The sequence below is a fragment of the Perca flavescens genome, chromosome 15 (genome assembly GCF_004354835.1).
Source record: "Perca flavescens isolate YP-PL-M2 chromosome 15, PFLA_1.0, whole genome shotgun sequence".
Taxonomy (NCBI): domain Eukaryota; kingdom Metazoa; phylum Chordata; class Actinopteri; order Perciformes; family Percidae; genus Perca; species Perca flavescens.
This window is the reverse complement of record NC_041345.1, coordinates 33,783,065-33,851,391: the sequence shown is the minus strand read 5'-3', so window position 1 is coordinate 33,851,391 and position 68,327 is coordinate 33,783,065. Positions and strand designations below refer to the sequence as shown.

General features: G+C 42.7%; 1 protein-coding gene and 1 long non-coding RNA gene across 2 annotated transcripts; one reads left to right on the top strand and one right to left on the bottom strand.

The window, feature by feature from the left end:
* The first annotated feature begins 12,581 nt into the window (after positions 1–12,581).
* Positions 12,582–42,541, top strand: LOC114570422 (properdin). The gene is made up of 11 exons (XM_028600751.1): positions 12,582–12,689; positions 14,334–14,472; positions 14,679–14,836; positions 15,096–15,263; positions 15,404–15,613; positions 27,578–27,745; positions 27,939–28,130; positions 28,588–28,761; positions 41,211–41,408; positions 41,702–41,813; positions 42,043–42,541. The coding sequence occupies exons 1-11, from the start codon at positions 12,635–12,637 to the stop codon at positions 42,170–42,172; spliced, it is 1,704 nt and encodes a 567-aa protein (XP_028456552.1). The 5' UTR covers positions 12,582–12,634; the 3' UTR covers positions 42,173–42,541.
* On the bottom strand, positions 33,690–34,299 carry LOC114570432 (uncharacterized). The gene is made up of 3 exons (XR_003694508.1): positions 34,267–34,299; positions 34,052–34,170; positions 33,690–33,935 (listed from the first exon to the last, which is right to left on the bottom strand). It is a non-coding gene; the product is annotated as an uncharacterized LOC114570432 (long non-coding RNA).
* Positions 42,542–68,327: the final 25,786 nt, after the last annotated feature.

Sequence of the window (68,327 nt, the reverse complement as noted above, 5' to 3'; positions counted from 1 at the left end):
GCTCTATGTATTTGAACATCTTTTTTAATGTCTCAGCTCTCAAATAGGTTGTTCTCAGTGGTCCCTTATGACAGGAAGAAAATAGATCTGAGTCCATATCTTTTAAAAGTGAATGCAGTTTACTCAAAGTGTAATCATGTCCCAACTCATGCACATTTTGCATCTCTTCAACAATTGTCTGTATAGTTGAAGCTGGGAGAAGGAGCTGCCCTTGCAATTTCAGGTAGAATAAACATACATTCCTAAGAAAGTTATCACTAAAATTCTGTGGTAATTCAGTGCTTTCATTTGTTGTTGTATCAGTTGAGCACTGGCCAGCATCTTCATATGCAGCAACAGCAGCATCAGACTGAGAAGTAGTTTCCCTGTACATGTCTACTGAACATGCCCTATGTTTTCTGGACATATGAGCAGTAAACAATGACTTCACAGTGAAAGTATGTTTACAGCCAGTGACTGGACATGCAACAGGTCGCCCCTCCACTATATGCTCCTTTAAGTGGGAGAGAAGTTCCTTCACCGTGTGAAATTGGCGCTCACACAGTGCAACAGCACATTTCAAATCTGTAACAACTCGAACGTTAGCAGTAACGTTAACAGAGGGCTCAGGCACATTGTGAGCGCGATAAAAGTGAGCTTTGAACGATGCGTAGGTACAAAATGTCCGCTTGCCGTCAGTGCCAACACATTTGAAAAGACAATGTGGTTCATTCCTGTGAACTCTACAATGCAGAACATAACCCCTTAATGTATCTACTATTTTGCTGCCAAAACGGCAGGTAATAATTTTTAGAAGAAAATAATAAAACCACCTGTTTTTTAAACGTTTAACGTGGCGCTGCAAAACCACAGCATGAAAAAAACAACTAACTTTAAGGTAACTAACTCAAAAGAAATTTGCTAGTAACTTTAACATGAAACCCAGCAGATTAACCAGCAACCAGTCAGCTTTGCTGTAAAATATACGCTCGGTCAAAAACAGAAAGTATTTTTCAAAATAACAGTCATCAAGTTTAAAGAAAAGCATGTGTTTACCTGATAAAAGAGGATTTTCCACGTTGTCACTTGTTACACACAGCTCTTCCATGCTGCATTCGCTGGCAGTTTGGGCGTTGGTGCACCGCTGCGCACTAACGTGACCTTTGCCGAGCTGGCTGCTACCGCGATGATTACGTTGTCCAATGAAAGAACAGAAACAAGCTCTGCTGCTATGTGAGTGGACAACACAGAGTTTGAAAACCAACTCAGTCGTTTATTTTTGCGGGAATGTCAAATTAGATTTGAATGGTAATACATTATACTTTCATGTAAAATCAGAAGCTTTTTATTTGCATTTTTTACATTTATATTTGGTCATTTACAATTGATTAACAACTGATACAAATAAATAATTGGTCAATATTTAACTGCCCATTTGGAGAACAAATATACAATTTCTTCAAGTCACATATCCTAAAAAGATCCTAAAAAGATCTTGGTTAGCAAGGTGCATCTGTGATGCTTTTGTTTGTTAGTGATTTTGTACTCATTAATTTATGTAATTGATATTAATCTTATTCAGCACTTGGTGGCCATAGTTGTAGTTGTTTTTAAATGTGCTATATATACATTTGACATTGACATTGATGCAAATTTTGGCTAGCAAAAAACAGGCCTAAAACAAAATACAATATGAACAGCCAACTCCTAATAAGCTTCAGTGGTGCTAGTTAAATTTAGACAGAAGTGCATTGGATACCAGTCACCTCTATCATGAATTACAGGTTGAGGTCGCTATGGCAGCGAATTATCAATCACAAGGTACCCTGCTTTATGGTCCATTTTCCTCTAAATGCTCAAATCCAGGGTTCGGGTTCTGGGGGTTGCCTCGGGCCTTATTGCGTGTAGTTTGCATGCTCTCCCCTTGTCTATTATCTCTGGTTACTCTGGCTTCCTCCCACTATCCAAAGGCATGCAGATAGGATAATTGGTGTGAATGTGTGTGTGAGTGGTTGTTCATCTGTGTGCGATGGACTGGTGACCTGTTCAGGGTGTACCCTTGGTAACCTGTCCAGGGTGTACCCTAATACATCCATGTACCCCACCTTGCGCCCAATGCTAGCTGGGATTGGTTAGAAGATGGCTGGTCTGTAACTAATCAAATCAATTACTAAGCTGTTTGTCTAATTTTCAGGACAAACAGGACATGATTCATGATTCAGTACAACTGCTTGTAATTCGGGACTGTACCAACTTTTTTGGGACTTCTGGTCACCCTAATTGGCTATTATAGTTTATTCCTGAGTTCTTTTGAGAAACCTTTGAGAAATATTTCATATAGGCAATGCATCCAATTTTAACTCTTCAAATTCACATAATTTCACTGTATGTGTATATATTGTTATCTGTAAATTATAAGACATAAATTTGTCAAATGTATCACAGTGTTTTTATGTACATTCAAAAACCATTTGGTTTATAAAATAATAATGAGTATTATTTTATGTTTTAGTTCTTTTACAAATACATTATAATATAGGAAATATCCTTGTGTTCATTAATACAGTATGCATCTGTGATCCAAGAGCTGTTGTTGCCTATGATATCCAAAAACTTTATGAGAGTTGCTTCAGTCATTCACTTCGGTTAGGAAGATTTTGATTTGTTTCATTAAACACCTTCAATTTGCTGACATTTGACTAAATTCATAGATTAACATTTTGTAACATGATCTTCAACAGACTTTCAATGTTGTTTGGGTTTGTCTACGTCAATCTAAACTGGTGCACCACCTCTAATTTAGCCAGGGTGATAGATATCTGTGTGAGTAATATCAACACTGTAAGCATGAAGTGAACATTGGAGGGGACCAAATCTGCATTGTTGCCTTTCGTAGAATAGTAATGTAGAATAGTAATATATATTAGCCTATTGGGGGGACATTTTCAGCACATTGAAATATTGGCGGGGATGTGCCCTCCAATATATATTATGATTACTGCCTTGAGTAATATGGATATTCTTCTTGCCTGCATGACTTTTTGCCTTTTTTTCTGGTGCCCTTGAGGATATCATTGATTTCTATGTTGTCACTTTCAAATCCCATAGGGGAAATACAGGCCATGCATCTGTGACCTTAAGCCATGAAGTCATGCAAGTGAGATGACTATCCTTAATAATCACACAGATAGACATCATAGTGGCTACATGTGAAGTAATGCAGCAGTTTGTCTGGGTTGATGCTGGAAAACAACCATAAAAGTCTTAAAAAGCACATGCAGTAAACTTTTAATGTAAGGAACATACTAACATACTAATGCAAAACAGAATATTATATTTAATGTTCAGTCATTGTTTTAAGTAGGAAATACGTATATATATACTTTCTGAGCTCACTAGATGGCGCTCTCTGTTCAAAGAAAAATGTTAAAGGAATGGCAATTCAATGGGTTTCCAAACCCTTTGTTGAACAGACAGCACCATCTGGTGAGCTCAGAAAGTAAAGACACTGGTTCGCGAAGCTTCATTTGACCATCACTACTCTATATGCAAGAGAAACTTGCAGTGTACAGGTTTAATAAAGACAGACCACCATATTTGCAGACAAAGTCAACAAGGGTACTTCAACAATTAAACTATATTTCTAACCTTCACATTATTGCAATTACATGTGTATACTGACTTTTATTGAACTAAATTATTAATTACACTAATGTCTCTTAAAATTGTTGGCCAGTAGGAACAATATGATGTATGCCTGACTCCATGTCATGTCTAGCAGTAATACTTTAAAGTAGCTTGGTCTGTTAATCATCATGTTTCATGTCAGACACTAAAGCAAACACCTGCTTTTGATAAGTTCAATGTATGATACTCAATATCACCTTTTAAATTAAAGTATGAACCAGAATCTCGATTAATCTATCTGAAACTGTCAAAATAAGTTAATGTTTAGTATTTGGTAGCTTATCACTTACATTAATGTGCTTTGATGGATGTGACTCATCAACATCAAAATACTTTTGATATCTTATTTCCAGTTAGCATTCTAAAGATGCTATAAGCCCTCTTCATTTGACTCAAACTCTATGGGAATTGAGTTGGTGGACTACATTGTGCTACGAATGACTAGGATACAGTAGAATGGAACACATGACTGTCCAAATGGTTGTAAGCCATGAAGACTTGAATACTAACGAGAGGCACACTAATTGAATGAGATTGTTTTGTAAAAGTTATATTAATCTTCAAAATAACTTCTCAGAAAGTGCTCAAACTGGTGTCATTCATCATTAGGGTGTTAAAATTAATATTATTTCATTTAAAGATTATTTTTTGGGGGGCTTTTCCGCCTTTAATGGATAGGACAGCTAGGTGAGAAAGGGGAGAGAGAGGGGGAAGACATGCAGGAAATCATCACAGGTCAGACTCTATATCATGAACCTCTATGTTTATGTGCGCCTGCTCTACCAGCTGAGCCAACCTGGCCACAAAATTGCTATTATTTCTACATACATTTCAATTGACCAGACATTATTGTTTATCTTTGAAAAAATACGTTGTCAGTGCTTATATACTTGCTTTCTTTCTCCATTTTTGCAGAACCACAGGGTTGAATGGGTGTGGCCAGAAGTAAACAACGGGGTCACCTATCCGTTAAAGGCAGCATTGGTCAACCTACAAGACCAAGAGGCCATTAACATGGAGGACCCATCAGTTGAATACTGTGTCTCAAACCTCACCTGTCGAGTTGCCAGAATTGGACTGCAGCAATTTGTGGATGTTTGGAACTCCCATACAGTTCAAGGTATGTGATACAGTTTTTTAAACAACACTAAATTGATTTCACTCAGCCAGTTTTGGCAGTAGGAGCTGACTGCAATTAAGCTCTCTGCAAGGATTCCCTTTCCCCTTCGACTGGCACACCTCATTTAACCCTAACCATAACCTTTTAGCTCTCCCTGTCTTTGTTTGCACAGCTCCCGGTGAGCATTTTTAATGTCACATTTAAAATGGATTACATTTATATATTCTTCATCAATTTATACACAATATACCAAAGCAAAAGTTTTTATTTTTATTTTGAAAATGTAGGGAAATTGAAATATAAAATTGTCTTAATTGACATAAGTAATCATACTCTTTGTTATGACAAGCCAAAATTAGTTTATGCTTTCTATTTGGGTACATAACCGTTGCATGTCATGACTTCCTGTCTGTGAACCTTCAACATTGATTGGATGTTAAATAACACGTTCTGCCAACATTACTGTACTGTGACATAATAGTAGTCTGACGGCCAATAGTATCACAGACACATGCAGGAACGAGGAAAGAGTACTTTCTCAGGCCAAGTATATAGGCAGTACAATAGACAAATATTTACACTACAACAACAGAATTTGGTCCAAATATCAGATCATATGTGATGTTACAATAGTAGGTATAATATAGTGTTTTTAACATGTAAAAACCATGTCAATATTTGGCACCAACCCATTTCAGAATGTGGAGGAGCAGCAAAATGCTGAAATGGCCTTCAATGAGAAGCACCCTGATTTGGGACATTTGTTCAGCTGTGCTGTAAACAGAGAGCCTGGGCCTTTCAAGGAAGCTGTGATGACAAAGCATCACACACAAATAACACTTTTGTGAGCTGTAAAAGATGCTTTGAATGTGGTTTGCTTAATTTGTGACTTTGTTCAGGACGTTTTAGTTTGTTTTTAATTTCTATGAACGTAGTTTTAGCTCTGCTGTGAGATATTTATCTGGCAAAAGCAAACAGATACACACAGCATCTTGAAACTGTTATGAAGATAGATAATGACCAAAATATGTTGTTCTGATGAGTGATACTTTTCTTGAAGGACATATGATTGGCCTTGTAATTGCACCCTGCTGCAGGAGCCTGGTGGGGTGCAAGGATGTGTATGGGAGTGGGTCCTCAACTCCCCCAATTGCCTCCCCAAGTGTCGGGATGAATGTTTGGAGAAGACTATTCCCTGTTGAGCGGGATGGACGATGTCATGGCTGTCCTGAGGAATGTCGTGTCCTGATAGGTAGGCAGGTTGCTGATTTATAGTTTAGTGTAGTTTTTAGTTTGATTTGTTCCCCCATTGCTTTTTTCTACAGTTACTACAGTTAGTCCAAAGGTTCTTTTTTTTTATTGTTGGTTCTTTGAGGCACCTGTGTGTTTTGTGTGTGTTTGTGTGTGTTTGTGTGTGTGTGTGTGTGTGTGTGTGCATGCGTGCGTGTGCGTGTGTGAGTCGTTGTAAATTGTAAATAAAACAATATGTACCAGTCCTGCCTTTCCAATGTTTTATTAATCTGATAACGATTACTAAATGACATATAATGTGATTTTGTTATGTGAACGTTATGTTTTTTAATGCAGTAAAATATATGGAACAGGGGAGTTTTCACAATAACATATTAATTATTGCTACTCAACTAAATACTTTACATAACAAAAAGATAGCTAAATGGAGCCTAATCTGAAGCTACACACCACCAATTAATTGATAAAGTGCCTGGTTCGTCTGGAAGTTAAGCCTATAGTTTTCACACACTTTATTTTGACACGTTAATGTTACTGCCGGTCCAGCGCCACATTGATATGAGCCACTTCTGATCTTCAACAAGAAACCTCTGTTCCATCAGATTTTCAATGATTATGCAGATTAGAAAAATGAGTCTGTATTCTCACTGTCGGGTTAAAACGGAAACATGAATATAAAAAAAACAACAGTTGAAAAACGAGCAGTTTTGCAGTTAATTTTTAATTTGTATGGACATTGGAAAAACGGGAAAAGGGAGCTCATAGTTTAATTTTTTCGTTTTTGGTTTAAAATGAAAAACGGATAATACTTTAGGGCACAGGGTCCGTGTACGTTTTGATAGTTAGTTTTTTCGTTTGAACCACAAAACAAAATAAGGTGAAACCAGCTGTTTTTCATTTGTCGTTTCAAACCAAAAACAAAGAAACGGTAAAAAAAAGAGCCGCCGAGGTGGTGATTGCATTTAACTTTACATCTATCAAGATAACATTACGTGTATTTGTATGTGATATAGGCCTAATACTTTCCCCTTGGTAGTATAGCATATGAATTTCCATGAACACAATTCTAAAATGCATGAGACATAAAGGCTTCTGCTATCGGTTGATAACTCAAACTTGCCGAGAACCTAGACACCCGTTTGAATATAGACTTGTGCAGTAGCCTACCCTCGGTTACGGTCCTTACGGTCTCGTTCAGTAGCCTGGTGCGCGGTCTCCTCGTGACAGCCTAGCCTAGCTACCACGTAGCAACATTCACTTCTCTAACATTTAACTTAACACAACTACCAAAATAACATGACGTGTATTTGTATGTGATGTACTGTACTTCCCCATCGATAATGTGTGAATTGCTGTGAACACAATCCTCTAAGATGCACCAGAAACCAGGCTCGGTTAATAACTCAAACTTGCCGAGAACAAGACACCGCTTGATTACATTACATTAGAGTCGAGAGGGCCGGCAGGTTGCACGGTTACATTAGAGCCGAGAGGGCCGGGAGGTTGCACGGTTACATTAGAGCCGAGAGGGCCGGCAGGTTGCACGGTTACATTAGAGTCGAGCTGGCAGGTTGCACGGTTACATTAGAGTCGAGAGGGCCGGCAGGTTGCACGGTTACATTAGAGTCGAGAGGGCCGGCAGGTTGCACGGTTACATTAGAGTCGAGAGGGCCGGCAGGTTGCACGGTTACATTAGAGTCGAGCTGGCAGGTTGCACGGTTACATTAGAGTCGAGAGGGCCGGCAGGTTGCACGGTTACATTAGAGTCGAGAGGGCCGGCAGGTTGCACGGTTACATTAGAGTCGAGAGGGCCGGCAGGTTGCACGGTTACATTAGAGTCGAGAGGGCCGGCAGGTTGCACAGTTACATTAGAGCCGAGAGGGCCGGCAGGTTACACGGTTACATTAGAGCCGAGAGGGCCGGCAGGTTGCACGGTTACATTAGAGTCGAGCTGGCAGGTTGCACGGTTACATTAGAGTCGAGAGGGCCGGCAGGTTGCACGGTTACATTAGAGTCGAGAGGGCCGGCAGGTTGCACGGTTACATTAGAGTCGAGAGGGCCGGCAGGTTGCACAGTTACATTAGAGTCGAGAGGGCCGGCAGGTTGCACGGTTACATTAGAGTTGAGCTGGCAGGTTGCACGGTTACATTAGAGTAGAGAGGGCCGGCAGGTTGCACGGTTACATTAGAGTCGAGAGGGCCGGCAGGTTGCACAGTTACATTAGAGTCGAGAGGGCCGGCAGGTTGCACGGTTACATTAGAGTCGAGAGGGCCGGCAGGTTGCACAGTTACATTAGAGTCGAGAGGGCCGGCAGGTTGCACAGTTACATTAGAGTCAAGAGGGCCGGCAGGTTGCCCGGTTACATTAGAGTTGAGCTGGCAGGTTGCACGGTTACATTAGAGTAGAGAGGGCCGGCAGGTTGCACGGTTACATTAGAGTCGAGAGGGCGGCAGGTTGCACGGTTACATTAGAGTCGAGAGGGCGGCAGGTTGCACGGTTACATTAGAGTCGAGAGGGCGGCAGGTTGCACAGTTACATTAGAGTCGAGAGGGCCGGCAGGTTGCACGGTTACATTAGAGTCGAGAGGGCCGGCAGGTTGCACGGTTACATTAGAGTCGAGAGGGCCGGCAGGTTGCACGGTTACATTAGAGTCGAGAGGGCCGGCAGGTTGCACAGTTACATTAGAGTCAAGAGGGCCGGCAGGTTGCACGGTTACATTAGAGTCGAGAGGGCCGGCAGGTTGCACAGTTACATTAGAGTCAAGAGGGCCGGCAGGTTGCACGGTTACATTAGAGTCGAGAGGGCCGGCAGGTTGCACGGTTACATTAGAGTCGAGAGGGCCGGCAGGTTGCACAGTTACATTAGAGTCAAGAGGGCCGGCAGGTTGCACGGTTACATTCGGTCTCGTTCGGCATAGGGTCTAGGCATTAGTAGCTCATTTCCTGATGGATTCTACCACAACCACTCCAGTCCAGCAGAGGCGCTAATGAGCTAGATTACTACACACACAGTGGCAGAAGAATACCAGCTACACAACGGCCAACCATTGAATATTTATATAATGCCAACGGCACGAATTAAGTAAAAGAAAAAAACAGGAGTGAGTCGGTTCATTGACGTATGGCACTCGATTCTCCCGGCTCAGTGACACGAGTCGGGTTAATTAACCGGCTCTTCGGTCAGTTCGTCAACACTAGCTGACTGAGGAAACAGAATTTCGGTTCACGGCTGTAACGGTACCGCAGAGCCATAGAGATATATCACTCTGCGTTACCGTTACGCCACCGTTACCTATCAGCAGCTAGCTAGCAGCTAGCCTCCAGCCCTGTGACCTGGGTCCCCGCGGTCCGCCCCCCCCCCGGTGCTGACTGACTCTGGTCCATCTGCAGAGCTGCGTTACTCGCTCTAGCTGAGCTGGCAATCCGCCGCGCTCGTGATTTATTCATATTTTATTTTCTTTGCAGATAGTGATATGCTATGATGCACTGATAACAGGCAGGCTTGCTAGTTGCTTTTAGTCGGAGTCTGTGAGATAACAAAACTTCCTTTGAATATAATGTGCATATAAATAGACGGAATAAATAAAATTCCCCTGAAAAAAATATATATTCTAAAACGCTAACGTGAAAAAGCTTAACGTGGTTTAATGTACCTTAACAATGATCAATCAGATATCAGTCAGTTATCAGTCAGATAATGGCCATAATAATTGGACTTTGGGTTAGATTTTTTGACAGTTTTCAGTGGTTATGAGGAGCAATATGAGAGAGAAATGTGGTAATCATTGATCATTGTTAAGGTACATTAAACCACGTTAAGCTTTTTTTCACGTTAAGCATTTGAGAATGTCCCGGCTGCAGTTGAGGGAAACTGTAACCTTCCTGAGCGAATGATCATCCGTTTGCCCCCCTTTACATAAATATGGATATGAAATAGATCATAAAATACATAAATGATGCAATACATATGAACATAGGCATTAGTCATTATAGTTCAATAGCCTAAATACATATGTTTTATTTTTATTTATTTCCGGGGACTTTTATTTATTCCGTCTATTTATATGCACGTTATATTCAAAGGAAGTTTTGTTATCTCACAGACTCCGACTAAAAGCAACTAGCAAGCCTGCCTGTTATCAGTGCATCATAGCATATCACTATCTGCAAAGAAAATAAAATATGAATAAATCACGAGCGCGGCGGATTGCCAGCTCAGCTAGAGCGGGTAACGCAGCTCTGCAGACAGACCAGAGTCAGTCAGCACCGGGGGGCGGACCGCGGGGACCCAGGTCACAGGGCTGGAGGCTAGCTGCTAGCTAGCTGCAGCAGCAGCTAATATTAGAATATTAGACCCAGCACCGGAGGTCTGATCCCCATGATCTGATCCTGAACCCCCGGTGACTCTCTGCCAGATCAGCAAGTTTAACGGCAGCAACAGAAGTTTTTCTGGGATAGGTAACGGTGGCGTAACGGTACCGTTACAGCCGTGAACCGAAATTCTGTTTCCTCAGTCAGCTGGTTTGACTCTCTTGGGGCGAAGTTGTCTCCGGTAGGTAGAGACAGAGAGTCAGAGGGAGGCAGGGAGAGAGGGTAATAAATACATGTGACATTATGAAATAAAACTCCCCCAAAAAGAGGACAGGTTTCCAAAGTAATTTTAGCCTGGGCTGAAAGCAACACTGCGCTGTTGCCTTGGTAATGACAACATCCGGTCTCTGAATATAAAAAAACAAGCCTTTTTTCATTTCTATTTCTGAGTGATTTTATTTTTTTTATATGAAATAGAAAATGAAAATCAAAGCATATTTTAAATTTCTCCCATCCCCTTTTGACCATAAAAAGGAAAAAACGCCTTGTATTTCAATTTCAAATGTTGTATTTTAAAACGAAAATCAAATAACCATTTGTTTTTTGTTTTTTAATATCTGTTTATGAAATGAAAATCGAACGAAACAGTACATGAACCGGCACAAAGCCATATGTACTGTATGCAAGCAGCAGATGCACTAACTATGATATTCAATGCAGAATACATCCTTCATGCACGCTGTTTGAAGTCAGCATTGAACCAGTGACATGATAGCGATAGCTCCGAAGATAAATTACCATTGCGTGTTGTTTCCCCATCACAAAAAGGAAGATGCACCTGCCCAGGTTTTGAACAGTGTTACACCAGAGCACGTCACAGTAGTTGATGAATGCATAAGAAACCACTCCACCTAGTCAACCCATGATAAAACTTAGCATAATTGAGAGTCAGAATTTACACCAGTACTGCATATCATAATATTCGCTCATGATAGTCAAGGAGTTTCTTCTCTGTGATTCCCCTGAAATAGACAGAGTGACTGCTAGAGGCTTAATGTAACAGAAATAGTAAGAGTCATATTCCACCGCAGTGCGCACGTGATTTTAAGAATGCTGACTGAGATGTGTCTGAAAATAGAAGCAACTTGCCTAACATGTCTACTAAAGAAAATAGAATGTGCTCACTTACCTTGATGCAATTATTAGAGTAAAACAATGCCCGCCGGCTGACTCTATTTATAGCATTTACTGTAATTAAACCCCCGAGAGACAGGGAAAAACACAACTGACACCAGATGTTAGACAGCACCATGGAACATAATTCCCGCAGCCCGACAACATGAATGAACAACAACGCAGCCCCATGAGACAACTTCACTTAGTTCCACCGACGGCCTTGTGTCGGGCGGCAAAAAGCCGGAGTTGTGCAGGTCGGAGCAGGGTAGTACGGTGATTAGATGCTGATGACCGAGACACCCCCCCAAAACTGCAGGCGTGTGGGAGTACTTGCTGGGACCTATGTTGGGACTGCATAAAGTTCTGCCGAGACGCTACTGTTTGTAGGCCCGTTGACCCTCCTGAGCAGCAGAAAGAGCTGCTTGACGAGAACGGGAGTTTTTCTTCTGAGATAGCACCACGAGACAAAGTCATGAACAAACAATGAAGTGAACTTTTCCAAACGCACTCTATTCCTGAAACGACAACTGACAACCGCAGAGGAGAGAGCACATTTAAAACAGGATGTCATGCTGTGATTGGCTTGTGATAAATGGCTGAATCTGATTGGTTTAACTAACAATGAAACAGCTGAATCTGACTGACTACTGACAAGTGAATGCCATGGAACAGCTGATCATACAGGAGTGATGAAAAAAGGACATTTGAAGTCTTCCTGAAAGAACTTACGCTGAGCTCCATATCTAGAGGGAAAGCCACATGGTGGCTATGCGAATAGTGAACGAGAGCGATGCTAGCTAGAACACACACACACAGACACTCACACACACACACACACACACACACACACACACACACACACACACACACACACATACATACACACAACGCTAAACTCATAAACATCTGACACACCACAAAGTTTACCCAAGAGTGTGTGTGTGTGTGTGTGTGTGTGTGTGTAAAGGTCAGTTTGGAGTGTGATGAACTTTACTGGAATTTTCCTCACAGATGTATCCTGCCTCTACTGGTCGACCTTATATGGAGTGCCGCCTCCCCCATATGAGTAACCCACACGCTGAAGTCTTTGTTCACTCGCTGCTGCAGCTGCATGATGGAGGTTCTGGTTCTGCTGGTCCTGCTGCTGGTCTCTGTGGAGCACTCTGGTCAGTCACCCTCTCACTTCTTCTTCTGTCTGTTTGTTGCTCAATGTATTAGTACTCCGTTTGCTTTTGGAAAGATTATTGAAGTTTAAAAACATTGAAACAAATCAACAGTGGAAACAGCTTCAGCTGTCCCATTTCCCTTCACAACACCACACTAAATCAGAGTTTACTTTCAAAATCTTTGTTTGATTGTTAGGAGCCAAAAGCCAAATCCTGATCAAAATGTGATTGATTGCAGAGCCCTAACATGTGTTTATTGTGCTGTATACTTGTGTGTGTGTGTGTGTGTGTGTGTGTGTGTGTGTGTGTGTGTGTGTGTGTATGTGTGTATACTTGAGTCCCCATTAAAAAAACAGTGACTCACAATGTGATGGAAATATTGTTAGGCGCTGACCTGACATACTGTTATAATATATAACATCAGTTAATGGATTAGTCCTAAACTATTAAATTAATCTCCAACTATTCTGATAATCAGTTTGAGTCATGTTTTATGATAAAACAGGTAAACTAGTTTGATGTCAGCTTGTTAAATGTGAATATGTTCTAGTTTCTTCTCTCCTCCGGGACAGGAAACTCAATATCTTTGAGGATGATATCTTAGGCTTTTTGGAAAACACTGATCCACATTTTAGAGACCAAACAACTCATCTATTCATCCAGAACATAACCCACACATTAATCAACTATGGAAGGTTGCAGCGGGGGCGGAGCCAGAAGTTGTAAACAAACATTCAGCCCAAACCTAGAGGAGTCTGACAGCATGCTTCTGGATCAACTATTTGATAACAGAATCTGAAAATCTGAACATCATTTGGGAAAAACATGATACATGCTGTCTGTCTGTCTGTCTGTCTGTCTGTCTGTCTGTCTGTCTATCTGTCTGTCTGCCCCCTAAAGAGAGACAGAAACTGTCTGATGTAAACAGCGTTACTAATGTTGAAACGAAGGCGATGTTTCCGCGGTAACACAACTTTGACCTCTCCGGTCGGTATATTGCATGGAAGTCTTGTTGTTGTTCCTGTAAGTAAGAAGGTCCAACCTTCATTTCCCTACCTATGGTGCACTAAACGCTTCATTGTGCGTGGCTTTATCACTCTCAAAATGGCCTAATAGGAAGACAAAGTTTAAGGTTTTAGGTTTTGGCCAGACCTTCACCTTGTCTTTCAGAGCTTCTTCTGTAAAATCAGAGAGACTGAGGCAATACGACACAAAGTTGAAGGTGTTTTAATATCCTTAAAGATTCAAGGCTTTAGAGACCCAGCAAGTTAATTTATTCATTCATTGATTGACAGCAAAAACAATCGCATCTCTAGTTCATAGTTGCAGACACACATCACTGTGTGTTAAAATGGCTGTTGGTTGTGAAGAGATAGAAGAAATGGAAAGAATCTAAAATCTTGTCAGGGAGAGTCTCCTTGAAGAAGAAAACGAAAGTATTCTTGTTATTTTGGAAATATGCCTGAAAATTGTGCAACTTTTAGAAAACATTAACAAACTTTCCCCTGTGTCGAAATCCTGGAAATCCTCGGCTGACACACACACACACACACACACACACACACACACACACACACACACACACACACACACACACACACACACACACATGAAAACTTATTAGTACTTTCACTGTTTGTGCAGAATGTGTGCGGTGTTTTGCACGTTTCGACCTGAACCTGGGTCAGTGTGATGAAGAGCTCGGTGAGATGGACGACGACGACTGCTGTCAGAACCCTCAGTACGGTTACCAAGGACCAGACGGAGTGTGTCGGGGCTGTGGGTCAGTGCACAGACACACACACACACACACACACACACACACAGACACACACACACACACACACACACACACACACACACAAACAGACAGACCACATCTTCTTTGTGCGTGTGTGTGCGTGCATATGTGCATGTGTGTATGCGAGCATGTGTGTCTGTGTGTCTGTGCGTATGTGTGTGTGTGTGTGTGTGTGTGTGTGTTTTCAGTCCTCCAGCGTGGTCTCCGTGGTCGCCATGGTCACAGTGTAACGTCCTGTGTGGGGACGGAGTGACTCAGAGACGCAGGACATGTTTTGGCATCGGTGACTGTGAAAACTCAGCAGAAAAACTGGAGACCAAACCATGCAACAGCAGCTGCTGCGAAAGTACACACCCTTTAATAATACAAATAATCACTTACACAAACTCTTTCCTTTAAAACATCTGGGAGAAATATTTTACTGTATTAATAACCTCTGTTTTTATGATTCCTTTTCCTTCTCCAATTATTTTAACTCCACTTATTGGACAGACGTTTTGTCACTTCTTTGACACTTCACTGTGTCACTGTGTGTGTGTGTGTGTGTGTGTGTGTGTGTGTGTGTGTGTGTGTGTGTGTGTGTGTGTGTGTGTGTGTGTGTGTAGGTAAAGGTTGGGGCCCGTGGCTCCCCTGGGAGCCCTGCTCGGTGTCCTGTGGAGAAGGAGGAGAAAGGAAGAGAGAGAGAGTCTGCTCCAGTCCTCCTGAGTGTCTCTCGGCCTGCACCGGTCCATCAGAGGAGACGGAGAAGTGTCCGACACAGACCACCTGTCCAGGTAACGTTTACTCAGCATTCAGCACAGAAAACCTGCTCTGATTTATTGGCATTTCTTTCGGTGGCACCGGGGCAATCCCGGAAAACCCAAGTGGATCATCGTCGATAAAGACTAGTTCTAACTGTCTGTCTGTCTCTCAGTTCACGGTGGCTGGTCCGCTTGGTCCAGTTGGGCTGCATGTTCTGCTGTGTGCATCAGTACCAAGGGCGGTGATGACGTCATCCCCTTAAGATTGCGAAGTCGTCTATGCTCTAGCCCCACCCCTTCCAGTGACACGGTGCCACCTGGCAATGGTTGCCCTGGAGACGAATTCCAGACCCAGGACTGCAGCGATCTCCCCAACTGTCCAGGTGAGAGACGGAGATGATTTTTTTTCTTCATTAAACTCAACAGAACGTTTACTCAATCTACATCTCCACCGCTACGTTTTGGTTTTTAAGCGTTTGAGTTTTGAGCCCAAAGATAGGGTGACAAGACACACGTTTTGGTGACCTGTCCCTGGCTGGAGCTGTCCCCGGCTGGACTGGTCCCTGGTTTTCACTGTGACTGACAGACCCGAAATTGGAATGAAATAGTCGTGCACCCTACACGCACAGGCTGAAGACAGCCAGAGCAAGCCTCAGAGCTCAGAGAAGTGCTAGAATTTTAAATGACTGTTTATTTACGTGGAGTCTGGTGGGTTTAGCGAATGCAATTTCGCAGACTTTTTATGTTTTAAAATATCTTACTCTTTAACAGAAATATCGACCTCCTTAGAAATCCTTTCATAATGTTGTCAGACACTTAGAATATTAATCTGAGTCTGTCAGTGGCAAAACAAGAACGTAAATACAAGCTGGACAATTGACGTACTCTTAACTTACATTGTAGCTGGTTTCACCATTGCCGACTGCAGCAAAAAGCTGTGAGATAAATGTAGTGCAGTAAACATTACAACATTTCCCTCTGAGGTGGAGTACAAGTATGAAGTAGCAACATTTTCTTACAGGGGAGCATGCCCATGGATCCCCCTAGGGGGGCTTGTGCCGCAGTGCAGCTCTAGGTCTAGTGACCTCCCTGGGGCAGTGTCCCCGTTTTAAGTTTTACAAAGATAAAAACATTACCTTTTTTGGACGTATTTAGGCTTCTGAGCTGAAAATGTCCCCGGATTTTGTCTCAGAAATCTGGTCACATTAACCAAAGAGAAATGTTGGCATCAGTGTCGGTGTTGCAAAAGGTCTCCACGCAGATTCCAAACCAAAATGGGTCAGAAGTGTTTCAAAATGTCTCTGGTTTAGAGGCTCGGAAACACCAGAGCAGGGTGAATGAGAGGTGGAAACACCAGAGCAGGGTGAATGAGAGGTGGAAACACCAGAGCAGGGTGAATGAGAGGTGGAAACACCAGAGCAGGGGGAATGAGAGGGGGAAACACCAGAGCAGGGGGAATGAGAGGGGGAAACACCAGAGCAGGGGTAATAAGAGGGGGAAGCACCAGAGCAGGGGTAATAAGAGGGGGAAACACCAGAGCAGGGGGAATGAGAGGGTGAAACATAGCAGAAGATATTTAAACCAAACCTTTTTAAACCAAAACATAGCAGTGTGAATGTAGCCCAAGACGCAAAATGCAAAGACATCTTGTCCAATGACTTTGGACTCTGTAATATTGTCCTTACTGTAAGAGAATGGATGTCAGCCATGGCACACACTATACTTTCAATTGTGGTTGATGGTAACTCTATTGAGCATGTAGAGATTAACACAACGAACATGTGTATAATTGCATTTGAGTAATATGATTCAATAGCAAACAGGCGCTAAATTCTGCAGATTATTATTGAAGAGCACGGCTGAAAACTGTAAAAACATCACAGAATCCACTGCATGAAAAGTAGGATTATCGTACCCGTAAACGGCTGGAAATCTCCCTAATTTTCGGCAGTTAGCGACAATTTACAGCCTGTGAACGTCGCGTTCATCTGTGCCACATATTGATGGACACAAACCCATGACGTATGTGGAGAGCTCCCGCGGAGGTGCTAATGGTTCTAATTAGCATATGAATAGCAGCGACTCCACAACTGTGAGAGATGGAATCTAAAACAAAAATCCAGAAAATCACATTGTATGATTTTTAAATAATTAATTTGCATTTTATTGCATGACATAAGTATTTGATCACCTACCAACCAGTAAGAATCCTGGCTCTCACAGACCTGTTAGTTTTTCTTTAAGAAGCCCTCCTGTTCTCCACTCATTACCTGTATTAACTGCACCTGTTTGAACTCGTTACCTGTATAAAAGACACCTGTCCGCACACTCAATCAAACAGACTCCAACCTCTCCACAATGGCCAAGACCAGAGAGCTGTGTAAGGGACATCAGGGATAAAAAGAAGACATGCACAAGGCTGGAATGGGCTACAGGACAATAGGCAAGCAGCTTGGTGAGACGGCAACAACTGTTGGCGCAATTATTAGAAAATGGAAGAAGTTCAAGATGACGGTCAATCTCCCTTGGTCTGGGCCACCATGCAAGATCTCACCTCGTCGGGCATCAATGATCATGATGAAGGTGAGGGATCAGCCCAGAACTACACGGCAGGACCTGGTCAATGACCTGAAGAGAGCTGGGATCACAGTCTCAAAGAAAACCATTAGTAACACACTACGCCGTCATGGATTAAAATCCTACAGCGCACGCAAGGTCCCCCTGCTCAAGCCAGCGCATGTCCAGGCCCATCTGAAGTTTGCCAATGAACATCTGGATAATCCAGAGGAGGAACGGGAGAAGATCATGTGGTCTGATGAGACAAAAATAGAGTTTTTTGGTCTAAACTCCACTCGCCGTGTTTGGAGGAAGAAGAAGGATGAGTACAACCCCAAGAACACCATCCCAACCGTGAAGCATGGAGGTGGAAACATCATTCTTTGGGGATGCTTTTTTGCAAAGGGGACAGGATGACTGCACCCTATTGAGGGGAGGATAGATGGGGCCATGTATCGCGAGATCTTGGCCAAAAACCTCCTTCCCTCAGTAAGAGCATTGAAGATGGGTCGTGGCTGGGTCTTCCAGCTTGACAATGACCCGAAACACACAGCCAGGGCAACTAAGGAGTGGCTCAGTAAGAAGCATCTCAAGGTCCTGCAGTGGCCTAGCCAGTCTCCAGACCTGAACCCAATAGAAAATCTTTGGAGGGAGCTGAAAATCCGTATTGCCCAGCGACAGCCCCGAAACCTGAAGGATCTGGAGAAGTTCTGTATGGAGGAGTGGGCCAAAATCCCTGCTGCAGTGTGTGCAAACCTGGTCAAGAACTACAGGAAATGTATGGTGTCTGTTAATTGCAAACAAAGGTTTCTGTACCAAATATTAAGTTCTGCTTTTCTGATGTATCAAATACTTATGTCATGCAATAAAATGCAAATTAATTACTTAAAAATCATACAACGTGATTTTCTGGATTTTTGTTTTAGATTCCGTCACTCACAGTTGAAGAATACCTATGATAAAAATGACAGACTTCTACATGCTTTGTAAGTGGGAAAGGCTGCAAAATCGGCAGTTTATCAAATACTTGTTCTCCCCACTGTATATTCATATTATTATATTATATGTATATGATATGCTATGTTGTATATTCATGTCATTGTTATCCTAAGGAAAATTATTTGCCAGGAACGTGCTGTTTATTCAAAGAAAGAACTTTATTAGCACAAACACACAACTATATGTACAAAGTGTAGGAGATCTGCCCACACAACAAATGAGAAGCTCACGAGAAGCCCAAAATCCTGTGTCTATCTGCCGCGGCCTCCTCGGAGCTGTAGGTAACTGGCGGCATTCTGTCTGAATTCAGTCCATTTTGCAGACGTCTGTGGTGCGTTGTCCTGTACTTCGGAATCGCCTCTAATCTCGACAGAGCTCCTGGCTGCGAAAGGACGGAGGTCGCACAATCCATCCAGACACTCCCTGCCAATGACGCCGTCTTCCTCATCATCTCATCTATCGTCCTCTTCATCATCTAATCTATCATAATCTAATTAAGTCTGACCCTCTTTCTTCTCGCTCGACTCCGAGCTGAACTCTTCACAGCTTCCTCCTGCGATGTAAGATCTGTTGTTTCTACCTTAAGCTCCTGCGTGCTGTCTCGTAATATGTCTTAGAGACAGCTGGAAAACAATTAAATTAGAGTGGTATGAATAAAAAAAAACGTAAGTCACAGTCAAATTAAACAAAGGAAGTAGAAAACAGTAAACGTTACTTACACACAACGGCGTCATTGTCAGCATCATGTAAATCTGGACTTGCAGACATAGGAGGTCACGGCCTCGTTATGAGGCGAGGTTAGTCTGTGAAAACAAAATGTACGGGATCGGTCTATTAACGTATATATTTCCTTATACAGCAGATTGAAACCATATTCTTTAAATCTTACCCTTGCTCTGCGGTTCGTGTCTCTGAGGGTGTGTGTGTGTGTGTGTGTGTGTGTGTGTGTGTGTGTGTGTGTGTGTGTGAAGTTGGCGGCAGGATGCAGGTGTTGTGCGTGTTAACTCCAAAGCTGTTGCTTTCGTAACATCTAAACAACCACACCAGTTGTAATTCCCATCGCTAATGTAATAGGTGTAGATATGATATATTGGCAACTTCTGTGGACTATGTGTTTGATCGTGAAAATCAAGCGTGCACACAAACAAGCATTACTCACGGGGAGAATCTACCTGAAGCTGTTGCTACCTGACGATCGTTACCGTGAACATCTAACGGTAGAGGAACGTCTGTCCGCTGTCTGAGCAGCATTGGATGGCTTTCCTGATCCATGAGAAAAACTACTGGGATCGCTTGAACACCAGCTGGCAGAGTGAGCAGAAGTCTGTTTCCTCCAGAGATCCAGGAAAGTGGATAACACTCACGACATTGCAAGAACACACTTTTTACAGCGGAAAGCCACAGTAGTAAATATTTCGGATTACAAATCCTGAAATATGTGGCAAGAGTCCTGAAGAAGTTCCCGCTGATACGGCCTCATCCCGAAGTTTTAACACAGACTTCAACAGCTGACTGGATCCGCGAACAGCTGGGTTACCTGCGTGAAACAGTCTTGCCCTCCCTGGAGACAGAAGTGATCTATGGCTGGCGGTGCAGGAAGGTGAGCAGGAATAAAATCGCACATCTTTGGCAGCATTGAAGATCTAAAGCGATTCAAGTCATCCTCGATAAAATAGTGAGCATCCTGATCCTCCACCCTGCCCTGATGACATCAAAATCATACAGACTTACTACGATAAAAAATGCCTACATCAAAGGCATAACAAGGATCTCCCACCCCCACCCTGGTACCTGAACGTGCCGCCACCTAATCCAATGTTCTTTCCTGTAGCAACGCAACGCAATGGGATTGATGACTTTAAGCATGAGCCAATTTCACTTAGTCTTCTTAGACTTTAGGGGCTCTATTTTAACAATCTGAAACACAAGTATGAAACGCAAAACGCAAATAGCTTTGTGGGTGGTTCTCGGGCGCTGTTGCTATGATACCGGCGGGATAAATGAATCTTGCGCCCTGTCGCAAATTTATAATGGGTTGGTCTGAATTAGCTAGGTGTGGTTTGGGCGTAACGTGAAAATAACCAATCAGAGCGTCATCTCACATTCCCTTTAAGAGCAGGCGTGCTTGTTCCATGGTGATTGCTATTATAACGGTGGATTTGCCTGGCGCACGCCAGCGGGAGCTGTCCGGGATGCGGCAAAGTAATAAATGCCGTCTTGACCGGGTGGTGATGTTGCTGCAGCCTCTCGGGCTCATCTCCTCAAGTCTGGAGAGGATTGCTGCAGCCATGGAGCATGGGCCTCCAAACGCACCACCTGCTCATGTTGTGCCCCTTCCTCCTCCCCCCACTCCATCTCCATCCACCTGCTCCATCAGGAGTGCATTGAGTGTCCAATCCCGCCGTAGTTCAACATCACGTCTCCTTAAGTCCTTATTTCCTCATTTATATCAACACATCCATGATTCATGGAAATGTTGTGTAAAACACAACAGGCCACAAAGAATGCTGCGACTTTTTGAGGACTGTATACCTGAAGTGCATTTTCAGTAATATTGTTTTTTTTCACACTACATTATGGCCAAGCATGCGCCCCTAAAATAGCATCTGAATAACGCGCCACTGACTTTAGACCAGGTTTTTCCTGGTCAGTGGCGGAATTGTTTTCTGAAACTGCAAAATAGCACCAGGGAACTTTTGCGCCGGAACACGCCTCCTCTTTTTGCTGAACCGCCCCCGGGAACACAAATACATTCCCTAATTTACCGACGTGCGTCTGTGGAGGGAAAAGTCCGCTGTGCGTCGGGTGCAAAATAGGAATGATACATGCGTCGGTGTACAAAGACAATTGCGCCGAGTGCAAGATAGGGCCCTAGAGATGCATTTGGGACTATACCGCACAATGTCATGATCAGATCACTAGAAGACATACTGCTCCTTCAACTGTTGATTGACATAGTGAAAGATGTGTACAGAAACTCCTTTATCGATGTAATCTGTGGAAAACAGTTTACTCACCCAACACCACTATATAGGCATTAAGACTGGCTGTCCATGGAGCGCAGTTAATTTTATAATTGCCATTAACCAATGGTTAAAGTGGATATGTCAGTGTGCCCCCCTCCTCGTGCTATCTCCCCTAATCCAGTACAGGGCTATGCTGATGTAGTGTGGTGTAATCGGTAGCGATGCTGTAATGCTATGTGCAGAGGAATCCGCTGACACTGTTTCTTGATTATAAAGGTTTATTTACATCAAAGAAATCAGCAACATGTACAAGCCCTGCAGAGCTCGGAGAGGACCTGTTTTCCCAATTCTCCAGTGTCTCCAGGTCCTCTAAAGTTCTTTGTGTGTGGACCACATGTGTATATTCCATGAATTGGGGTGGGATCGATAACTGACCAATGGCTTCATGCCAACTGGCTCTGTCCTGGAGGGCCCCATTGATAACACTTTTCCAGATGTGTCTTCTGAAAGTAGGCTAAAGTTCATCACTTCTAGCTACATATAGATAGTTCAGATATGGCCTAAATACAAGTTATAGAATGATCAGAATAAAGTAGGATGTTAATATACCTCATTTCCCCCCTTCGAGGCTAATTAAGTCTCGAAACAAAAAAGAGTAAGATTGTTACAAAATAACACTTTCCATTACATCAGGTAGTGTATTTAAGTAAGTATTTAAGCAGCTAATCATTTCAACCAAACTTGTAGACCTATATATTTCTTGGACAGTTTAACAACAATAAAACATGATATTTCTTGTTTTATCTACATGTTTTTATCTATCTAATTACCTAATTTGTATATTTTCCTAGGTTTTGGTGCTTGTGATATAGCAGTCTTTACTATCCTCATCTAAGCGTTTACCCTCCTGTAGATTGGAGCCCAAATACTGCAGTTATCTCTGTACCAACAATATTAATACCCCATTATCCTAATTCAAAAATACATTTATCTCTTTCTTTGTCTTTCTGTCACTTTCACAACACTCTCTTTCTGTCTTTAACCAACTTAGTACATTCTTGTACCCTTAACTTTCCCTTAAAGTCATGCCTTATTTTCTTCCCATTGTCTCATAAAACTTACTTTTCCCTTTCTGTTTTCCCTTTCTGCAACATATGCTTACCATTTTCTCTCAGCTTTCCTAACTATCTTTTGTAACAAGTGTTACCCCTTTTAATATACAAAGTATATAAACCAACTCAGTCTAATGTTTCATTAGGATTGAATTAATTTCACAGAAATCAGATTCCCACCTTCACAAATGTCACTCATTTCCTTAGCACAACGACGTGGCCACATGTGACAGTGGAGAACCTTAGCAAAATCAAAAACCTTATAAAATTATCAAATTTTGAATTATTTTATTCAAAGTAAAATCATTTTAGATGTCTCGCCTCTCAAAACAAGTGGTCCAACATTTTGGAATGGCAGAGGTGACAATCCTGGAGCCCCTTTAATCAGTCCTCTCATCTCTTACTTCCAATAGAGGTATAGAGGCTGGAATTTTCTTATTCCTATGCCAGCTGTTAATCTTTTCTTTTTTTCCCTTTTTTTTCAGAATAAAGTAGGATGTTAATATACCTTAGTAGCCTTGTGAGACTGTCATGATCTCGCAAGCTCCAGTGTTCCACTCGCAGATAAGTCTGGCATCTTGAGATAGAGAAAATTTGGAGCCGTTCGCCAAACGACTGACCAATCAGCGTTGGTTTTGAGGTGGGTTTAGGTGTGACACAATGAGAAGTGACTGTTCAGTCTTAACAGGCGGAATCAGGTTAATGCTGATGATGTTCAGGTAGCCTCCAGAGTTGAGAGTATAATTACAAACATGCTCACCAGTACATATTCCTTTCTGGAATGGTCAGGTTTGGAGATTAAGGAGACAAATATGCTGTCCTGTATGAGAGGAGGAGTGGAGGGAATCGATGGTATCATTCAAAAACTGATAATGCCCTGAGTTCACAACAGCATTGAAACCCATACTTGTATATTCCCTTCATGAGACATACAGCTACCTTGGACACAAAATCAACATTGCAGGAGAATGGAAGGAGCAAGTAAACACCATCTTGTCCGAGTTTACATCTAGATTGGACCTGATTGACAGATGCCCACTGTCTGGTTGGAGGCTATCAGACAGGTAGCACTGTCAAAAGTGCAACATCTGTTCTCCAACACTCACATCCAGCAGAAAATCCTGAGTGAAATGAATAACAAAACAGTGAGCTTAGTGTGAAAATGGTTTGGACTCAACACACACAGCAACTGTGACATTATCTTTCACCCCCAGTGGGAAGGGGGGCTGGCAGTACCAAACATAGAGTGGATCTACACCAGCATGTGGATTTCCCATCTTCTGAACATGCTGAACAGTGATGACAAAGATGTTAGCGAACTGGCTCGATCCTCCGTTTTCCTGGACCTAAGAAGACGCAAGGTCCCATTCACCAGGGAGTCTGATCCCCACTTCCTAGGATTCAAAAAAACATTTGAAAACTTGATACCCACTCTGCTGGTTTTGGGGTCTGGTCGGACTGGCCAAATCTGAATGACCTCTGTATCTGAACTGGAGTGTCACTGGAGTGGGTGGGTCTGACTCTGGGACTGTGATGGTCTCAGTGGACTGACCCTCTCACTGTCGTCAAGGCAACAGCCACATATGGTGGTCACAGTCACCTGCTAACATCTGCAGGTGCCCGGCGAGCTCTTCTGGACTTACACCAACATCAACATCAACAACAACAACACTGGACCGGACTGAAACTTCAGGAGAAACTTGCATGTCTTCCTTTTGCTGATCACTCTGTGTCTCACTCATTCCTCAACAACTCTGCACTCAGTGAGGACCAGTGGCAGTTTTTGGTACGGGCGAACTGGGCAACCGCCCTGGGGAGCATTTTTTCATGTCACATGGGGGGGCGGCACGAGAACTTGAAGGAGCGGTTTTCTGTTATCGATCATTTCACTGTGTGGGGAATTGGCAGATCCGCGCCCCCAGCAGCTGCAGGTGCCCTGCTTGATGAGAGAGGTCAACACCCCCTACTTTCACAATGAAATGGACTAGTCCGTAGCAGTGCGCCGTGGCGCGAAAGATAAACACAAAGTGACAGGAGAAATGGGAAGTACACAGAGACAAGTCTAAAACTTTCTTTTATGTCAATTGTCTAAACGCCAAAATGAAACAAAGTTACCCAAGGAGCTCAAATAAAAGAAAAAAGCGAAAAGACATGTTTTCGGTAGTAGAAGGACCTTCGTGGCAGTAGCAGGACCCGTGGTGGTGTCGGCAGCAGTGGCATATGCACGGTGAGGAGGAGACTCAGGAGGAGAGGGACAGAGATGAGGGAGTGAGAGTAGAACCTGCGGTAAGCACAACTCCCCTTAAAACCCTTTGGCCCTTGATAAAACTGATTGGTGGACAAACTGTTGATGATAACACTACAACAATAAAAGAAGTAGGCATGCTTTACTGTATGATTGCATTAGTAGCATAGATAGACGTTGCACATCATGCAAACTTTCTTAACAAGAATCGTAGCTTTTCTATCTGCATTGGCAGACAAAAACTCATGATAGACCTCCTCAAATTATAGCACAGGGCCTCTTGAAATGATTATATATATATATATATATATATATATATATATATAGAGAGAGAGAGAGAGAGAGAGAGAGAGAGAGAGCTTGTTTTGTGATTCATTAGGAGGATATAGTTTTATTGTACTAATAAATGGCACTTTGTTGAAGTATTTAATGTGTCAACTCTCACTGATTCTTGCTTACTCATTACATGGCGTTAGTAGTTTTAAGGAGTAGGAGTTGGTAGCCTATACAGCAGAGAGGAGCTTTTCCAAACTAAAGTTGATCAAGTCATACCTGAGGTCACCATGTCCCAGGAACAGCTCACTCATCAATATCAATCACTCAATAGGGGAGCAGATTTCATACGATGATTGATGATTTTGCATCAAGGAAGGCCAGAAAGGTCATGTTTTAGTTTTAGTTTGTGTTTTCTGTTCTTAGTGCTATAGTGTAATAATTAGATTCTCTTTAGTGTGTCTTCACATTTGTGTGAAGAAGGATTTGTGCTATTTAGAATATTTATTCTATATTGTGTTCATTGTCTTTTGGCAATGTTGGAGGTAGAGATTGTGCACCTTAAAAAGTGTTTTCGTTATAATTGCAATAGTTAAATACCTGGATTCTCTTCAGTGTGCATAAGGGGGGGAGGAGGCGCTCGAAGGGGGTCTCGCCCAGGCATCATTCAATGTAGAACCGCCCCTGGTGAGGACATTCTCACATTTACAGTAAAAGCCAGATTACAAGTCTTCCCTATCAGACTCCACCTCTCTATCTGGTTTCCAACAATTCAGGTTCCTCATTGCTTGCATCACACCTCAGAACATATCACTGAAACACTGTCACACATCCTAAATGGCTGCCATGCCTACAAAGGAATATACATAGCACGTCATGATAGAATAGTAGACCTCATAGTGAAAGACATATTGAACCATTTCCCACCCTTAGTAAGAATGTACAAACATCCTCAGGTAAAACCAACCATGTTTAAGCACTGCAATAGTAACCCTAGTACTTTCTTACACCTGGTCAATACACCAGATGTTGTTATTATCAATGAGGAGTCCAGGGAGGTGGACATGTTGGAGGTAGGCTGCACCTTTGATTCCAGCATGGAGGAGGCTTTCTACACCAAGGTAGTTAAATACCATCCTCTCCTAAAATCCATCTCAGAGCTGGGCTATAGGTGCAGACTACTCGTTTTCATATTTGGTAGCCTAGGACACACACAGGTTGGTAGTAAGAGGGCTGCAGGCCAAAAAGAGGGCAACACAGCTTGATATTGTGAAGACCTGGTCCCTGAGTTTGTGTATGTATTGCACTGCATCTGTAATATTTGTGTCCCTGTACCATTTTGCTTCACGTGGACATAAATACATGTAAATCGTTAAAATGTGTGTCTTTGTGTGTGTGTGTGTGTGTGTCGACCCGCCCCCCGCGAAGCTCCGACATGCAGACAGCAGAGGAGCAGAAGAAAGTAGCTGCACCTTTGCCAAAATGAAGACTGAAAAACTGAACTATTTGGTACAAACATTTTCTCGCCATGTGGCACATAGCCACATGAATAGATATCATTTTTTTATATATTATTTGAATTTAATAATTAGTGTTTAATAAATAATTGTTAAATGTAGTACATAGTCTATCGCAAAAACAAGCCCCCCCTCAAACATGTTATTGCAAGCTTCATATGTTTTTTACATAACATTGGCCATTGCTAATGATATACACAGTAATTAATCTAGCATACTTTCATTAAATAAATCTATTCAAGCTAAAATGTAAGAGTGTATAATTAGGCTATACTAAGCCTGATATATTTATACCAGAGATTTTCTTAAAATTAAGTTAATACCTTTTAGAAAAATGTCACCTGGGGTAAAACTCCCCCTGCTGCTCCCCTGATTTGCATTTGTATAGCTCACAGCATTTTCATTTACATGTTAAAGCCTCCCCTAGAATTAGAGGGAGGGGGGGTCATGCGGGGACAACTGCCAAACAAGGCCCACGTCAATTTCCAACAATTAACGGCAGTTTTCGGTGTTGTGTGTACAGTTGTAAACCTGAACTTCCATGACAATCTACAGTGCCGCTTACTGACGAAAATCCCACTTTTCATGAAGTGATCTCTTTGGATTTGAAGATCAGGTAACAAAGGAAAGTGTCTGTGAGTGAAAACCTAAGCTGTGTTTTGATTGGCTGTCTCTGCAGTGGACGGGAGCTGGGGGGCGTGGTCTCAGCCCGGGCCGTGCTCTGTCTCCTGTGGGGAGGGGCTGCAGCTGGCGACCAGAATATGTGATAGCCCCGCCCCTAAATATGGAGGTCGACGCTGTGACGGACCGAGCACTCAGAGCAGCGTCTGTCAGAGTCCTTGTCCTGGTAAGATGGATAGATAAACAGACAGACAGACAGACATATAGATAGATAGGTAGGTAGGTAGGTAGGTAGGTAGATAGACAGACAGACAGACAGACAGACAGATAGATAGACAGATAGATAGATAGATAGATAGATAGATAGATAGATAGTGAATCTTTAAGATTAACTTCTGCCTCTCTGCGTCTCTTAACAGTGGACGGTTTCTGGACTGGTTGGTCCAGTTGGGGAGAGTGTTCTGCTTCCTGTATCCCAGAAGGCCGAGCTCCCGTCAGGTCTCGCCAACGCTCCTGCTCTAACCCCGCCCCTTCATCCAGCCCGCCCGGCGCCGGCTGCCAGGGTGGCGCCAGCGAGACAAACATCTGCAACCACCTGCCTCACTGCCCAGGTATCAGACCATCAAGGTTTCCACAACACATGTAACGGTATCTTACCTGATGTGATTCTTTATCAGCCGGGAAGAGAAAACATCCAAACACACACAGACAGATAGAGAGACAGACAGACAGTTAGACAGAAATACGACAGACAGACATCGTAGCTTCAAAGAGACATCTCTTAGACACTTTGGGCAGACAAATGTTTCTAATGACCCATTTTCACAGTCTGATACTTCAGCAGTTTTACCACAAACTGAGACTTTCTCCACTTGATAAATTAAATAAATTTAAACATAATAATCTGTGTAATTCATGGCTCAATTCAAACAGGATCTAAACATTATCTGTCTCTTCCCGTTCACAGCGGGACACATTTCAACTGAAATAAAGTCCCATGACGGACACAGGAAGGTGTCCTCATAGAGGTGATAACTCTCTCTGTCTCTTTGTGTGTCTCTCTTCCAGTGGACGGAGGTTGGGGGTCTTGGTCTCCGTTGTCATCCTGTCCCGTTACCTGTGGGGCGGGGCTTCAGGTGTCACTCAGGAGATGTGACAGCCCCTCCCCCAAACATGGCGGCCAGCCATGTCCTGGAGAGGGACGTCAAACCAGCATCTGTCAGACCAACCAGCACTGTCCAGGTACACACAAAATCTTATCTTTTACTGCACAGACTAAATCATTTAAAGACAGCAGAATGCTGCTCAAAAAGGCTCCTTATCCACAAACTACAGTATATGCTATTAATTATATAGGGTAACTACCATTTTTTTTTCAACCTAGATTTCCCCATGTATTTGGGTCTAATAGACTGATGTGACCAAAATTCTTTGGTTACATCAAAAATCTTTGGTCACATCATCTTAAATGGATTTTGTTTGCATGTTTACAACATTATCAAGCTCAGGACGTGACTTTTTGTCCGAAGACAGTGGTGTGGAGAGTGGAACGCAACTCGAGAAAAAGGTGTAGTTATGTTAGTTACCCTTTATCAATATATATTCTCCAAGGAAAGGATTCAGTATCTGCAAGTGCTCATTATTTCTCATACATCAGTAGAGAAAAGATTACTGACATAACTCAACATGAACAGGTGCCTAAAAGTATGTTGATGTATGTAATAAAAGATGAAAATCAAACAGTAAATACTATTTACACAAGCATCAAAGATGGAATACATCCTTATGTAGATGAAAATAAACATACTGTACTCAAACCATATAATATTAACATCAACATGTAATTATGGTGATTAACTTACGGATGAAGCCGGTGTGAGGACTTTAATGTGAAGGATTGAGAGGATTCGTACACATAGGTGCATCTCATGGCCCTTAAATTGCCTCCTTGAGTCCTCCACTGGCCTCCCTTCCACGCGTCTTAGTCCCTCCAACCGAGGAGACACAGGAGGGACGCGAGGAAATCATGGGAGGAGAGAGGAACAGAGGAATCCTCAATGATCCCTCCTCGCTCCTCGATGCTCCCTCCTCGATGCTCACTCCTCGGGGCAGAAATAAGAGCTTTGAGACTGTTGTTTTAAACTGGACCCACAATGCACACATTGAATCAGGAGAAGGTTGAAAAAACAGTTTATTGAAAACAGGAATACGGGGGGTCCAATTGAGACAGCTGGCAAGGCTGGACGTGGCTGAATAGGTTTGGAGAGAAGTAGGGCTGTCAACGAATATTCTAAATTCGAATATATATTCGAATAGTTTTTAAAAAACGAATTTCGAATGTGAAAATTAATATTCGAAGAAAAGAAAAGTGGAAAAAAACGCTCGCGGTAGCAGAGACTGTCTGGCTGTCTGCTTTGCGAGTGGGCGCGCTAGCGCGCCTGAGGGCTAGCGACAGGTCACAGGAGTCGCACTGTCTGGCACAGCGTCACTGCTTAAAGTTGACTTGTCTTGCATGGAAGATGGCAGAAAGTGCAGAGCCCAACTCGACCGCATCAGAGAAAGCGATTTTAACCCCCCAAAATCTAAAAAGCCATGTCTGGAAGTACTTTGGATTTTGGTCGGTAGGAGGTAAAATAGTTGAGCCGCGAGATAAAGTTGTATGCAAGCTATGTAAAATACAGTTAGCATACCATTCGACCACTAGCAACATGAGGTCACATCTTGAAAATGTGCACCCAAAGAGCATAGCATAATGTGTAGAACTCCAGCTAAACAGTCACGTCTTGACACGTATTTTGCACCGCCTGCCACAAGCTCTTTGTCTGCAACACGACAAAAGAGGCCATAACGGAAAAATTAATTTCGTTCATTTGTAAGGACATGATATCAGTGTCATGGATGGGGCAGGCTTCAGGGAGTTCTGTCAAGCAATGGAACTGAGGTACCATATCCCTAGCCGTGGAACAGTCACCAATAGAATCATAGAAGTGTATAACAGCACCTCAGACAGGAATCAATCAAAGACAAAGATGTGGCTCTTACCACGGACGGGTGGACATCCCTAGCGACAGCATCCTATGTTACAGCAACGGCCCATTGGATTAATGATGACTGGGAAATGCTTAACAATGTGCTAAAAACAAAAGAGCTTAAGGTAAGCCACACTGCAGAGAATGTAGGCGAATGCATTCAAGAGATCTCGAACGTTTTTGGCATAGAAAGGGGATCTGTGATTGCCATCACAACGGACAATGCCACTAATTACGTCAATGCAGTGGAGAGACATCTTCAAACGGTAAATATACCATGTGTGGCGCACACAATAAACTTGGCTGTGCGTAAAGGGCTCGGGGTCAGAGCCATTGAAATCCCTGTTAGTAGGCTGAAAGTGGCGGCCTCACATTTCAGCAAATCTTCCGCCGACTGCAGAAACAACAACTTTTGGGATTGAAAACTGAGAAGCTGATTAACGACTGTCCGGCGCGATGGAACAGCACATACGAAATGATCTGCCGTGCAGCGGAGCAGCAAGCAGCTGTGTCTGCTGTCATCTTTGAGAAAAAACTGTCAAGAATGGAGCTGACCACAAGCGAATGGTCCCTGATGGAAAAGGTGAGCATAGTGTACAAATAACTGCGATGATCGCGAGTCAGCATAGCCAACTTCATGCAGCCATTGACACAGAAAAACACTTGTTTATTAATAAACAATTAACATGTCTCTTTGCTATATTTTTCATATTCATAATCATTACTTTTTTTAGATTGTAGGTGCTTTATTGGCAGCGGCACTGAAAATTGGCATCGTTACATTCCACCACTGACCGTAATAGGCTGGACAAATGCAAAACTGTCCTAATATATTTTTTTGAATAGGTAGAATGATGACCCTAATTCACTTTGTGTGCATGTTAATAAGCTGGACAAATGCAAACCTGTCCTAATATCAACGCATTATATTTACTTATTTATTGCAGGTGCAAGAGGTCCTTACACCCTTTAAAGTGGGGAACAGAAGCACTTTCAACTGACAAATATCCAACAGCGTCGGCTGTACTGCCTTTAATACATGTTCTGCTCGCTCAACTGAACAAGCGAACGCCAGACGAACCAGAACCACCTGCGTTGTCAGAGATGAAGACAAAGATCGTCACAGATCTGGAGAAGCGTTATAGTGAGGAAAAGGGCGCATTGATGCTGCTTAACAAAGCGAGTTACCTGGATCCACGCTTTCATCGCCTCGTTCATTTGAAAGAGGAGCAGAGACGGCAGGTGCAGGTGGCTATACTGGAGGAGATGAAACAAGTGAATGTGGCAGGAGGCACAGGCAGTGAGGCCGCTGCCGGACAACCCCGTGATCATCAGCAACCCGCTGAGAAAACTCTCTTCGGAGACACGTACTGCACGGACAGCCCAGACCAGGACATCAGTCTGCTGCTTCAAAAAGAGATGTTGATGTATGAACAAGAGTCTCCAATACCTGCTCAACAAAATCCTCTCATGTGGTGGAAAACTTTGGGCTCTGGGAGATACCCTCACGTCGCCCAGATGGCAAAGAAATATCTTTCCATCCCCGGATCCTCAGTGCGCTCTGAATCTCCGCATCTTTTCCTCCGACGGGAATATAGTAAATAAAAAGAGATCAGCACTGGCCCCTTCAAATGTCGACCATCTTGTGTTTTTTGGCAAATAACCTGTAGGCCTTCAGGCCTAAGACCCAACGGTGACAGTGCACTAAAAAGACAATGGAATAAATTGCATTTTTCTTCCTTTTTTTTAATACAAGCGCCAAGAATGTAAGTAGCCTTTTTCGTTTTTAAAAGCACTTTATTTTTTATGAACCTCAGGGTAAAAGTTCTTTATTGTCACATTTCTCAGAATTGTGTGCCTCATTTTATTTAACGTTAAACAGAAACATTACTAAAGTGTATGCTACGACTGAATAGATATGCATGAATAAAAGTTAAATGCACTGCTTCCACTGGTTTGATTATTTACCGTTTCATGTCAAGGAAAAGCTCCATGTTTACCACAGCACAGCTCGCTCGGTTCTATATAGGCTACTGTGAAACTTCAATTAATATTAATATTTGTTTCAATCACTGAATGAAGCCTGCTATATTTGGGACAATAGTCGCAACCTTAAATTGCTTGAACAAAACTCTTGATCAGCACTCAAAATGTGTTTATTATTGTTCATTTTAAACCTTTATGCGCACAGCCGCACATTGCGCAGAGAGCGTGAGGGTGAGAGAGAGAAAGTGCTCGAGTGAGTGAGCGAGCGTAAGGTCTGCGATCTTGGTCATCATTTGATTAACTTGTCAAATATGTTTAAACTTAAATAGACTACCTATAAAAGTAGTTATGTCTCTTTGTATTAATTTGTCCTGTTATTGACGTAATGTGCGGGAAAACAGTGCTGCAGATCCTAATACAGACGGCCTTCACCGAGGACGGACAGAACTACTTCAGGTTCAGCCGAGGACCGAGGAGGCAAGGAGCTGTCAAATAAGGTGCTCCCTCTATGAAGCCATAGGAAAAAGGAACTTCCTGTACATCACGTCCTGTTATTCTGACTATCAACTGTTACCTCACTACAAAAGAAACGTACTATCCTTAAATTATCTGTCTGTAACAACACGTTTTTAACATGCACAGGTGGCTTACAACACTGCATGACAAGTGGTATTTCCGTCCCCGTAAACGCCCCTAATTTTCGGCAGTTATCGACAATGTTCAGCCTGTGAACGTCACGTTCGTCTGTGCCACATATTGTCGGAAATGAACCATGACGTATGTGGCGAGCTCCCGCGGAGGTGTTAATGGATCTAATTAGAATAGGAATAGCAGCGACAATTTCCTCACTCACTATTGGATGAAACCACTACTTTTAAACAAGAAAAATCTCTCGAGATTGGTTGGCAGGTCTGTCATGGGTTAGGCTATTGGTCACCCTGGGCCATTATTATTATAATAATAATACAATTATATATATATATATATTTATGTATTATATATATATATATATATATATATATATATATATATATATTTATTTCATATATGCTATGTTGTATATTCATGTCATTGTTATCCTAAGGAAAATGATTTGACAGGAACGTGCTGTTTATTCAAAGATAGAGCTTTATTGACACAAAACACAAACTCAATCAGAAAAAAACTATGTCCAAAGCATCGGAGACACACAGCACACACAACAAATATCTCTCGCTCACGAGAAGCAGCACCGTCCACATCTAACCCATGGCCGGCTCAGAGCTGGAGGTAACCAGCAGCATTCGGTCTGATTCGGTCCATTTAGCAGACGTCTGTGGTCGTTGTCCTGTAGGTCTATGGTGGCGCACTTCCAAATGTCACCTCACCCGCAGCCAGCACACTCTGTCTCGCTTCCAGCAGCTGTAAAATCAATCAATAAAGATAATCAGTACTGCGTGATATACTGCTTATGGACATAACACATCTATGAATGCACCTGAAAAATATTCCCATTAACCAAACGGATCTAATCTTACCCTCTTTTCTTCTCGACCGACTCCGAGCTGAGCTCTTCACAGCTTCTGCCCGCGATGTCACATCTGGTTGTTTCTAGCTGAAGCTCCTGCTGCTGTCTGGTAATATGTCTTACAGACAGCTGGAAAACAATGAAATGAGAGTGGTATGAATAAAAAAAAACATAAGTCACAGTAAAATTAAACAAGGAAAGATGAAAAAGTAAAAAATACTTAACACACAATGGCGTCATTATCAGCGTCATGTAAATCTGGACTTGCAGACAGCTCCGAGCAAATATAGGTCACGGCCTCGTTATGAGGCGAGGTTAGTCTGAAAAAAAAAAAGTGTACGGTTAAGATCGGTATCTATTAACGTATATATGTCCTTATAGAGAAGAATTAATTAAATTAATTTAATGAAAGCATATTCTTTAAATCTTAGCCTTGCTCCAGTTCGTATCACCTGCTACAATTTGTCTCTGAGTTGTAAAGAAAACTGCTTCCTGTAATAAATTACAAGACCCAAAAAATACACTTTTATAAAGCAACTTACCCGCTTAGCTCTGTAATGAATGGCGCTGAAAGCAGCTGGCTGCCCAGACACACCGCTCTGTGCTGCTCACGTTTAAACTTGCAAGTTTAAAACATTACTGCTAAGTCTAAGTAGCCTGTTTAACATCTAAATACAGTTATTGTACGATCAAGAGTTAATAAACAGTATACAGACTAGATCACCGTTTCATTAATAATCATATACTTTCATTGTATTTTCCTTTTCCGTGGGCGCATCTTTACGGAGCCACGGAGGTGATATGGAGGAGAAAGAAACCGCTCTGTACATCTTGAACAACTCCTGTGTGTTTCCAAGTGAAGTTTGACAGAGTCTACAGACAACTCTTTTACCAGTTGGCCTGAAATACTCCCATATTTTGGAAGCTTTTGCTCTAACTCTCGGAGTCATCTTTTTCATTTCATTTCATTTTTCAAATGGAAGCAGTGAGGGCGGGGGTAGGGGGCGGGGCAGAGTGATAGAGAAAGACAAAGAGGGGCAGATAAACCAGCAGGGCGCGAACAGCGCACACACTGGTGTGGAGGTGAATTACAGTGAGATTTAATGGATTACTGGGAAAGCTTTAGCCTGACAAGCCAGACCCACATCCAGATGTAGGGTCTGGGAACTCACCATTGACGGAGCTCGATCCGAGGGGCGGGATAAACGGTTGTCTTTCAAATTTCCTCTGCACGTAATAGGATAGCGCTACAACCAGGCAGAGCAACGAGGAAGGTAGCGGAGCTAGTTGATAGATTAAACTTTTGCCGTATCCGGTCGGCAAAACTCCGAACTCATCTTCCTTTTTTAAGAATGATTTCTGTGCCGTTCTTTGTTCTTTTCTCATAGAAAAGCTGAACTCCAAGTCTTCCAGAAGACCGCTGTTCCCAGCAGCAGCAGCCATAAGCCCCGCCCACCGACTCTATACACAATGTGATTGGCCTGACCAAAATTTGGTTTTTGCAGCTCGAAAGTCAATGGAGAGTGCCTAGACCCCCCTGGCTGCCAAATAAATTTGCTGCCACTAGGGGGAGTCTAGATTTCTAGGCTAGGAAAGTTTAATAACAATAGGACAATTGAAGTCTAGATTATGAGGCCATTTCAGCAGAGCCAACAGCTTCATATGCCATGGATATGTGAATATGGTGCTGAATTTGCCAGTATTTTAAGAAGACAAATGGTTGGGACTTTGTCATGCAATGACAAAGCTGATATGCTTTATGTGAAGCACATTCTGGTGTCAGCAGAAAGACTTCTCTTAGAAATCTGTCCAGTGGAGCCTCTGTCTCCATTCCACCAGACAATGTTGGATGAGCAAGACCAAAGAAAGGTCACTGTAGTCATGCCACTATGCACGGTGGTTGAGCTCTAGGAGACTGTGAATGAATCATGGAATTTTCAATTCAATTCAATTTTATTTATAGTATCAAATCACAACACGAGTTATCTAGAGACACTTTACAGATAGAGTAGGTCTAGAACACACTCTATAATTTAGAGCAGCAGGAAGCAGCAGGGTTCAGCAGGGTTCAGCAGGACGCAGCAGGAAGCAGCCGGGTTCAGCTGGAAGCAGCAGGGTTCAGCAGGAAGCAGCAGGGTTCAGCATGAAGCAGCAGGAAGCAGCAGGGTTCAGCAGGAAGCAGCAGGGTTCAGCAGGAAGCAGCAGGAAGCAGCAGGGTTCAGCAGGAAGCAGCGTGACATTGCAGGGCACCGCTGAGCTCAGCAGGGAGTGCAGCAGGACCACGGCGACAGCTGGAACCAGGATCTTGGTGCCAACGTTCTCCAAGGAAATACGCTGGGGGAAAAAACATAAGGACTCCGAGGAGTAAACTCCCCAGAAGCTAGGATTAGTAACAAGCATTTCTGGGACGGGATACACACAAATAGTAATAGTAATAGTAATAGAAAGGGAGAGGAGAGAGCAGCTCAGTGTGTCAAAGGAAGGAAGTCCCCCGGCAGTCTAGAACTATAACAGTGTAACTAAGAGAGACAGATCATAAGGAGAGGTAGCGTGTTTTTGCTACTTTTGTTATATATTATTAATTTGACGACTATGAAGAGAAGCAGGTGGGTCGGGTTAGGCAAACGCTGCAACTCCTCACTCCCTAAGTATAAGCTTCATCAAATAGGAGAGTTTTAAGTTCATTCTTAAATGTGGTGACAGTTTCTGCCCCCCGAACCCAGACTGGGAGCTGGTTCCATAGGAGAGAAGCCTGATAGCTGAAGGCTCTGGCTCCCATTCTACTTTTAGAGACTCTAGGTAGCACAAGTAACTCTGCCTTCTGGGAGCGTAGTGCTCTAGTGGCACAGTAAGTTACTAAGAGCTCTTCTAGATATGTTGGTGCTAGACCAGTTAGAGCTTTGTAGGTCAGGAGAAGGATTTTAAATTCAATCCTGGATTTTACAGGAAGCCAATGCAGAGAAGCTAATACGGGAGAAATATGATCTCTTTTCTTAGTTCTTGTGAGAACACGCGGTGCAGCATTCTGGATCAGCTGGAGAGTCTTAAGGGACTTATTTGAGCAACCTGACAGTAGGGAATTACATAAATCCAGCCTGGAAGTAATGGATAAATGGAATAGTTTTTCAGCGTCGCTTTGAGACAGGATATTCCTAATTTTGGCAATGTTACGAAGATGAAAAAAGGCTGTTCTTGAGGTTTGTTTTAGATGGGCGTTAAAGGATATATCCTGATCAAAAATAACCCCTAGATTTCTAAAAGTAGTGCTGGAGGCCAGGGCAATACCATCCAGAGTAGCTATGTCTTTAGATAATGAGGTTCGGAGGTGTTTAGGGCCCAGCACAATACCTTCAGTTTTGTTAGCATTTAACATCAGAAAATTATAGGTCATCCAGGATTTTATATCTTTAATGCATGCTTGAAGTTTAGCTAGCTGACTGGTTTTGTCTGGTTTGATTGACAAGTATAATTGGGTGTCATCCACATAACAGTGAAAGTTAATTGAGTGTTTCCTCATAATATTACCAAGAGGAAGCATATATAAGGAGAATAGAATTGGTCCAAGCACTGAGCCTTGTGGAACGCCATGGCTAACTTTAGCGTACTTGGAGGATTTATCATCATCGATCAGAGAAATAGGACTTAAACCAGCTTACAGCGATTCCTTTAATGCCAACTAAATGTTCCAATCTCTGTAACAGGATGGTATGGTCAATAGTGTCAAATGCAGCACTAAGATCTAGTAAAACAAGAATGGAGACAAGTCCTTTGTCTGCAGCAGTTAGAAGGTCGTTAGTAATTTTCACCAGTGCCGTCTCTGTGCTATGATTCTTTTTTCTAAATCCTGATTGAAAGTCATCAAATAAACTATTGCTATGGAGAAAATCACATAACTGATTAGCAACCACCTTCTCAAGGATCTTGGATAGAAAGGGAAGGTTTGCTAAGACCTCAGGATCGAGGGTGGGTTTTTTCAGGAGAGGTTTTATCACAGCTACTTTAAATGACTGCGGTACATAACCTGTTAGTAAGGACATATTGATCATATCTAATAATGAAGTGTTAACCACGGGTAACGCTTCTGTGAGTAGTCTCGTTGGGATGGGGTCTAAGAGACAGGTAGATGGCTTAGCTGAGGATATCTTTAACATTAATTGTTGAAGGTCTATAGGATAAAAGCAGTCTAAGTATATGTCGGGACTAGTCGTTCTTTCTAGCGACTCTGCGTTTAAAGGTGAACCGTTAGAAGTTGAGGGCAAAAGGTGATGAATTTTATCTCTAATTGTTATAATTTTATCATTAAAGAAGCTCATAAAGTCATCACTACTCAGAGCTAGAGGAATAGATGGCTCAGTAGAGCTGTGGCTATCTGTCAGCCTGGCTACAGTGCTGAAAAGAAACCTTGGATTGTTCTTATTTTCTTCTATTAGTGATGAGTAATAGTCTGATATGGCCTTTCTTAGGGCCTTCCTATAGGTTTTCAGACTTTCTTGCCAATCCAAACGAGATTCTTCCACTTTGGTGGAACGCCATTTACTTTCAAGGTTTCAATTTCAATTTCAATTTTAATTTCAATTTCAATTTCAATTTTATTTATAGTATCAAATCATAACAAGAGTTATCTCGAGACACTTTACAGATAGAGTAGGTCTAGACCACACTCTATAATTTACAAAGCCCCAACAATTCCAACAATTACAGTAATTCCCTCAAGAGCAAGCAGTGCGACAATGGCGAGGAAAAACTCCCTCTTGGGAAGAAACGTCGGACAGACCCAGGCTCTTGGTAGGCGGTGTCTGACGGGCCGGTTGGGGGTGTGATGAACAGTGGCGATAATAGTCACATTAATAATGGAACAGTGACTGGATGTAGGGTTTCGCGAGATTTGTTTTAATTTGCAAGTGTGGGAGTTATACCAAGGTGCTAGTTTCCTTTGCTTCATCGTCTTCTTTTTTAGGTGAGCAACAGAGACTAAGGTCGTCCGTAGGCAAGTCGTAGCACCGTCTACAAATGTATCAATTTGAGAGGGACTGAGGTTAACATAGAGGTCCTCTGTTATGTTAAGGCATAACATAGAGTCAAATGCTGTTGGAATATCTTCTTTAAATTTAGCTATAGCACTGTCAGATAGGCATCTGGTGTAGAAGCTTTTATCTAATTTAATATAGTCAGGTAGTAAGAATTCAAAAGTAATTAAGGAATGATCTGATAATACCGAATTCTGCGGATATTTTTTTTAAATCCTCAATTTCAATACCATATGCCAGCACAAGGTCGAGGGTGTGGTTAAAACAGTGCGTCGCCTTGTGCACACTCTGACTGAAACCGATTGAATCCAGTAATGAGTTGAAAGCAGTAGTAAGGCTATCATTGTCAACGTCCACATGGATATTAAAATCACCAACAATAAGTACTTGGTCTAATTTAAGGACTGAACATGATAAAAACTCTGACAATTCAGATAAAAATTCAGAATACGAACCTGGAGCCCTGTAAATAACAACAAATATAATTGGCTGTAATGTTTTCCATTTTGGATGTTGAAGATTAAGAATAAGACTCTCAAACGAGTTATAATTTAGTTTAGGTTTAGGAGTAATTAACAGGCTTGAATCAAAGATGGCTGCAACTCCCCCTCCTCGGCCTGAGCCTCTAGGAATTTGAGTATTAATATGACTGGGAGGAGTGGCTTCATTTAGACTGACATAGTCTTCATGGCCCAGCCAGGTTTCAGTAAGACAAAATAAATTGTTGTTATCTGATATCAACTCGTTTACCAATACTGCTTTAGAAGACAGACATTGTCTTTGCGTATGCACAAAGTGACTCTTGATCTTACTGTATTTACGGTTCTTTTTAGCCAGCAGCTCTAGATGGGTTTCTATATCGCCCACTCTGGCCCCGGGGACACATATGACTGCAGCTGCTGGGGCCGCCGGCTTCACATGTCGCAGTTAGAATGCACTTCTACCTTTGTGGCCTGATTAAAACTAATTGTTGAAATAAATTATTTTGTGATTCTTTTTTACATAACATTGGTCATTGCTAATGACATACACAGTAATTAATCTAGCATACTTTCATTAAATAAATCAATTCAAGCTAAAATTTAAGAGTCTACAATAAAAGATCTATTTTAAGAGATTTTCTTAAAATTAAGTTAATACCTTTTAGAAAAATGTCCCCTGGGGTAAAACTGATTTGCATTTGTATAACTCACAGCATTTTCATTTACATGTTAAAGCCTCCCCTAGAATTAGACTCGAAGGTTAAACATTGCCTGGACTCTTTCTTACTGGAGTCTAAAGCCAAGGACACGGTTGTGATCTTTAGGAAGTATCCAGGAGATTTTGGCTTCACTTTTAGATACAGTCTGTGTGTGATACACAGTTCCCATTCATAGGATAAAACTACAAAGTCTTTTTTGTTTGTCCCAGCAATAAGTAGCCTGAATTCACACGTTAACTTGGCACCTCGGCACTTACCCCGGATTTCCACCAGATGCGGAACGGCTGCGGAACGGCTCCGAAACTGCGGCAAAGTCATTAGGTTTCCATTAAAGTCAGTGTGTGTATTTCCACCGGTCTCAGAATGGCTGTGTTCCGTCTCCGGCACAGCTCCGGCGGTTCCCAGCCCTCCGCAGCAGATACGCAGAGCTTCTATTTTGCCCTCCGCAGCAATTCAGCACACGGCAGATAGTGCAGGAGAGGAAGTCGAGCACAGAAACAAAATAAACATCCGGTTAATTTTCAAAATAAAATACACTGTGCTCACGGCGGATCATATTTCCCTGCACTACACCTTGAAAACACAACACAGAGCTGTTTCCCCTCTACTCCTCTGGAGGGAAACTAACTGGTGGTGGTTTTGTGGTTCTATTTTACCTGAATTCGTGAGAACTTGTGGGTCCTCGTGACTTCAGCTGTCAGTCATGGCCGCAGCCGTTCCGCAACAAATCCGGACCTGGTGGGTGCTGACGGACGGCGGAGCACGCAGCAGACACGCAGCAGAGCCGGTCCACAGCTGTTACGCATCCAGTGGAAATCCGGAGTTAACGTATTTGGCTTTCAGCTGTCTTCATTACCTGTGATCCCATGTTTCCCATGAAGCAAGTGTTTGTTTCCCCTGATGGGATCACATCGTTTGACTTGACTTTTGTTTATCTGCAGTGGACGGGACGTGGTCACAGTGGTCTCCATGGAATCCATGCAGATACCCGTTTGGTGGGAGGTCTATCAAATGCCTACAGATCGGCGGCAGACAGACTCGAGAGCGCCAGTGTCTCCATCGCGCTCACAACGGATCCATCTGCAGCGGGGACGCTCTGACTGAGACACGGGTCTGCTACGATGTTGACAGCTGTCGCCGTGGGTCACACACACATACACACACACAAACACACATACGTACACAGACACAGAGACACACACACACTCATTCAACCTTTATTTATACTTCAGAGATCATTTACAATGATGTCACGGCATATCCACAACCTTGGGAAAAACTTGATAAATGTAACTACGTAACTACTTAAGTACTCCAGTACTGTACTTAAGTCCAAATGTTGAGGTACACAATAAGATTTTATCTGTGTGTGTGTGTGTGTGTGTGTGTGTGTGTGTGTGTGTGTGTGTGTGTGTGTGTGTGTGTGTTACAGCGAAGGGTACCTGGGGGGGCTGGGAGCCGTGGAATTTGTGTCGCCCGGCCTGCGGTGGATCTCCCAAACGCTTCCGGAAGAGACTCTGTACACCTGATTTCAGCAACTACAGGTGAGTTCAAAATGTACTGCGGACCAATGAGTGACCAGAGTTACTTACCATACCAGTGGGCGTCATGCAGTGACTACAGTTAAGTTTAGCTTTGTGTCTATATGTGTGTGTGTGTGTGTGTGTGTGCGTGCGTGCGTGTGTGTGTGTGTGCGTGCGTGTGTGTGTGTGTCTATGTGTATGTGTGTGTGTGCATGTGTGTATGTGTGTGTGCGTGCATGTGTGTTTTCAGTCCTACAATTGGTCGTCTGAAGGAGCCAGCAACGTTCTTCGGGGATCCAAAGGCCGACTGTGGAACGCCGCCCGACGGCGGGCCGAAGGTCGAAGTTCAGAACTGTGTCAACGTTCCCGCCTGCACCTAAAAAACAGCGCACCGAGTTTATTAACCCCAACATGTCCTGCTCACCTGTGCAGGAATGTAACTAATTACATTTACTCCAGTACTGTACTCCAGTCCAAATGTTAGAGCATGTTATATTTGTGAAAACCTGTGCAGTATTGAGTGAAGTGTGTTCAGAAGGCAGACAATTTAAAAGCAGGAACAAACATTCAGTTGAGTTGATTTGGTACGACTGACAACTTTACAATCTTCATGCGATAAAATGTAATGCTTTCTAATGCTATTTTTATTGTGAAAATGTTTTTGTTATATATACAAACAATGTTGTGAAACCTTCTGAGACAACCCTGTGAGTCTGGCTTTTTATAAACAAAAAGAGACTTCTGCAACAGTCCAATATTTCTGAGTCATTATAGAGACGCATCAAATCATACTCTGAAAGCCACGCCTATCTCTCTGCTCTCAGTTGACTTGTAGTCTGCTAGCCAACAACAGAAACATGCCTTAAAGCTGCTGTATGTTGGTGTTCACTACCAACAGGGTAAAGAACCCAGAACTTCAGTTTTCATAACCTGATGACCAAAAAAGTCTTTTAAAGTTTTTATGAAGACAAAAGTGGAAACAGATGTGAGGAATCAGAAGAGAAAAGGGAGAGAAACTAAGCTAACGTTATGTCCGACATTACGTTTGCAGCAAACAGATATCCAAATTTTCGTCTGGCACCGCCCAAGATGATTGTGATTGGTTTAAAGAAATGCCAATAAACCTTTCCATCTAGGAATGCTGTGTGGACTAACCAGACCTTCCTTTGCAGTGCCGCGGTAGAGGGTCTTGCAAAGCTAGACTAGTTTTAGCCTAACTGTCCATAACTTAAGCTAACACGTAATATCAGACATGACATTATCTTAGTGTCTCCCCATTCTCTCTGCTGATTCCTCAAGTCTGAATCAACTTTGCTTTTTGGGCCGTAAGCTTATATGAAACTTCACATTCGTCGCTTTGTATTTTTTGTAATGTACACAAACTCAGAGACTGAATCATGTTCAGAAGAAGATTTGATGTTTGAAGTCAAAGAGAGAACTGTCTGGAGTCTGTCACCGTCCCGGTAAAGTGTAGTGTTAACAAGCTTCTCATGCAGCGATGCTTCTGTTGTTTCTAACGTCAGTTTTGAGCATCAGAGAGAAGCGCAGGCATTTAAGTGACACAGAAATGAGGCATCGAAATTCCGCGTTGCTATTCGGTCCAGTAGATACCGGTCGTTAAGTTGACGTATTAGCCCCGGGTCTTGGTACCCAACAGTAGGTCTCGTTGTAGTGCATTTTTCAGGCGTCGTACTTTAACAAACAACTACAGATTTAACCCGATCATCTTCGAAACAGTTCCAGTCAGAGCAGTTAAGGTTTGGAGACAAATGAGTACTTCTTGCAATACTTCGGACTGCAGCGCTCTGAAAGCTGCCAGTTTACAAAAAGTAAAGTTTGGAGTCAAAGAGAGAAACGAGATTCGGTCTGGAGTCTCGAACTGGTTTGACTTGGCGTCCGGACCAGAACTCACAGGTGAGCCGACACCAAGTCAGAATATTTGAACATGAATAAGGACACATAGCTCACTGATTCTTGGGAATTGGGATAAAACAGGTTTTAATTTTGAAAATAAAAAGTTAGTTAAATTACAAAATCTGAAGGTATATCATTATAGACCAAAGTGTTGGCTGTTCAGCAAACTGGTGCAACCTCCTCATTTTGTGTTTTTTTCATTAAATAGACGGTTTTCCAGTTATAACTTTGTTTTTGTCAACACCATCAGACACAATAAAAAGCATATTATGTTTGATTTATTTAGTCTAATATGTATTTAGAGTTTTTAAATCATTATCTGACATGTGTAGTACACATATATGCTGTTAAATGTTGAATATTCACTTTTGTTGATTTTTATACTGTTTCACGTGTACTCCTTTAAAAGATCTAACATCATACAACGTTTACTTTAAGCCTAAATAGAAAAAAGTAATGTTTTTTTATTTAACAAACATATATTTGTATTAAAAGAGACTTTTACTTTAATAACTCAACAGCACTGAAGAAACATATTGTAAGCATATTCATTTAAAACAAATAAAACTCCCTCTGACGGTGGTGACTTTAGAACTGACGGTGGTGACACTAATCTGGTGACAGTGGCCTCATAACAACATACAATTCCAACATGTATACCACACAAGATGGCTTCTTGCTTAACAACTTCATTTAACTATTGGGTCCAAAAAATAACAATCCTGAGCATGCATATCATGTGAAAGAGTAGGTTTTTGTCACCACCGTCAGACATCACCACCGTCAGGTTTTCTGTGACGTCCAGTCTGATGGTGGTGACAAAAACCTCCAAATAGTCGTTAATGGAGGCTAGAATATATTTGTTGATCACAATAAATACGGCTCATGGCTGTGGTTCGGCCGCAGCCGTGAGGCCGAACCACAGCTGTGAGGATATCCACCAAAACCTAACGGTAGTGACAAAAACCTACTCTTTCACATGATATGCATGAGTTGTTCACAGTAGCCATCTTGTTTCCCCTTTATTGCTAGCTACTTCAGACCTCTTCTTAAAAAGTATACATTTATGTCATAATCTAATCTAATATTTTTTATACAAAAGAGACGGTGTTAACATGTTATGGTGGCGACAGTAGCAGTGTCCAAAAATATGAACAAGTTTAAGAGAAAATAGCAAATTTAAGGGAGCTTGAGTGATCTTGTGAGTGATCGTGAAGGTTTGAAAATGGGGTCCTCAGGAATGTAGTTGACCTTTTAGTTGCCTGACTTTATTGCTTTTTATAAATATCTGACGGTGGTGACGAATATGTGGGACACATTTTGAGCAACCACAAAATAATAGTAAATATTGTTAAAATCTCACTGTTTGTAGTTTTTAAAACATATTACAATGTACTATTTCATGTGGTAAAGATATTATTCAATTAAATTATTACTTTATGTTTTTTTTAATCAAGTTGAAATGATTATCTCCTATCTGAGGACAACTGATTTTGTAGGCAATGGGCCAGCAATTAATCATTAAATTAATAAAAATTAAAGATAAAACTATAAAAGAACCTTACATGTGTGTAAAGGACCCCCTGATTATAACCTAGATTTTTTTTATTCATGAAAATGTTATTAATTTCCAACAGAATTGGCACTTTTCTTAGTGGGACATGTTTCAAGAATCACTGAGCTGTAAGCAGACCCGGATATAGGCAGTATATGTTTTTATAAAGTTTTTAAAATAATTTTAGATTATAAACTTCCATTTAACACTTCATCTGAACCTGTGTATTTTTAAGTATGTATATTACTATATTATATTGTTTTTTTGGGATGTTTTTGAGTGCAGCAAAAGCAAAAGGAAAAAGAAGAAGAAATGTATGGGCAGCATCCGACTCATCAATAAAACTACACACAAAGCTACTTGCTCAATGAATCCAAACGCAACTCGTACATGAAATCACAACTGCACATATTAACGTAACACGGTTACAATGTACTAAATTTATCTTTTAATAAATTGTAAACTTGATTATTGCTTCACTGTATTTGGCTTGCTATTAGTAGTAGCTAACAAATGAACATAACAGTTGTGCTAGCTAGTATCTGGCTAGCAATGCCCATGCCATATACATTACGTTTCAACAACATCTTGACGAAGGTCGTTCTGTTTTGTTTTATTGGCTATAGGGCCAATGCCCCAGAGCTTATTATTGAAAGCGTGTTGAACATGGGCACAATGTTTTCACCTGCTCACTTGATTAATGAATGCTGAGGGGCGGGGGACTACTGACCTTAAGTAGATCGCCCATAGGAAGATATTTGGAATGTATCGGACAGCGCTACCTTTGTTATATGTAAAAAAATGAGCAACAATGTTAGTTACAAAGAATATACAGTGAGGAAAATAAGTATTTGAACACCCTGCTATTTTGCAAGTTCTCCCACTTGGAAATCATGGAGGGGTCTGAAATTGTCATCGTAGGTGCATGTCCACTGTGAGAGACATAATCTAAAAAAAAAATCCAGAAATCACAATATATGATTTTTTTAACTATTTATTTGTATGATACAGCTGCAAATAAGTATTTGAACACCTGTCTATCAGCTAGAATTCTGACCCTCAAAGACCTGTTAGTCTGCCTTTAAAATGTCCACCTCCACTCCATTTCCATCCATCCATCCATCCATCTTCGTCCGCTTATCCAGTGTCGGGTCGCGGGGGGAGCAGCTCCAGCAGGGGACCCCAAACTTCCCTTTCCCAAGCAACATTAACCAGCTCCGACTGGGGATCGAGGCGTTCCCAGGCCAGGTTGGAGATATAATCCCTCCACCTAGTCCTGGGTCTTCCCGAGGCCTCCTCCCAGCTGGACGTGCCTGGAACACCTCCCTAGGGAGGCGCAGGGGGGCATCCTTACCAGATGCCCGAACCACCTCAACTGGCTCCTTTCGACGCAAAGGAGCAGCGGCTCTACTCCGAGCTCCTCACGGATGACTGAGCTTCTCACCCTATCTCTAAGGGAGACGCCAGCCACCCTCCTGAGGAAACCCATTTCGGCCACTTGTACCCTGGATCTCGTTCTTTCGGTCATGACCCAGCCTTCATGACCATAGGTGAGGCTAGGAACGAAAACTGACCGGTAGATCGAGAGCTTTGCCTTCTGGCTCAGCCCCCTTTTTGTCACAACGGTGCGATAGATTGAATGTAATACCGCACCCGCTGCGCCGGTTCTCCGACCAATCTCCTGCTCCATTGTCCCCTCACTCGCGAACAAAACCCCAAGGTACTTGAACTCCTTCACTTGGGGTAAGGACTCATTCCCTACCTGGAGAAGGCATTCCATCGGTTTCCTGCTGAGAACCATGGCCTCCGATTTAGAGGTGCTGATCCTCATCCCAACCGCTTCACATTCGGCTGCGAACCGACCCAGTGAGTGCTGAAGGTCACAGGCCGATGATGCCATCAGGACCACATCATCTGCAAAGAGCAGCGATGAGATCCCCAGCCCACCGAACTGCAACCCCTCCCCACCCCGACTACGCCTCCATATCCTGTCCATAAATATTACAAACAGGATTGGTGACAAAGCGCAGCCCTGGCGGAGGCCAACCCTCACCTGAAACGAGTCCGACTTACTGCCGAGAACCCGGACACAGCTCTCGCTTTGGTTGTACAGAGATTGGATGGCCCTGAGTAGAGACCCCCTCACCCCATACTCCCGCAGCACCTCCCACAGTATCTCCCGGGGGACCCGGTCATACGCCTTCTCCAAATCCACAAAACACATGTAGACCGGTTGGGCATACTCCCAGGCTCCCTCCAGGATCCTTGCGAGAGTGAAGAGCTGGTCCGTTGTTCCATGACCAGGACGGAATCCGCATTGTTCCTCCTCAACCCGAGGTTCAACTATCGGCCGAACCCTCCTTTCCAGCACCTTGGAGTAGACTTTACCAAGGAGGCTGAGAAGTGTGATACCCCTGTAATTGGCACACACCCTCTGGTCCCCCTTTTTAAAAAGGGGAACCACCACCCCAGTCTGCCACTCCTTTGGCACTGTTCCAGACTTCCACGCAATGTTGAAGAGTCGTGTCAACCAGAACAGCCCCTCCACACCCAGAGCCTTGAGCACTTCTGGACGGATCTCATCAATCCCCGGGGCTTTGCGACTGTGGAGTTGTTTGACTACATCAGTGACTTCCGCTTGGGAAATCAACGACAATCCCCCGTCATCCTCCAGCTCTGCCTCTAACATAGAGGGCATATTAGTCCTCTCTCCTCTCCCTTTCTATTACTTTTACTATTACTATTTGTGTGTATCCAGTCCCAGAAATGCTTGTTACTAATCCTAGCTTCTGGGGAGTTTACTCCCCGGAGTCCTTATGTTTTTTCCCCCAGCGTATTTCCTTGGAGAACGTTGGCACCAAGATCCTGGTTCCAGCTGTCGCCGTGGTCCTGCTGCACTCCCTGCCGAGCTCAGCGGTGCCCTGCAATGTCATGCTTCTTCCGGCTGAACCCTGCAGCTTCCCGCTACATCCAGTCACTGTTCCATTATTAATGTGACTATTATTGCCACTGTTCATCACACCCCCAACCGGCCCGTCAGACACCGCCTACCAAGAGCCTGGGTCTGTCCGAGGTTTCTTCCCAAGAGGGAGTTTTTCCTTGCCACTGTCGCACTGCTTGCTCTTGAGGGAATTACTGTAATTGTTGGAATTGTTGGGGCTTTGTAAATTATAGAGTGTGGTCTGGACCTACTCTATCTGTAAAGTGTCTCGAGATAACTCTTGTTATGATTTGATACTATAAATAAAATTGAATTGAATTGAATTGAATTGAATTAGTCGGATTCAGGAGTTCCTCAAAGTGCTCCTTCCACCGCCCTATTACCTCCTCAGTTGAGGTGTCTCATCCTTACTGTACACAGCTTGGATGGTTCCCCGCTTCCCCCTCCTGAGGTGGCGAACAGTTTTCCAGAAGCACTTTGGTGCCGACCGAAAGTCCTTCTCCATGTCTTCTCCAAACTTTTCCCACACCCGCTGCTTTGCCTCTTCGGTACCCTGCAACTGCCTCCGGAGTCCTCCGAGATAACATATCCCGGAAAGACTCCTTCTTCAGTCGAACGGCTTCCCTGACCACCGGTGTCCACCACGGTGTTCGTGGGTTACCGCCCCTTGAGGCACCTAAGACCCTAAGACCACAGCTCCTCGCCGCAGTTTCAGCAATGGAAACTTTGAACATTGTCCACTCGGGTTCAATGCCCCCAGCCTCCACAGGGATGCACGAAAAGCTCCGCCGGAGGTGTGAGTTGAAAGTCTGTCGGACAGGGGCCTCCTCCAGACGTTCCCAATTTACCCGCACTACACGTTTGGGCTTACCAGGTCTGTCCAGAGTCTTCCCCCACACCCTGACCCAACTCACCACCAGATGGTGATCGGTTGACAGCTCTGCCCCTCTCTTCACCCGCGTGTCCAAAACATACGGCCTTAGATCAGATGAAACGATTACAAAATCGATCATTGACCTTCGGCCTAGGGTGCTCTGGTACCAGGTACACTTATGAGCATCCCTATGTTCGAACATGGTGTTCGTTATAGACAATCCATGACTAACACAGAAGTCCAACAACAAACAACCACTCTGGTTTAGATCAGGGAGGCCGTTCCTCCCAATCACGCCTCTCCAGGTGTCTCCATCATTGCCCACGTGTGCATTGAAGTCCCCCAGCAGAACAATGGAGACCCCCACTGGCGCCCCATGCAGGACTCCACTCAAGATCTCCAAGAAGACCGAATACTCCGAACTCCTGTTTGGTGCATATGCACAAACAACAGTCAGAGTTTTCCCCCCCTCAACCCGCAGGCGTAGGGAGGCGACCCTCTCGTCCACCGGGGGAAACTCCAACGTAGCGGCGCTCAGGCGGGGGCTTGTTAGTATCCCCACACCCGCCCGGCGCCTCACACCCTGGGCAACTCCGGAGAAGAAAAGAGTCCAACCCCTATCCAGGAGTACGGTTCCAGAACCGAGAGAGGCAAGGCCCACCAGATCTAACCGGTAGTGCTCCACCTCCCGCACTAGTTCCGGCTCCTTCCCCCACAGAGAGGTGACGTTCCACGTCCCCAGAGCCAGGGTCTGCCGCCCGGGTCTGGTCCGTCGAGGCCCCTGACCTTCACTGCCACTCCATTTATTATCCTAAATTAGATGCACCTGTTTGAGGTCGTTAGCTGCATAAAGACACCTGTCCACCCCATACAATCAGTAAGAATCCAACTACTAACATGGCCAAGACCAAAGAGCTGTCCAAAGACACTAGAGACAAAATTGTACACCTCCACAAGGCTGGAAAGGTCTACGGGGAAATTGCCAAGCAGCTTGGTGAAAAAAGGTCCACTGTTGGAGCAATCATTAGAAAATGGAAGAAGCTAAACATGACTGTCAATCTCCCTCGGACTGGGGCTCCATGCAAGATCTGACCTCGTGGGGTCTCAATGATCCTAAGAAAGGTGAGAAATCAGCCCAGAACTACATGGGAGGAGCTGGTCAATGACCTGAAAAAAGCTGGGACCACCGTTTCCAAGGTTACTGTTGGTAATACACTAAGACGTCATGGTTTGAAATCATGCATGGCACGGAAGGTTCCCCTGCTTAAACCAGCACATGTCAAGGCCCGTCTTAAGTTTGCCAATGACCATTTGGAGGATCCAGAGGAGTCATGGGAGAAAGTCATGTGGTCAGATGAGACCAAAATAGAACTTTTTGGTCATAATTCCACTAATCGTGTTTGGAGGAAGAAGAATGATGAGTACCATCCCAAGAACACCATCCCTACTGTGAAGCATGGGGGTGGTAGCATCATGCTTTGGGGGTGTTTCTCTGCACATGGGACAGGGCGACTGCACTGTATTAAGGAGAGGATGACCGGGGCCATGTATTGGGATATTTTGGGGAACAACCTCCTTCCCTCAGTTAGAGCATTGAAGATGGGTCGAGGCTGGGTCTTCCAACATGACAATGACCCGAAGCACACAGCTAGGATAACCAAGGAGTGGCTCTGTAAGAAGCATATCAAGGTTCTGGCGTGGCCTAGCCAGTCTCCAGACCTAAACCCAATAGAGAATCTTTGGAGGGAGCTCAAACTCCGTGTTTCTCATCGACAGCCCAGAAACCTGACTGATCTAGAGAAGATCTGTGTGGAGGAGTGGGCCAAAATCCCTCCTGCAGTGTGTGCAAACCTGGTGAAAAACTACAGGAAACGTTTGACCTCTGTACTTGCAAACAAAGGCTACTGTACCAAATATTAATATTGATTTTCTCAGGTGTTCAAATACTTATTTGCAGCTGTATCATGCAAAGAAATAGTTAAAATCTCACAGTGGACATGCACCTACGATGACATTTTCAGACCCCTCCATGATTTCTAAGTGGGAGAACTTGCAAAATAGCAGGGTGTTCAAATACTTATTTTCCTCACTGTACATATACATTATCTATTATTAGTTACATTGAATTATTGATCATGTCGTGCACTGTGGAGCAGTGTCATCTGGTGGGTCCCCTAATGTAAATATGTCGCTGCTCTCAGGCCCTTCAAATAAACCTAAATTACATGCAATAAAATATCTAAATAAATGAATTAGCATCATTATCATGTAGCAGTTAAAACCCCTGCTGGAAGTTAGAGAATGCAGCTTTAAGGAGCTTCAGCTTTGGTTTCACTGTTTGGACCCAGAAGTTTTGTCCATTATTTTTACAGTCTGTGGATAAAAGCACCCACTGAGAATGGCTATGACCGTAATGTTAATATTAACATTACATAACAGAGGGTTCCTGTAAGTGAAGGTTGTGAAAGTGATGCTGGCAAAGGTGGAACCACTGAGAGGACGTTGGCTTTTCCAACAAACCAAAATACCAAAATAAATAAAGCATATGTTTTAGTGAACTGATGTTGTATTCATGTCAAATGGGATGGATAGTTCCACTCCCATGGTTACTACTTGTTCAGGTCCATAAAGGGTAACTACCCTTTTTTCAGAGCTGTTTCTGGTTAAACAGAAAGGTCTTAAAGAGGTTTCAAAGGTCTATCTCTGTAGGAATCCTTTCCATAATGTTGTCAGACACTTAGAATAATAATCTGAGTCTGTCAGAGGCAAAACGAGCACTTTTGAAGGTAAATACAAGCTGCACAATTGTCCTATTTTGTCCATGCTTGTTTCTCCGCTGCTGACTGCAGCGATCTCGCTTAATACTGGACCAATGTCAAAGATTGTTGTTCCCATCAGTCACTCAGGAAAACAGGGTCCAGGTTAAAAAAACGGTAGTTACCCTTTAAACGGTTGGATGATCACAGAGTTGGTTGTGTATGCCGACACTATAACACCATGTTCACTAAAGGTGGGTTGAATTCATGGATGTATAATCAGAGCTGGATACAGCGCTGGAGGCAGAGCCCCTTCAGTCCTGGGTCAGCACAAACATGAAAAACTGAATGTCAAAGGTTAATTTAATGCTAAATAAAGAATACAGTTTGATTAATTATTGATATTGCAGCTGAAATCATTCAGTCTAATTTAGGGAAATACAGTGAGACTTTGAACTCTTTATTTGTTTATCTTGACTCTTGTTTGAGCTCAATGAGCAAACCGATTTTTAAGTTCAACAGCCTCTCCTGCCTCCTCTCTGGGACTCACACAGTTCAACATTAGTATCTACAGCTGGTATCAGCGGTGTATCAGAGAGTTGTCCCTACATGGTAAACGTGTGCGTCCTCAGCTCCACCTGTCAGAAGGTGTGGCCAATCAGCTTCCTTTAAAAAGGACTGCTTCTGTCCTGTCAGGCTCAGAGATCAGGGGCTTCCTCCGAGACTCAACAACCTGCAGACTGTCCTCAGAGACCACCATCACATCCAGCAACCGTCCAGCCAGCCGACCAATCACAGCAGGAAGACGATTCTGGGCCAGCGTCAGCCGACCAATTGCAGCAGGCAGACGTTTCTGGGCCGTCCAGCCAGCCAACCAATCACAGCAGGAAGACGCTTCTGGGCCAGCGCTCTCCAAGCCTCTCTTCAGGTCTGACCTCTCTGCTTGCTTTCTGTAAAAGACATTTTTTTTTTATTTTACAGATTTCTTTCTGTATTTATTTAAATGCAAAAATTAAAAATTAAAAGAATAGACTGTGAATTTACATGTCTATGGTAAAAGAACATCTGTAACTGTGAATTACCCTAAAGTTACAATTTCTTTAAGAATATTAATTTTTTTCACATTTTGCTAAAACACATCTGCTGAAATATTTATCTTTTTATTTTATTTTATACTGCGAGGAAAATAAGTATTGAACACGTCAAACTTTTTCTCAGTAAAGATATTTCTGATATTTCGGGATGACATTTTCACCAGATGTCAGTAACAACCCAAGTAATCCACACATACAAAGATATCAAAACAAATAAATCCATAAATTAAGTTGTGTGTAATAAAGTGAAATGACACAGGGAAAAAGTATTGAACACACTTGCTGAAATGTATTTAATACTTATAAAAGCTTCTCCTGTATGAAGAAACTAGTCGAACACATCGCTCATCTGATTTTTGCCCATTCTTCCACACAAATCTAACCCAGCTACTTCTTTGTTCTCCCTAGAATGGAGCTCAAAAATAGGGAAGATTGAGCATTCTCAGTCTTGGCCCCAAGGCTGTGGTATGAACTGCCTCTGCATGTCAGATTGGCCCCCAGCCTTTTTTTTTTAAGGTGCACAATCTCTACCTCCAACATTGCCAAAAGACACAACACAGAATAAATATTCGAAATAGCACAAATCCTTCATCACACAAATGTGAAAACACACTAAAGAGAATCTAATTATTAAACTATAGCACTAAGAACAGAAAACTAAAACATGACCTTTCTGGCCTTCCTTGATGCAAAATCATCAATGATGTCATCGTATGAAATCTGCTCCCCTATTGAGTGATTGATATTGATGACGGCGAGGCCAGTGATCTGTTCCTGGGACATGGTTGACCTCAGGTATGAATTGATCAACTTTAGTTTGGAAAAGCTCCTCTCTGCTGGAGCCCCAGTGACTGACAGGGACGGACTGGGACCAAAAATCAGCCCTGGCATTTTGGCCCAGACCGGCCCACCACATAAGATCACAAATAAATAGTTAGATAGATAGATAGATAGATAGATAGATAGATAGATAGATAGATAGACAGACAGACAGACAGACAGACAGACAGACAGATAGATAGATAGATAGATAGATCCCAAAAAAATGGGAAATACCAGTGTTGCAGCAGCACAATATCAGACACATAGCACACACAGAATATAAATGAAATAATAGGATACAATATACATGAAATAATAGGATATAATAGAATATAAGAACAAATAATTTAAAATATATACACATTGGGAATAAAACTGTACAACTGTTTAACTAGTACTGATAAAGCTGTACCCATCCTTGCTCTCCCCTGAATATGTATACCTACCTACTCCTACTCCTAAAACTACTAACGCCATGTAATGAGTAAGCAAGAATCAGTGAGAGTTGACACATTAAATACTTCAACAAAGTGCCATTTATTAATACACTAAAACTGTATACTCCTAATGAATCATAAAACAAGCTATATACAGTACAGGCCAAAAGTTTGGACACACCTTCTCATTCTTGGATCCAGGATACTATGCATCCCGATAAAGTTCCCTTGGCCTTTGGAATTAAAATAGGCCCCCCACATCATCACATACCCTTCACCATACCTCCACATCATCACATACCCTTCGCCATACCCCCACATCATCACATACCCTTCACCATACCCCCACATCATCACATACCCTTCACCATACTCCCCCCACATCATCACATACCCTTCACCATACTCCCCCCACATCATCACATACCCTTCACCATAACCCCACATCATGGCATACCCTTCACCATACCCCACATCATCACATACCCTTCACCATACCCCCCACATCATCACATACCCTTCACCATACCCCCACATCATCACATACCCTTCACCATACCCCCACATCATCACATACGCTTCACCATACCCCCCACATCATCACATACCCTTCACCATACCCCCACATCATCACATACCCTTCACCATACCCCCCCCATCATCTCATACCCTTCACCATACCCCACATCATCACATACCCTTCACCATACCCCCACATCATCACATACCCTTCGCCATACCCCCACATCATCACATACCCTTCACCATACCCCCCCCCATCATCTCATACCCTTCACCATACCCCCACATCAGGTGTTCCCCAAGGCTCCGTACTTGGCCCCCTCCTCTTCATCATCTACATCCTCCCTCTTGGTCAGATACTCCGCCACTTCCACCTGGACTTCCACTGCTATGCTGATGACACCCAGATCTACCTCAGCACCAAATCCCCCCACAATCCTCCCCTCTCCCACATCAACTCCTGTCTGTCAGCTATTAAAACCTGGATGCAACACAACTTCCTCAAACTCAACAGCGACAAAACAGAATTCCTTCTGATCGGCTCCAAATCCACACTTAGCAAAACCAATAACCCCACTCTCACCATCGACGGCACCATTGTCTCCCCATCTTCCCAGGCCCATAACCTTGGCGTTATCTTTGATTCCACCCTCTCCCTTGAGCCTCACATCCGTCAAGTCATTAAAATCTCCTTCTTTCACCTCCGCAGCATCGCCAAAATCAGACCCTCTCTCACACCCCCCGCTGCTGAAAGACTCATTCACGCCTTCATCTCCTCCCGACTGGACTATTGCAACTCACTTCTCCTTGGCATCAGCTCTACCAACATCAACCGACTCCAACTGGTCCAGAACTTAGCCGCCCGCCTCATTACCCGCTCCAAATCCTGGCACCACATCACTCCAGTCCTAAAACAACTCCACTGGCTTCCTATTTCCCACCGGATCACCTACAAAATCCTGGTCCTCACCTACAAAGCCCTCCACCATCTGGCCCCCTCATACCTCACTGACCTCTTCTCCCCCTACCAACCCTCATGGTCCCTCAGATCCACCTCAGCCGGTCTCCTCTCCATCCAAAAGTCCAAACTCCGCAGTTTTGGGGACAGAGCCTTCTCCAGAGCAGCTCCCAGGCTCTGGAACTCCCTCCCCCAAGAGATCCGCACCTCTGAGTCCCTCACCATCTTCCAGTCCCGCCTCAAGACCCATCTCTTCAACTCTGCCTACCCATAGCCCCCTTGCCCCCCCTCCCTTTTTCATCTGAATCTTGTTTTGTTCTACTTGTTTTGTTTTGTTCGTTTTGTTTTGTTATGTTTTTATAATCTATCCTGCCCTGTAAAGCGACTTTGTGTCCATGAAAAAGCGTTATATAAATTCAATTTATTATTATTATTATTATTATCATCACATACCCTTCACCATACCCCCACATCATCACATACTCTTCACCATACCCCCCCCATCATCACATACCCTTCACCATACCCCCACATCATCTCATACCCTTCACCATACCCTCACATCATCACATACCCTTCATCATACCCCCACATCATCACATACCCTTCACCATATACCCCCCATCATCACATACCCTTCACCATACCCCCACATCATCACATACCCTTCACCATACCCCCCCATCATCACATACCCTTCACCATACCCCCAATCATCATTGGCATGGTTTTATGTCGGTTAGCCTAATAACTGGTTTGATTTGCATTGAGAGATGATTTTATGGAAAGTACCCCATGCCAATCTCTAGGTATAGTGAAGGGTGTGTGATGATGGGGGGGCTATTTTAATTCCAAAGGCCAAGGGAACTTTATCAGGATGCATAGTATCCTGGATCCATGAAATAACTGGCCTTTAAAAATAAAAATCTGCCTGCCTCTATAGGAATTTAACATAGGGGTGTAGTGACTTTTGTTTCCAGCGGTTTCGACATTAATGGCTGTATGTTGAGTTATTTTGAGGTTACAGCACATTTACACTGTTATACAAGCTGGAAACTTAAAGGAATATGCCACCGTTTGTTGAAATTGGGTTATTCACCGTCTCCTCTCTATAGGTGGGCAAACGCATTTTTGTCTCAGTGCATGCATTGTCTTAGTCCGGCGGTGCCGTGGCTAGCTTAGCTTAGTGTAATGAATGGAATGCTTTGTGACCGTGTAACATGTCGTGAGTAAAAGTGACCCAACAACAACAAAAACGAAACCTGCTACACTTTGCTACATTGTAGTAATTTCTTCAGTGTTGTCCCATTAAAAGATATAATGAAATATTTACTAAAATGTGAGGGGTGTGTTAAGAATTTTCTAAAAGACATGTTCTTCGATTTCTGGAGGAGGAAGGAGAGGCTGTGGTCGAATTGAAAGTTAAGCAAAAGGTTTAATGAAACTGCATGAAAACGACAAGACAAAACACAATCAAACATAAAACATAAAACACTGCAGCTGACAGCGGACTGATCTCATGCTTCTCCTTGCGGAGTCACAGAAGAACAGTCATGTGACATGACAAACAATACGCTGTAAACAGCGGACTTCAATGTGCTTCCCCTGTCGGGGTCACAGATTGAAGTGCCGACATCACCTCGGTTTCCGAATTCTATTCCTGTGGAATTGTGGGTCTCTGATTAAAGACACACCTCTGATTTTAGGTTTACCCCAGGTCACAGACAAAGGTCGTTTCACATGGTAGTGCCGATTCTGTCTAATCACGTCTGGCCCTGCAGGGAGTGGCTCCCCAAAACCAGAAACAATAGTTACCTTTCCTGTGGGGACAATGAGTCTTCTTCATATGCTAAATGTCAGACATGACCTGATCAATTCTTTTGAAGCTACAGACGGTGTGAGCCAGACCAATGCTAATCAGTGTAGTTATTTGATTAGATCTAGCAAGTACATTGTTTTTAAAACATAAGCCGGGTTTTAACTTTTTAACTTCAACAGGTGTACTCACTTTTGTGAGATACTGTAGGTAAACAGTCTACACAAGCCCTCCTGTAGTGTTCTCTGTCCTGCGGTTGTCTCCGTCATGCTGTCTGGCCCTGGCCCCATACATCCATGCCCTGTGTTATATTAGCTTCTGTTTCGGGGGAAGGGGGCTTTGCCTTCTCCTTGCCCTGTCACTGCTTGTTAAGGTAAGCTAGGTTAGCCTCCTTGTGTGCGCTTCTCAAATGTACTTTCAAATTTCGTGGGATTTTTCCCTTTAATAAATGTTCCACTTATTTTACCACCTTCCACTGCGAGGTACTTGCTTTTATCTGACAAAGTCATAATCAAATAGGACTCTGCTGCTTTCTCCTGACTTTCGGTACCACTACGATGCCAGGCGAGAGCTACGGACATGTTGTGTTCAATTTGACGTGGAATGTTGGAATTTCTGGGTACCCAGTCGGAAACTATATGTCTACGGCATAGACTGAATAAAACAGGTCTATGGTCGGAAAAGTAAATTCTGAAAGATATAACGTTATTTGCTCTGTGAAAGACATTGACAAAGATGAAAACTAAGGACATTTACTCGATCATTTTATTTCATTTTAGTTAGTTTTGCAAACAGACATTACAGTTTTAGTTTAGTTATCATTTTTTGTAATGCCTCGTTTTTATTCTTATTTCAGTTTTTTCCTACCTAGTTTTTGTTATTTTGTTTGTTTTCATTAATGATTATAACCTTGCTCCAAACATGGTGTATGTGTTAAGAAATTCTAAAAGATGTGATCGTTTGATTTCTGAGGAGGAAGGAGAGGCGTGGGTCAAATTGAAAGATTAAGCAAAAGGTTTAATGAACAACATGATGAAAACGACAAGACAAAACAATCAAACATAAAACATGAAAACACTGCCAGCAGTGGACTGCAAGACATGCTTCCCCTTGCGGGGTCACAGTCCGCAGTCCTGAAATCACCTCTGTTTCCGAATTATATTCCTATGGAATTGTGGGTGTTTTCTTTGAATGAAAAGTCTCTCAGGTTAAGGACACACCTCTGAATTCAGGTTTACTCCAGGTCACAGACAAAGGTCGTTTATCATGGTAATGCTGATTCTATTCAAGTTTACAGAGATATGCATTGCCTTTGTTCTAATCAAGTCTGGCCTAGCAGGGAGGGGCTCAGAGACAACAGTTACCTTTCCTGTGAGGACAATGGCCCTCATTTATCAACCTAATGTAGAAACCAGCGCAGATATGAGCACAGAAATCATCTTACGACAGGCTTCATGTGTGATTTATGAAACGTTCATATCACACCAATCCGAGCGTAAGAATGGTCGTACATTGATAAATGCAGCAGCTGGAAACAATCGTAATTTAAACATCACGCCCCAATATATTCTCGGTTTTCAGGCCATCGCCCCTACAATTTACGACATGGTGGGACGTAATCCGGCTGAGAAGCGGCACTTTTCAGAGGTGGAGATTGAAACGCTGATATCTCAGATTCATTTGCACTAACGTGTGTACTTTTTGGCAGCCTGAAAACTGGTATTAAAGGCTGTAGAAAGAATGTGGGATGAAAAGAGATCTGTAGAATAGAGCCATACTATTTCACTGGTCCACTCATGGCAGGGACTCAGCCACTCTCACCTGATTTCATTCCATTTCCAATCATGGTTCAAACACACCTGATTTCACTCACTACCAATCATGGTCTAGTCTATAAGTACCACCCACTTCCTTTGTTCTGGTTGTCAGCAACATGAGGCAGCGGTGTGGGGCAGCATGTGAGGGCTCTCTGTCCTCACAATTCAGGCACAAATCCTACGGTCGTGCGTAAAAAAGTGAGTTTATTTCTTTCCTCATATGTTGTGTTAGTTTAATGGTTACTTGGAAATGGATGCGATTTAATGTTTGAACAGTGTGTATGTGTATATATAGGTACATGCTGAATTGTCATCCTACTTGTTTGCCTTGATACTACAGAAATAATATTGTGTGTAAGTGCGCAGTGCACATGATTTGTTAGTTGTACCCCCTCAGGAAATACAAGTATCCTTAACCTTATTGAGTTAAATGTGTTAGGTAATTGTCCGATTGTTTGTTATATAATACTCTATAATTTAAGCAGTGGTAGGCCTACCCCTCACCCCCTCGGGTAAGAGTACTTATATGTATTGTTTGTTTAGGTATTGTTAAGTTAGTGGTTATATGTTGATTAATTGTATTGTAATCTGTATTTTTCGGTTTGTCATTTATAGAAAAAACCACACAAAACCGTCAAGCCTCATCATCTGCCTTTGCCCTGAATATGTGCAGAGTGTAAATAAATGGCTTAAACGGAAACAACTGTTGTCCTTCATACATTCTGACCGATGTACCATGGTGATGCTCAATTCCTAAACCCAAGCCAAAGATACAATTCTTCAAGATCACTGATGCGGTCAACAGTGTTGCCGTTGTAAATCTTACTCGAGCTACATCCTTGACGCATTTTCTATAGTCCTAATAGTAATATACAGGCTTATTGCAATATCTTAGGCCTACATGGTGTACCTATATTTAAATAAACACACGGTAGCGGAGTTTATGCAGTGTCTTTTATTTTACTCGTGTTTTTTTTTTCATTAGTCATAACGAGACAACAGCTGAAGGAGACTGCGTGCTGGACCACCACCTCGACCCGGTCTCCTGACAGAGGGGCTGGAAAAACAAGCCGAAATAACTCGGTCAATGGCATACATGACATAGAAATGAGAACCTGAAGAATAAATAAAAATGTTGTGCATCGTCATGTTTCCTGTATTGAATATCATTGCCAAACATAACACTATAGGCTACCTTTCAAAAGCGAGGTATAAGAATATCCTGTCTCCTTCATATAGCCCCCAGTTGGGGCTGTGCTGGACACTGCTCTCTGGGCATCTGCTCATCTGGCTCATCAGTACATTTATGGAACCCAGTTTCCCTGCGAGATGTTGTGCAGAACCCCACAGGCTAAAACAATGTTGCAGACTTTTTCTGCCGTGTATAGGGTCCCCCCACTGATGCGAGCCATCTGCCCTTAAACAATCCGATGGAGCGCTCCACCGTGGCACGTGTGCGTACGTGTGCACTATTGTACCGGCTCATAGAGGTCTTCTAAAAGAGCCAGATCTGCCATTGCTGATAAGTGATCAACTGATGACTTCTCCTTCTCCTGTTAAACTGATTATATGCTGCACTGCAAGGCCACGCTGACTCAGAAACTTGCGTACACGCGTTCAGACCAGACGTGAGATTTGATTGCAGCCTACGCTCCCGTCCAAATTGATAAATGCCGAGCTTTGCGTAGCAATCGGCGTACGCCCGATGTACACCTGTTTTAGGTCGTACGCACGTTTCATAAATGAGGGCCACTGAGTCTCCTCCAGTTTGCTAAATGACAGATATGACCTGATGATTCTTTAAAAGCTAGAGAAGGTGTGAGACAGGTGCACTCAAAAAACTGACTTTTGGGTATAGCAACATATGTTAAATTACCAATCATAATTTTTACATTGTAAAATTAAGATTCAGTGAGAACTACAATTTCTTAACTAAATATTTGAATTTTATTCATGTAATAGATGAACTGTGTAAGAGTAGCAACTTTTATTACATATTTACTCATGCTATTTAAATGATTAATCGTTACTGCACATAAACCTGAAAACACTGAGTAAAATGTAATCTAAAAGTGTAGCGTGTTTGAATATGCGCATTTGGACAGACGGGATACCCGCTACTTTCAGCCAATCAGCACAAAGGAAAACAAACGAGCCAGAGAGGACGGTTAACGTGAAGGTCCACGGAGATGCTGCTCACGTATGGTACTCACGCTGCATGGTCAGGTTACCTCAGGTACAACGTCAACGTAAGTTTATGATTTTCTGTTTTGTATGTATATATATATATATATATATATATATATATATATATATATATATATATATATATATATATATATATATATATATATATATAGTGTGCATTTTGATAGTTTGGTTCTGCTTGCTTGATGCAAAATTACGTTATGTTACTGTTTTAATCAGGGTTATTTCTGTACAGTAAGGTTTAACTTTTAGCTAGCTAGCTGAAGTTACTAGATTACAAAAAAAATCGCGTCAAATGTGGAGGAAAGCTCAATTGTTAATTTCACTTTAAGATGCCAAAGAGAGAAAAAAAAAAATATATATATATATATATAAAATGGACCAATAGACCCTGTTGCTCTGGACGGAGACCAGTGAAGGCTATTAGAAGCACTTTTCCGGTGATCTCTTGCTTTACTGAGCAGCCTCCAACTGACAGAGACAACGTAGATGTGACGTGAGCAACCTGTCTGAAAGTGTGAAGTCTTCTGGTAGCTGTGCCGAGAGAAATCTCAATCATTCCCAATCTTACAGAGACGGAGAGTGTAGGTATATGTAAGGAGATAACCTAGACACAGGCTAATTATTGCTAACTAACATGCTAGTTAACACTAGTAATTAAACCTAAACAGCTTCTCCTGTACTATACGGTAATTCCTCTACTATGCGACAGTAAGTCACTTGGTTATGACACAATCGTTAGCTTATTTTTACAAAAGCGTCTGCTACGGAGCTATAACGTGAGCTACAAGGTAATGGAGCCTTTTATACATTGTCGTGTTTCTTTAGAAATAAACAACGGACAAATGGAGTCTTTAAACGCTTCAGATGTAAAGTTATTTGCAGTCAAGTGACGTAAAAAAAAATAGCAGTCAGTGTAATGCTAACAAGAGGTGATCGCTTTGTAGCAACAAAATGGCGTCATCGGAGGTTCGTGTTCTGAAGCGAAGCTTACCCCCTTGGTTCTGACGGAAGTTAGAGTAACTGGAGGGTGAAGGGTTATATGACGCCACTGAATAGAAAGCCTCTAATGCAAGTCCAGTCTTGTCAGTTAAGTTATTTCTGCTCATACACATAAGTTCATCTGTATTTTGTCTTATAAATATATGTTTCAATTTACAGGGAGCAGAACAGTTCAGCATTGAGTTGTGGTGTCATGTCAGGTCCAGGATATGCTGCTGGAGGAGCCACTGCAGTGTAAAGAAGTGACTGGTCTACGGAACAACATTCATCTCATTTAGGCAAGTAGAAATCTATGTATGCATGACATAATGTGGTTTTTCCCTATTGTTATTTTAAAAATCATTGTTTTAATATCACAAATTGTGTCTGTTCATTTACAGAGGGACCCCAATTCTTAGGACAAGCCAATAAAGTGGACAGTTGAGGCAGGACAGATTGACAAGTTTCAACGTTTGTGTCATCAGGGAGAATAGTAGGCCTCCTTTGTTATGAGATGGTCATGCAAAAATTGCAACTTTAGAACATCAACACGTTTAGAGCTCTTAAAGCATTATCGATTGAAATATCTATACACTGGTCAGACATTACCCTGCTTATACTCAGATTGTCCTTGTTCATTTAAAGGTTGGGGTGCACTTCGCACACATTTGTCTAGAGATCATACACAAACTGAACATTTAGGGCAAATTGTTTCATTTTCATGTCTTGTATGTAATTCAAATAGGTTCCACACAGAGAGGCAATATTTTGATCACCTCGGAGCACATCTGAAAAAGCACGAAACTGTTCATTGTGTTTTTAAAGATTGTGACTACAGTACTAATATATATTCAACTTTTGCTTCACATAAAAGTAGAAAGCACAATCCTCATTGCCTTGACGATTTTAAACATACAGTATTTCAAACGCATTCAAGTTAAGCAACAGAACATAGTACTTGTTTGGTAGATGAAAGTGAAGTTACTTCTGATGAAACATTTGTCAAAGAGGGTGAAGATTTAGTTCAAGTAATCGTTGATCAGCTTGGTTCCTTATTGCTTAAATTAGACTGCATCTTCAACGTACCTAATAGATGTATAGATCAAAGAGATAAATTGTAGAGGAGCTTCAATTTATTACTTGTTCAGTATCTGCACCCATTATTAAAAACATTGTCCATAACACATTAGAAAACCATAATTGCACTGTTGAAGAATCTGTGATCACAGATTTGGTAAATAACATTTGCAAGTTAAATCTTCTGAGTGCAGCCTTATGTGAAGAAGGTCCTCTTGGCACAGCATACCATAGAAATAGGTACTTAAAGGAACATTTCTCTGTTGTTGAGCCGTTAGAGTATATACTTGATGTGAAAGAGGGGAAGACATTTAAGACTTTCACTTCTACTGTATTCGGATGATTTCAAAATATGTAATCCTTTAGGAACCTCTCGTAAAAAGCACAAGGTAACAGGTATCTACTGGGTGTTGGCTGATATTCCATCTGTATTAAGGTCTACGTTATCATCAATTTACTTAGCTGTTTTGTGCAAGGCAGATGATGTGAAGAAATTTGGCTATCCTCGAGTGCTCGAGCCATTATTAAGTGATTTGAAAAGCTTTGAAGAAGATGGTCTTTTTGTGCCCTGTTTGGGAAGAGTCGTAAAGGGAACTGTATTTTCTGTGATTGCTGATAACCTTGGTGCCCACTCAGTTGGGGGGATTGTTGAAAGTTTCAGTGGGTCGTACATTTGCAGATTTTGTGTTGGAGAACGGTCCCAGTTTCAGGAACTTGAAGTCAGGACAGGAGCATTCCCTGGTAGAACAAAACAACACCAGTTGGACGTTGAAGCAGCATTGGCTAGTAACACCCATAGCCATGGAGTTAAAAGGCTTTGTGCAATTACTCAAAGATTAAATCATTTTCATGTGACAACAGGTTACCCACCTGATGTACTGCATGATTTGCTTGAGGGTATTGTACCTGTAGAATTAGCATTGTGTTTAGAAATCTTGATAAAGAAAAAATATTTCTCTCTTGAAGGGCTCAATACAATTATCAAACAGTTCCCATATAAGGGGAAAGACGGGACAAATTAATTGTCCTCAAGGTGTACCACCGAGCTTTGCCTCTCGTAAAACCATTGGTGGTAACGCACATGAGAATTGGTGCTTACTGAGGCTGCTTCCACTTATGATTGGCCCCAAAGTACAGGAAGAGGAAGAGGTATGGCAGTTGTTGATGACACTTAAAGATGTTGAGTTGGTTATGTCACCTACCCACACAGATGAAAGCATTGGTCACCTAGAGAGCCTGATCGCTGAGCATAGACATAGATTTTGTAGTGTTTTTCCACAAGGGAAATTGATTCCAAAACAATTCAATTTTATTTATAGTATCAAATCATAACATAGGTTATCTCGAGACACTTTACAGATAGAGTAGGTCTAGACCACACTCTATAATTTACAAAGCCCCAACAATTCCAACAATTACAGTAATTCCCTCAAGAGCAAGCAGTGCGACAGTGGCGAGGAAAAACTCCCTCTTGGGAAGAAACCTCGGACAGACCCAGGCTCTTGGTAGGCGGTGTCTGACGGGCCGGTGGGGGGTGTGATGAACAGTGGTGATAATAGTCACATTAATAATGGAACAGTGACTGGATGTAGCGGGAAGCTGCAGGGTTCAGCAGGAAGCAGCATGACATTGCAGGGCATCGCTGAGCTCGGCAGGGAGTGCAGCAGGACCACGGCGACAGCTGGAACCAGGATCTTGGTGCCAACGTTCTCCAAGGAAATACGCTGGGGGAAAAAACATAAGGACTCCGAGGAGTAAACTCCCCAGAAGCTAGGATTAGTAACAAGCATTTCTGGGACGGGATACACACAAATAGTAATAGTAATAGAAAGGGAGAGGAGAGAGCAGCTCAGTGTGTCAAAGGAAGGAAGGAAGTCCCCCGGCAGTCTAGAACTATAGCAGCGTAACTATAACAGCGTAACTAAGAGACAGGTCAGGGGAGGTCAAGGAGAGGTAGCTTTTTCGGGCTTAGAACTGTCCCCCTGCCGGATCGGGCTTGGCTGGCCTGCCTCCCTCTACTTTGTTATGTATTATTAATCTAACAATTATGAAGAGAAGCAGTTGGGCCAGTTAGGTGAACACTGCAACTCCTCACTCCCTAACTATAAGTTTTATCAAATAGAAGAGTTTTAAGTTCATTCTTGAAAGCGATTACACAATTTTGTAGAGCATTATCTGCAGCTCATTAAAGCATTTGGCCCGCTAGTGTCCTTATGGATGATGAGGTTTGAAGCTAAGCACAGCTTCTTTAAGAAGATTGTGAGACAGACTAACTGCTTCCGTAACATTTTGAAGTTTATGGCAAAAAAAACACCAGTCCATGATGGCTTACCATCTCCATGGTTCAAGTGTCAAAAAACCTGCTGTCTCTGTATCAAAGATGTCAAGAGTTCCATTAGAGGTTATAAATGAGAACCTACAGGAATTTCTATCACAGAAATTTCCTGAAGAGACAGTTGTTCATTTGACAAGCCAGGCAGAGTTTCAGGGAACCAGTTACAGTATTGACATGATGTTGGTATATGGCTCCACTGGTGGGTTGCCTGACTTTGCTGAAATATTGCAAATGATCGTTGTTCGTGACAGCTTGGTGTTTACAGTGAAATTGCAAAGTGCATGGTACTGTGAGCATTTTAGATGTTTCAAGTTGGAGTCCACAAGCATAGTCAAAGTAATTGAGCAGTCACAACTCACTGATATATACCCATTGAGTACCTATGCAATGGAAGGCGATCGAATGGTTTCTCTTAAACACATCTGCTTGTCAAACTAGGTAAAGTTCAATTCAATTTTATTTATAGTATCAAATCATAACAGAGTTATCTTGAGACACTTTACAGAGAGTAGGTCTAGACCACACTCTATAATTTACAAAGCCCCAACAATTACAGTAATTCCCTCAAGAACAAGCATTAGCAGTGGCTATTGCGACAGTGGCAAGGAAAAACTCCCTTTTAGGAAGAAACCTCGGCAGACCCAGACTCTTGGTAGGCGGTGTCTGACGGGGCCGGTTGGGGGTGTGATGGCGATAATAGTCGCATTAAAGATAGTGGAACAGTGACTTTGAAGGTAGTCGTTGTAGTTCATGTCACAGCAGGAGGTTGCGGGATGAAACGTGGCGCTGCAGAGCACGGGTGGGTGCAGCAGACGCAGCAGGACGCGGCCGGGCGTTGAAGGGAATCACAGAGCATAGCTCTGCGAAGAAGAAAACTCCCCAGAGCTAGGTTAGTAAGAAGCAGTTCTGGGACAGGATGCATATAAAAGGAAACTAATGAAAACATTGAGAGGCTGTACTGGCCCGCCCCCCTCTACTCACACTATATTATTGATTATATGATCAATAAATCTGATGACTACGAAGAGAAGCAGGTGGGCCGGGTTAGGCGGACGCTGCAACTCCTCACTTCTTAACTATAAGCTTTATCAAAGAGGAGAGTTTTCAGTTTACTCTTAAATGAGGTGATGGTGTCTGCCCCCCTAACCCAGACTGGGAGCTGGTTCCACAGGAGAGGACCCTGGTAGCTGAAGGCTCTGGCTCCCATTCTACTTTTGGAGACTCTAGGAACCACCAGTAACTCTGCATTCTGGGAGTGCAGTGCTCTAGTGGGACAATAAGGTACTAAGAGCTGTTCTAGATAGGATGGTGCTTGACCATTTAGGGCTTTGTAGGTCAGGAGAAGGACTTTAAAGTAAATCCTGAATTTCACAGGAAGCCAATGCAGAGAAGCTAAAACAGGAGAAATATGATCTCTTTTCTTAGTTCTCGTCAGAACACGTGCTGCAGCATTCTGGATCAGCTGGAGAGTCTTAAGGGACTTATTTAAGCAACCTGACAGTAGGGAATTACAATAGTCCAGCCTGGAAGTAACGAATGCATGGACTAGTTTTTCAGCATCGTTTTGAGACAGGATATTCCTAATTTTGGCAATGTTACGAAGATGAAAAAAGGCTGTTCTCGATGATTGTTTTAGATGGGGGTTAAAGGATATATCCTGATCAAAAATAACTCCTAGATTTCTGACAGTAGTGCTGGAGGCCAGGACATTACCATCCAGAGTAGCTATATCTTTAGATAATGAAGGTCGGAGGTGTTTAGGGCCCAGCACGATAACTTCAGTTTTGTTACAGTTTAACATCAGAAAATTATATGTCATCCAGGATTTTATATCTTTAATACATGCTTGAAGTGTAGCTAACTGACTTGTTTTGTCTGGTTTGATTGATAAGTATAATTGGGTGTCGTCCGCATAGCAGTGATAGTTAATTGAGTGTTTCCTAATGATATTACCAAGAGGAAGCATATGTAAGGAGAATAAAATTGGTCCAAGCACTGAGCCTTGTGGAACGCCATGTTTAACTTTCGCGTACTTAGAGGATTTATCATTAACATTAACAAATTGAGATCGATCAGAGAAATAAGACTTAAACCAGCTTAGTGCAATTCTTTTAATTCCGACTAAGTGTTCCAATCTCTGTAACAGGATAGTATGGTCAATAGTGTCAAATGCAGCACTAAGATCTAATAAAACAAGTATGGAGACAAGTCCTTTGTCTGCAGCAGTTAGAACGTCGTTAGTAATTTTCACCAGTGCCGTCTCTGTGCTATGATTCTTTCTAAATCCTGATTGAAAGTCTTCAAATAAGCTGTTGCTATGGAGAAAATCACATAACTGATTAGCAACCACCTTCTCAAGGATCTTGGAGAGAAAGGGAAGGTTAGATATAGGTCTATAGTTTGCTAAGACCTCAGGATTGAGGGTGGT

What these genes read in the sequence shown, in the direction of transcription:
- LOC114570422 (XM_028600751.1), top strand. Translation starts at nt 12,635, where the DNA reads ATGATGGAGGTTCTGGTTCTGCTGGTCCTGCTGCTGGTCTCTGTGGAG. An exon ending in GGAGTGTGTCGGGGCTGTGG is followed by an intron (nt 14,473 to 14,678) that starts GTCAGTGCACAG and finishes GTGTGTTTTCAG; the next exon opens with TCCTCCAGCGTGGTCTCCGT. An exon ending in CCACCTGCCTCACTGCCCAG is followed by an intron (nt 28,131 to 28,587) that starts GTATCAGACCAT and finishes TCTCTCTTCCAG; the next exon opens with TGGACGGAGGTTGGGGGTCT.